Here is a 60,948-nt window from a genome sequence, read left to right on the forward strand (position 1 = left end):
ATTTGTTAAAGGGGTGTTGTTCACTGAGACTTTGCTGACTGCTACTCCCATTGGCTGCATCACTCTCAGCAGCCGCAGCCTCCAAATGCACCCAAACGCCTCGTCTCTCGTCTGAGTTTGACAATCCATCGAAGTCAATCGGTGTCTGTTTAAGACGACACCATTGGGGAACGAAACGAATAACGGTAGATTTTCGTCTGGAACAGTCTCACTCGAACCCCCACCTCGACAATGTTCCCTGTCCTCCTTTTGTCCGACTGATTCATTACATCTTCTCCTGCTCCGACACAATCTAGAAAGTTCCTCAGCGTGTTCATTTGCATAAAGAGTTATTTGAGCAATAAAAGCAAACATGTTTGTTTTTAGTTTTTTCTTCAGCTAAATCCCCAAAGGCATTTATGAGCACTTTGGTAATAAGTACCAGAGAAGGATGTAGCTGAAGACGGAGCCGAGAGGTGCTTTGATGTGCTCTTAGATGAAGTGAAGTCTACAGCGATGTCTACAAAAATACTGGATATACACTGAGCACAACTCAACCACTCCTCTGTGTTGGTCCTTCCTCTATGGTCCCAAACGTGTGAAGCATGAAAGACCGACTGGGCCGTCTGTGCGCTCCATGGTAGCTGGAGACTAGTACGGACCTTGTCGACTACTTCTGACAAACCAATCCCCAAAGAAAAGCCAAACCGAATACAGTCTTGTGGAGAGATCTTTTTCTAATTTGTTTTCTCCCTGCAGAAATGCACCCCGACAAACAAGAAGTAAACTTTACAGTAAAAGATGGGCTCAGAGAGATACTTCTCATGTTGCTCTGCTTAAAAGAGATTTATCAACTAGCCAAAGCTCTGAGGAGAAACACTGCAAAGATGTCCTCTTACATTACCAATGTTTTGAGATCCAACCGTTACCATCGACACTTACAGAACAGACCTGGGCCCCTAGTCACAGAGCGTCTCAGAGTAGGAGGGCTGTTCTAGGACCAGTTGTGCCTTAATGAATACAATTATATGGACAGATAGTAGATCATTACTCCTGCTCTGAGACACTTTTGTGGACACAGGCCCTGGTCTCAGTCTCCAGGGCGAATAGTTTTATTTAGGAGGATTTTTTTAGGTTTTATTATTCTTCATTTTCACCAAATTTACAAGGGAAGTCAGTTCTGTTCACCCTTTCCTACCTGAACAGGCCTCTAACGGTGCGTATGTTTACCTGTCATGTAAAGTTTGATAACAAACAGGCTTGTGAGAGCACAATAGGCAGGACTAAACTATTTAGACTGGCTTGAGTAGGAAAAAAACACAGTAGTCTACACGATAGTCTATCACATATCACAAGGCAGACATTTTCTGGTGGAAATGTAAGCCTACGCTGGCTGGCACAGAGTGTTGCTGCTTTGATTCCCCCAATGCTGTGCATTTTGTATTTGTTTAGAGTGTTAATGAAAGGTTGCATTAATAATTCAACATAAACAAAGCATGTGATTCCAACATAAGCGTAGCAGCACGCACAACACGAGACAGACACCAAGAGAGAGGATAGACTCTGGTCTATTACTGACCTCTAGTGGAGGACTTAGATATAGTATGTCACTCTGCCGTACTCGGCAATAGCGAAGACCGGGGACAAATGAAACACCCTTTTGGATCTTTTTCTCTAACACTGATTGGATGAATTTGTTCCCCTGTCTGTGATTTGACTTGTCTCGACAGAGTGGTGTTCTTCCTATCAGAGTTGCTCCTCAGAATCCTGCTGAAGATCTCGATTTCATTCTCCCTTCCCTCCATGGAGAATGTCTGAATAGAAAGCAGTGCAGTTCAACCCAGGTCCTGAAGACACATTGGGTTTGCAGGCTTTAGTTCCAGCCCTAATAAAACCCCTGATTCGCCTACTAGAGGTCTTGATGAGAATTTGTTAAATGTGATGTGTTCGTGCTGAGCTAGAACAAAACTGTGGAAATCCGCAGGACCAGGATGGAAGAATGAACATTCTCATATACCTGCGGTGTTTACTTCAATGGTGGGCTGTGTTCTATTGCTACTGTAACTGCCTTTTCAACAATGACCCCTTTACAACAACAACAAAAAACGATAAAAAATAAGCCAAAAAACAATCCCAAATCCTTGGCTTCCCCCCACCACACTTCCTCTCTATATCTATCTAAGTTCATCATCTATCTACCCCAGCTCAATTAACAGTAGCTCTACATACCACACACAGACATTCCGCCTGCCTTTCCAGGGTGTGAATTATTTAGCTGTGAATTATTAATAAATAATAACAAAGGACTCGGGGGAGACGCAGACGGTCAATTAGTCGAGGAGCAGAGTGAGCGCGAGCAGCGGGGGGGGGGGGGGGCACCGCGCATTAGGAGCAGAGCAAGGGGATCTTCAACACTGATCTGAACAGCGTCTCTGTGCGCCTCATCATTATCACCACTGCCCGTCAGACACAATTACCTCTGCCGCCCGCGCTCCATCTCAATGTCGCTTTCTCTCGACTTCAAACAACAGCCCGTCCCTCCATCTCGTAGCTCAATCCTGACTGGCACTGGCGCCTTGGCTTTGACATCCCTCCATTTTCTACTCCTCCTTCTTCTCGCTCTCTCTCTCTTTTTCTGTCTCTTTTACTGTCGATTGATTCAGTGTTTGTGTCTTTCAGTTCTTTCTTGCTTTGGGTGGCTTGTCTCTCTCTCTCTCTCACTCTCTCTCTCTCTCTCTCTCTCTCTCTCTCCCTCTCTCTCTCACTCTCTCTCTCTCTCTCTCTCTCTCTCTCTCTCTCTCCCTCTCTCTCTCTCTCTCCCCTTCTCTGTCTCTCTCTGTCAGACTAATTAATAAGAATTTGACTTATCATAGTTTGTCTGTGATGTTCCTCATACCTTTGATGTCTCCCACCTCAGTCAGTTTCTAGATATAATTAGACATTTCTGTGTTCACCCCTGTGTGTGTGTGTGCATTTTTTTGTGTGTGTGCATTTGTTTGTGTGTGTGTGTGTGTGTGTGTGTGTGTGTGTGTGTGTGCATGCGTCAGTGGGCATTTGTTTGTGTGCATGCGTTAGTGGGCATTTGTGTGTGTGTGTGTGTGTGTGTGTGTGTGTGTGTGTGTGTGTGTGTGTGTGTGTGTGTGTGTGTGTGTGTGTGTGTGTGTGTGTGTGGTGTGTGTGTGTGGTGTGTGGTGTGTGTGTGTGTGTGTGTGTGTGTGTGTGTGGTGTGTGTGGTGTGTGTGTGTGTGTGTGTGTGGTGTGTGTGGTGTGTGGTGTGTGTGGGTGTGTGTGTGTGTGTGTGTGTGTGTGTGTGGTGTGTGTGTGTGTGTGTGTGTGTGTGTGTGTGTGTGTGTGTGTGTGTGTGTGTGTGTGGTGTGTGTGGTGTGTGTGGTGTGTGTGTGTGTGTATGTGTGTGTGGTGTGTGTGTGTGTGTGTGTATGTGTGTGTGGTGTGTGTGTGTGTGCGTGTGTAATTTCAACCTTTCAAAATATGAACCGTGTCATTTTATTTTAATTGCATATTTGCTGTGAAGCCACAACATTAGTGATATTTCACTGCCACATTTACATCCATTAGAATGACGGAACATAGTTTATTCTTCAATTAACGTTGTCCTTTAATGTCTTGGCTCAAACATATCCAAACTAAGAGAATCGTCCCTCTATAATAGGACTTTAGCATACTTATCTACAGCGTTTTTCTGCTGAAAAGAAGGAGTATTTTATTTCCCACTATCACTCACTTAACTTGTTAGCTATAGTGCTAAGAAATAAGAACACATTGGACACTGATTTTCCACATTTCAGTTGATGCAGTATACATGCCACCTATGATTATGGCAGTGATGAGCTCTACAGCAGAGTCTCACAACTCAATCGCTGGTTGAAAACTGTTTTCTGCCCCTCCCAAAAGATAGAATTTGTAGATAATTGGCCCTCTTTCTGGGACTCACCCACAAACAGGACCAAGCCTGGCCTGTTGAGGAGTGACGGACTCCATCCTAGCTGGAGGGGTGCTCTCATCTTATCTACGAACATAGACATGGCTCTAACTCCCCTAGCTCCACAATGAAATAGGGTGCAGGCCAGGCAGCATGCTGTTAGCCAGCCTGCCAGCTTAGAGGAGTCTGCCACTAGCACAGTCAGTGTAGTCAGCTCAGCTATCCCCATTGAGACCGTGTCTGTGCATCGATCTAGGTTGGGCAAAACTAAACATGGTGGTGTTCGCCTTAGCAATCTCACTAGAATAAAGACCTCCTCCATTCCTGCCATTATTGAAAGAGATCGTGATACCTCACATCTCAAAATAGGGCTACTTAATGTTAGATCCCTCACTTAAAAGGCAGTTATAGTCAATGAACTAATCACTGATCATAATCTTGATGTGATTGGCCTGACTGAAACATGACTTAAGCCTGATGAATTTACTGTGTTAAATGAGGCCTCACCTCCTGGTTACACTAGTGACTATATCCCCGTGCATCCCGCAAAGGCGGAGGTGTTGCTAACATTTACGATAGCAAATTTAAATGTACAAAAAAAACCAATGATGTTTTCGTCTTTTGAGCTTCTAGTCATGAAATCTATGCAGCCTACTCACTCACTTTTTATAGCTACTGTTTACAGGCCTCCTGGGCCATATACAGCGTTACTCACTGAGTTCCCTGAATTCCTATCGGAGATTGTAGTCATAGCAGATAATATTCAAATTTTTGGTGACTTTAACATTCACATGGAACAGTCCACAGACCCACTCCAAAAGGCTTTCGGAGCCATCAGCGACTCAGTGGGTTTTGTCCAACATGTCTCTGGATCTACTCACTGCCACAGTCATACTCTGGACCTAGTTTTGTCCCGTGGAATAAATGTTGTGGATCTTAATGTTTTTCCTCATAATCCTGGACTATCGGACCACCATTTTATTACGTTTGCAGTCGCAACAAATAATCTGCTCAGACCCCAACCAAGGAGCAACAAAAGTCGTGCTATAAATTCTCAGACAACCCAAAGATGCCTTGATGCCCTTCCAGACTCCCTCTGCCTACCCAAGGACATCAGAGGACAAAAATCAGTTAACCACCTAACTGAGGAACTCAATTTAACCTTGCACAATACCCTAGATGCAGTTGCACCCTTAAAAACTAAAAACATTTGTCATAAGAAACTAGCTCCCTGGTATACAGAAAATACACGGGCTCTGAAGCAAGCTTTCAGAAAATTGGAACGGAAATGGCACCACACCAAACTGGAAGTCTTCCAACTAGCTTGGAAAGACAGTACCGTGCAGTATCGAAGAGCCCTCACTGCTGCTCGATCATCCTATTTTTTCAACTTATTTGAGGAAAATAAGAACAATCCGAAATGTATTTTTGATACTGTCGCAAAGCTAACTAAAAAGCAGCATTCCCCAAGAGAGGATGGCTTTCACTTCAGCAGTAATAAATTCATGAACTTCTTTGAGGAAAAGATCATGATCATTAGAAAGCAAATTACGGACTCCTCTTTAAATCTGTGTATTCTTCCAAAGCTCCATTGTCCTGAGTCTGCACAACTCTGCCAGGACCTAGAATCAAGGGAGACACTAAAGTGTTTTAACACTATATCTCTTGACACTGATGAAAACAATCATGGCCTCTAAACCTTCAAGCTGCATACTGGACCCTATTCCAACTAAACTACTGAAAGAGCTGCTTCCTGTGCTTGGCCCTCCTATGTTGAACATAATAAACGGCTCTCTATCCACCGGATGTGTACCAAACTCACTAAAAGTGGCAGTAATAAAGCATCTCTTGAAAAAGCCAAATCTTGACCCAGAAAATATAAAAAACTATCGGCCTATATCGAATCTTCCATTCCTCTCAAAACTGTTAGAAAAAGCTGTTGCGCAGCAACTTACTGCCTTCCTGAAGACAAACAATGTACATGAAACGCTTCAGTCTGGTTTTAGACCCCATCATAGCACTGAGACTGCACTTGTGAAGGTGGTAAATGACCTTTTAATGGCGTCAGACCGAGGCTCTGCATCTGTACTCGTGCTCCTAGATTTTAGTGCTGCTTTTGATACCATCGATCACCACATTCTTTTGGAAAGATTGGAAACCCAAATTGGTCTACACGGACAAGTTCTGGCCTGGTTTAGATCTTATCTGTCAGAAAGATATCAGTTTGTCTCTGTGAATGGTTTGTCCTCTGACAAATCAACTGTAAATTTCGGTGTTCCTCAAGGTTCTGTTTTAGGACCACTATTGTTTTCACTATATATTTTACCTCTTGGGGATGTCATTCGAAAACATAATGTTAAATTTCACTGCTATGCGGATGACACAAAGCTGTACATTTCAATGAAACATGGTGAAGCCCCAAAATTGCCCTCGCTAGAGGCCTGTGTTTCAGACATAAGGAAGTGGATGGCTGCAAACTCGGACAAAACAGAGATGCTTGTTCTAGGTCCCAAGAAACAAAGAGATCTTCTGTTGAATCTGACAATTAATCTTGATGGTTGTACAGTCGTCTCAAATAAAACTGTGAAGGACCTCGGCGTTACTCTGGACCCTGATCTCTCTTTTGAAGAACATATCAAGACTGTTTCAAGGACAGCTTTTTTCCATCTACGTAACATTGCAAAAATCAGAAACTTTCTGTTCAAAAATGATGCAGAAAAATTAATCCATGCTTTTGTTACTTCTAGGTTGGACTACTGCAATGCTCTACTTTCCGGCTACCCGGATAAAGCACCAAATAAACTTCAGTTAGTGCTAAATATGGCTGCTAGAATCCTGACTAGAACCAAAAAATTTGATCATATTACTCCAGTGCTAGCCTCCCTACACTGGCTTCCTGTTAAGGCAAGGGCTGATTTCAAGGTTTTACTGCTAACCTACAAAGCATTACATGGGCTTGCTCCTACCTATCTTTGCGATTTGCTCCTGCCGTACATACCTACACGTACGCTATGGTCACAAGACGCAGGCCTCCTAATTGTCCCTAGAATTTCTAAGCAAACAGCTGGAGGCAGGGCTTTCTCCTATAGAGCTCCATTTTTATGGAATGGTCTGCCTACCCATGTGAGAGACGCAGACTCGGTCTCAACATTTAAGTCTTTACTGAAGACTCATCTCTTCAGTAGGTCCTATGATTGAGTGTAGTCTGGCCCAGGAGTGTGAAGGTGAATGGAAAGGCTCTGGAGCAACAAACCGCCCTTGCTGTCTCTGCCTAGCCGGTTCCCCTCTCTCCACTGGGATTCTCTGCCTCTAACCCTATTACAGGGGCTGAGTCACTGGCTTATTGGTGTTCTTCCATGCCGTCCCTAGGAGGGGTGCGTCACTTGAGTGGGTTGAGTCACTGACGTGGTCTTCCTGTCTGGGTTGCCCCCCCCCCCTTGGGTTGTACCGTGGCGGAGATCTTTGTGGGCTATACTCGGCCTTGTCTCAGGATGGCAAGTTGGTGGTTGAAGGTATCCCTCTAGTGGTGTGGGGGCTGTGCTTTGGCAAAGTGAGTGGGGTTATATCCTTCTTGTTTGGCCCTATCCGGGGGTATCATCGGACGGGGCCACAGTGTCTCCTGACCCCTCCTGTCTCAGCCTCCAATATTTATGCTGCAGTAGTTTATGTGTCGGGGGGCTAGGGCCAGTCTGTTATATCTGGAGTATTTCTCCTGTCTTAACCTGTGTGAATTTAAGTATGCTCTCTCTAATTCTCTCTTCTCTCTCCCAGTCCACCTGGCCGTGCTGCTGCTCCAGTTTTCAACTGTTCTGCCTGCGGCTATGGAACCCTGACCTGTTCACCGGACGTGCTACCTGTCCCAGACCTGCTGTTTTCAACTCTCTAGAGACAGCAGGAGCGGTAGAGATACTCTCAATGATCGGCTATGAAAAGCCAACTGACATTTACTCTTGAGGTGCTGACTTGTTGCACCCTCGACAACTACTGTGATTATTATTATTTGACCATGCTGGTAATTTATGAACATTTGAAGATCTTGGCCATGTGCTGTTATAATCTCCACCCGGCACAGCCAGAAGAGGACTGGCCACCCCTCATAGCCTGGTTCCTCTCTAGGTTTCTTCCTAGGTTTTGGCCTTTCTAGGGAGTTTTTCCTAACCACCGTGCTTCTACACCTGCATTGCTTGCTATTTGGAGTTTTAGGCTGGGTTTCTGTACAGCACTTTGAGATATCAGCTGATGTAAGAAGGGCTATATAAATAAATTTGATTTGAGTAAGGAGCAATGAGGAGAAGAAACCACTAGATGGAGCTAAATATACACGTGCAAGTAGATTTATCAATGTAGTGCCTGTGGATCCTACTTTTCTGGACCTCTCTTCCTGAAGCTTATGTGTTATTCTCTACTTTACGCACAGTCTCTGCTTTACTTGTAGAGAACCGGCTACTCAGTTCAATAAAGTTAGATCAAAGCTGAATCAATGTCTGCAAGATCACATAATGAGGACATTCTATATAGAACCGAATATAGCAGGGTAGTATAACGTTACTTTAAGACAAAAACACCACCTCATTTCTTAAGATTTTAGGAGGATTGTGAAAATGGTCTAATTTTTCTCAAATGTGGCCACAACTCATTAGCACTCGCCATCACGCAAAATATGTGCTTTGATTGAAACTAAATACAGGTAGGCTATGCTACAGTTTATCATCGCTGTCTGCTCTAATGATGCGTTCATAACCAATTGGGAAGGTGGTATTTCCCACATAGGACTGGGCAAAATCCAGCTGGAGATGTCCTACTGGTTTGAAGGAAGCAAGACGGTGGATGCTGGTTGGAAGAGCGCACTTGTTTGAGATGGAAAAGCGTTGTGGTAGCTTTTGATGAAGAAGAACATCAAGACGAAGCAGCTGCTTTATAAGTGGGATGCGCTGTTGAGTGCTACATCCCGAGAGGATCGTGCTGATTGTACGGAGATTGTGACAGCCGGTTAAATGGCGCCCCTTGAGAAAGCAAGAACAAAATGTATGTCAGGACAAGTGCAGTATTATCATAAGGAGACGTATACTTGGAATACGGAGGAGGAATGGAGGGAAAATGAGAGGGAGAGGAGGTCTAAGAGAGAGAGGGAAGAAGAGGGTGAGCTCGAGTCGGTTAAAAATGGCTGAAAAAGAGAGATTGTTAAAGAAGAATGGTAGAAAGTGTAAGCAGAGGGAGCTGAAGACAGTAGGAGAAATGGAAGTGAATGAGGGTGAAGTATCGGAGGTGGAAGGTGTGGTGAAGTTCTCGGGGGCCGAGGCTTGTACCGAGGGTCAGGATAAAGATGAGTCTGTGCCTTTTGGCTGATCCATTTGTGGTTTCAGGGTGGGTGAAAACAGAGTTGGGTGCTGTGGAATCGGTGAGTTGAACCAGAAGTGGTCTTGAGATAATTGTTTGTGTTTCTGCTGGTCAGAGGGAGAAGGCACTCCACGTTAAACGAATGGGGGCAAGAAATGTGAATTGTTTTGCTCTCAAGAAAAGGGCACCATTGAAAGGTGTGATTACTGGGGTAGCAGTAAATGTAAAAATTGACCAACTGAAGGGGAAGATTCCAGGTGTTTGTGATGCTCGTCGTTTGGTGCAACGCAGACAGAGTGGCGTGAGTGGTGAAACAGAAATCATTGTCTGTTCTTTGAGTTTTGATGTTGAGTCTTTGCCCGACAAAGTGATGTTAGGATATATAAGTTATCCTGTATGAGCTTTTGTGTCAAATACAGTACATTGTTACAGGTGTCAAAGTCTCAACCATGGACACTCTTACTGACTGTTGTGGCTGCTTCGCCTGATGTATTGTTGTCTCTACCTTCTTGCCCTTTGTGCTGTTGTCTGTGCCCAATAATGTTTGTACCATGATTTGTGCTGCTACCATGTTATGCTGCTGCCATGTTGTTTTGCTACCATGTTGTTGTCATGTTGTGTTGCTACCATGTTGTTGTCATGTTGTGTTGCTACCATGCTAAGTTGTTATCTTAGGTCTCTCTTTATGTAGTGTTGTCTCTCTTGTCGTGATGTGTGTTTTGTCCTATATATTTATTATATTTTTAATCGCAGCCCCCGTCCCCGCAGGAGGTCTTTTGCCTTTTGGTAGGCCGTCGTTGTAACTAAGAATTTGTTCTTAACTGACTTGCCTAGTTAAATAAAGGTTAAAACAATTTTTTACTAAATAAAAAAATTGACATGTGGCAGCAGTGTAGAAGGGAGGTCCCTAGGTGTGAGAAGCGTGCAGAAGGGCATGAGACAAAGGAATGTGTAGCGTTGGGGAAAGTAGTGGTATGTGTTAATTGTAGGGGTGCACATGGGGCTGGGGATCAGAAATGTCCCATGCGAGAGAGGTAGGTTGAGGTTTCCAGGGTTAGAGTAGTGCAGAAGATGTCATATGCTGAGACAGTGAAGAAAGTAGAGGAAGATGGGTCAAGAGGGAGGGATCCTGAGAGGAGTGGTGTAGTAGTAGATCTGTACCAGTACAGAGGGAGGGATCCTGAGAGGAGTGGTGTAGTAGTAGATCTGTACCAGTACAGAGGGAGGGATCCTGAGAGGAGTGGTGTAGTAGTAGATCTGTACCAGTACAGAGGGAGAGATCCTGAGAGGAGTGGTGTAGTAGTAGATCTGTACCAGTACAGAGGGAGGGATCCTGAGAGGAGTGGTGTAGTAGTAGATCTGTACCAGTACAGAGGGAGGGATCCTGAGAGGAGTGGTGTAGTAGTAGATCTGTACCAGTACAGAGGGAGGGATCCTGAGAGGAGTGGTGTAGTAGTAGATCTGTACCAGTACAGAGGGAGAGATCCTGAGAGGAGTGGTGTAGTAGTAGATCTGTACCAGTACAGAGGGAGGGATCCTGAGAGGAGTGGTGTAGTAGTAGATCTGTACCAGTACAGAGGGAGGGATCCTGAGAGGAGTGGTGTAGTAGTAGATCTGTACCAGTACAGAGGGAGGGATCCTGAGAGGAGTGGTGTAGTAGTAGATCTGTACCAGTACAGAGGGAGGGATCCTGAGAGGAGTGGTGTAATAGTAGATCTGTACCAGTACAGAGGGAGGGATCCTGAGAGGAGTGGTGTAGTAGTAGATCTGTACCAGTACAGAGGGAGGGATCCTGAGAGGAGTGGTGTAGTAGTAGATCTGTACCAGTACAGAGGGAGGGATCCTGAGAGGAGTGGTGTAGTAGTAGATCTGTACCAGTACAGAGGGAGGGATCCTGAGAGGAGTGGTGTAGTAGTAGATCTGTACCAGTACAGAGGGAGGGATCCTGAGAGGAGTGGTGTAGTAGTAGATCTGTACCAGTACAGAGGGAGGGATCCTGAGAGGAGTGGTGTAGTAGTAGATCTGTACCAGTACAGAGGGAGGGATCCTGAGAGGAGAGGTGTAGTAGTAGATCTGTACCAGTACAGAGGGAGGGATCCTGAGAGGAGTGGTGTAGTAGTAGATCTGTACCAGTACAGAGGGAGGGATCCTGAGAGGAGAGGTGTAGTAGTAGATCTGTACCAGTACAGAGGGAGGGATCCTGAGAGGAGTGGTGTAGTAGTAGATCTGTACCAGTACAGAGGGAGGGATCTTGAGAGGAGTGGTGTAGTAGTAGATATGTACCAGTACAGAGGGAGGGATCCTGAGATGAGTGGTGTAGTAGTAGATCTGTACCAGTACAGAGGGAGGGATCCTGAGAGGAGTGGTGTAGTAGTAGATCTGTACCAGTACAGAGGGAAGGATCCTGAGAGGAGTGGTGTAGTAGTAGATTAGTACCAGTACAGAGGGAGGGATCCTGAGAGGAGTGGTGTAGTAGTAGATATGTACCAGTACAGAGGGAGGGATCCTGAGAGGAGTGGTGTAGTAGTAGATCTGTACCAGTACAGAGGGAGGGATCCTGAGAGGAGTGGTGTAGTAGTAGATCTGTACCAGTACAGAGGGAGGGATCCTGAGATGAGTGGTGTAGTAGTAGATCTGTACCAGTACAGAGGGAGGGATCCTGAGAGGAGTGGTGTAGTAGTAGATCTGTACCAGTACAGAGGGAGGGATCCTGAGAGGAGTGGTGTAGTAGTAGATCTGTACCAGTACAGAGGGAGGGATCCTGAGAGGAGTGGTGTAGTAGTAGATCTGTACCAGTACAGAGGGAGGGATCCTGAGAGGAGTGGTGTAGTAGTAGATCTGTACCAGTACAGAGGGGGGGATCCTGAGAGGAGTGGTGTAGTAGTAGATCTGTACCAGTACAGAGGGAGGGATCCTGAGATGAGTGGTGTAGTAGTAGATCTGTACCAGTACAGAGGGAGGGATCCTGAGAGGAGTGGTGTAGTAGTAGATCTGTACCAGTACAGAGGGAGGGATCCTGAGAGGAGTGGTGTAGTAGTAGATCTGTACCAGTACAGAGGGAGGGATCCTGAGAGGAGTGGTGTAGTAGTAGATCTGTACCAGTACAGAGGGAGGGATCCTGAGAGGAGTGGTGTAGTAGTAGATCTGTACCAGTACAGAGGGAGGGATCCTGAGAGGAGAGGTGTAGTAGTAGATCTGTACCAGTACAGAGGGAGGGATCCTGAGAGGAGTGGTGTAGTAGTAGATCTGTACCAGTACAGAGAGGAGTGGTGTAGTAGTAGATCTGTACCAGTACAGAGGGATGGGCCGTCAAGTGATATATGTTTCAGTAAGATTGGATTTATGCGTTTATAGCAATGGTTATCACCTGTACTGCAGGGGTGGAACGTAAGTCGCAGACAATTGTGGTTGGTTGTGGTGGCAGCTGCAGAGAGGTATTTGGGTGTGTGAGACTTGACATCAGAAGAGTTCCAGGGTGTGTTAAGTGGTGATGTCCCATCCCTTCAGGTTGTTGGCCTGAGGGAGGACTAAATACATTTAAATAGTGGAGTAGGGTGGTGGTATTGATTTATTTTTTTGTGAGTGTAGAGTTAGATGGTAAGGTATTTGTTTATTTGATTATTTCTTTTCCAAGCAAAGTATAAGGGAGTTGTACTCCAGTCTAGTAGGTGGCGGTAACATTTATTGGAGGCCAACTGCCGTTAAACCCCTTCGAAGAAGAAGGAAAATCCAGCTGAAGGGCCCTCTTACTGGTAATTACTAGTGGGGGACTCATCTAACATCCTTGATCTCCGACTTCTCCCACGTGCTGAACACTGACGTCATATATTAAGAAAATTACCTGGATAATGGCATTTTCGGGAGTTAAATGCAACAAAACATTATTTATAAAGAGCAATCTATTAATATGGTTTTTGAACACTATAATTTGTTTGTGAGCATGATAGCTGTACTTGTAATTTATGGTTGACGCAGCTTGTCTGCCATTAGCCAATCGGCATTTTTCAATGAGTTCAAAGCACGTGAATGCATCCAACTTGCATTTACGACTTCACAACTGGTAATTACCACCTTTTCCACTTTGTTATGAACGCAGCTTTAAAATTCGCCTAACGTCCATAATTCGAAACAACACTGTATTGCGCAAGAAGATCTAAATGCATATCCCCATGAAACTGATTGAGATCAAATGGTTGGTGTGCAGATGAATTATCCTTCACGATTGACAGTGAGAAATATGAAGGGAGGGAGGGTGACGACAAAAATCTGGGTGTAAAGTCGAGGTAAAGAAACACGTGCACCTAACGTGATTCAGATCTCTGGGGCAAAGGGATCCGGGGGTCGAGACGAGGCGGGATGGTACAGTTACGTACGGATCCGCTGCCTCGGCCGTGTCAAGAATACATTCATTATATTGTCATGTTTATATGTGTCCACAGGGTGGCAGTGTAGTCTTTGAATCTGTTTTAATAATGTTGGCGGGAGCTATCAATAATATATGAATTATACTGTAATGCTTATCTGTAGCCACAAGATGTCACTGTAGGCTTCGAACCGATTTTAATAATGGCGGGGGAGCTATACCATCGTTACTGAGCTACGTATGAGGTGTTCATTTGCTCAAGTCGATGACCAATTGGGCTATACGCATGGTGGCATTGTAATATAACTGTTAAAATGTGTATATGTATCGAATGCACTTTTCAACACTGAATACTGAATAGGCAATGAATTTGTGATTAGGATATTTACTGTAAACTCATTAAATAGATCAATCTTCTCCTGAATTTGAGGCTCACAAACTGAGGTCACAATAATATCACCGTAAAGAAGAACAGTTCATGGTCACTACAGTTAACAAGTCTTTACAATTATCCCCGTCTCCTTTTCACAACATATCCATCAACTGAATAGGAAACCTGATATCTTTCTCCATTAATATGGAACCTACCAGACTCCTCACCTCAGAGTGCTGAGCTTTAAACAAGTTTAAAACCATTAACCTTTTATTGCAGTGGGCTAAATCAGGGTCACACAGTGATTCTTGGTTGTCTTAAACAAACCTACTTGGAAACAGAAGAATGCACTTCACACACAAGAAGACACCTGTACCATGTCAGATATAGAGTTGAAATGTTTTACATTCTGAGTTTGCATCCCAATATTACACTTTATCACAGAAGGCTGAAATATAACAAAACGTTTTTGTTATATTAGTTTTTTTAATCATCTTCATTAATGATGAAATTATGAAAAATATGAATAACATTCCACCCATGAGGCAACTAGAAGGTGCTTTTGGTCGTTGACTGCAGGAAAGGGCTAGTACAATGTGTTTGATATCAGTCTCGTAGTAAATAACTTCACTGTTTGCTGAGGCTGAGTACATTCTCCCTCTCCCCACTCTCAGCGCATCATATAAATCTGGCCAGTGGAATAGCTGGCAGACAGTGTACAGTAGGTGGCCACGGTGCTCTGGCCTCAATTTCATTACTTTCTGTCTGTGTCCCAAATGGCACCATACTCCCTATGTAAGTGAACTGTTTTTGACCAGGGCCCTGGAATAGTAGTGCACTATATATAGGGAATGGGGTGCCATTTATGATGTACTTCTCTCTCTCTCTCAAGGCAAAGTAATGAATGATGGTTTAGAGCTGAAGTGGCCGTTAATATTGCCTGTGTATCCTGATACTCTTCCTTCCACTTTCTTCTTTCATCAGTGACCCCTGATTGCTGTTAAACCATCATGTCAGTTCAGTTCAGTGATTGTAATGGGATAGATTATAGATCAGGGGTCAGGGGTCACTGATGAAAGAAGTTAGTGAAAGGAAGAGCAATATGATTGCTGTTAACCCATCGTGTCAGTTCAGTGATTGTAAAGGGACAGATTATAGAGGTAGCATCTTGTACATTGTGTATGACATGTTTTCTTTTTGCCTCTTTTCTAAGCCTTTCTAGTTTACGATCTGGGAGAGTAGCCAATCTCCAGAGTTGTCTCTGGCCCTGTTAAGCTTGGGCACCACCCGACCTTCTCCATTTTTATAATAAGGTGATAGACTGAATGTCATTTGTCCTGCTGCTTGTCCCACTGCTCCCTCACTTACATACAATTAAATTAATTTAGCAGTCCCTTTCCATAGCATCAACTGCTGCTGGCCTTGAAGGTCAGTATCTGTCTGATAAATGACATCACAAAATACCCTGTATTAGGCCTACATTCTAGGGTATAAACATTCTAGGATATATACATTCTAGGATATAGACATTCTAAGATATAGACATTCTAGGGTATAGACATTCTAGGGTATAGACATTCTAAGATATAGACATTCTAGGATATAGACATTCTAGGATATAGACATTCTAGGGTATAGACATTCTAAGATATAGACATTCTAGGGTATCGACATTCTAGGATATAGACATTCTAGGGTATAGACATTCTAGGGTATAGACATTCTAGGGTATAGACATTCTAGGATATAGACATTCTAGGATATAGACATTCTAGGGTATAGACATTCTAAGATATAGACATTCTAGGATATAGACATTCTAGGATATAGACATTCTAAGATATAGACATTCTAGGGCATAGACATTCTAGGATATAGACATTCTAGGGTATAGACATTCTAAGATATAGACATTCTAGGATATAGACATTCTAGGATATAGACATTCTAGGATATAGACATTCTAAGATATAGACATTCTAGGGTATAGACATTCTAGGATATAGACATTCTAGGGTATAGACATTCTAGGGTATAGACATTCTAGGATATAGACATTCTAGGATATAGACATTCTAGGGTATAGACATTCTAAGATATAGACATTCTAGGATATAGACATTCTAGGATATAGACATTCTAAGATATAGACATTCTAGGGTATAGACATTCTAGGATATAGACATTCTAGGATATAGACATTCTAGGATATAGACATTCTAGGATATAGACATTCTAGGGTATAGACATTCTAGGATATAGACATTCTAGGATATAGACATTCTAGGGTATAGAGATTGTACTAGCTACACACACACACACACACACACACACACACACACACACACACACACACACACACACACACACACACACACACACACACACACACACACACACACACACACACACTCTCTCTCTCTCTGTGATGTTAAAATATTAATGAAGCATATGCAGTGGCTGGATCAATAGCGTGGGCAACTGTCCCAGTCTGTACAGGTTGGCTGTGCCACAGTAGATTGCCATTTTGTACCACCGACCAGATGGATGACGATATTAATAGTTCATATAGCTGGGAATGAGGCCCTTGCAAATGACTCTGCTATTGACCACCACACACACACACACACACACACACACACACACACACACACAGAGAGACACACACACACACACACACACAGAGACACCTTTTTGTTGGGTAGTCTATATTATCCCAGCAGTGGGTTTGAAATATGATGTAATTTTATGTCATTGTACTTCCTTAACCTCTAACAGAATAGATTGCTTTAATAAAACCTCAACTGGAAGCCCATTCTGTTGATTGAAAACTCTGATATTCTAAAAGGAATCCACTCTTCATGCTATATTATATAAGATACGGTATTATTAAAATCATGTGTGTGTAAAACGATAGGAATGAATGAAATTCATCCAATTTGACATGTATTCTTTTTAGTTTTTATGACATGTCCATGCATTGCATGTTGACATGCCGCCATGCTGCATGGCCCATTCATACCCGACCTCTACCATTGTGACAGCCACCAAAGCGAAGAGAATAAAGTCTGTCACGCGGGCGCGCTCTGCTTGTCACCACTGACTGCTGCACACAGAGGAAACGCTGCTCTCTCTCTCGGGCTGTGCTCAGACCCTATCTCTTATCTCATCCGCCCTCGGTCTGTTTACACGCAAAACAGTCCGTTGTTGACTGGAATACGATACGAAGATCCTGCTTCTAGGCAGGTTTTCTACAAGTGTTCTTCTGCTCAGTATGCCAGAACGCATGGACTAATTTAACGACGATGGCTTCGTTGCGAATGTTCGCCAAACTCCGGGCTGGAGTTGTCGGATGTACTGAACCGTTCCTCTACGCACTCAAAACAACCCGATCTCCGGTGAAATTACTGCATACGGTAAACTGAAACTACGGTGTGGGAGTAGTACGTTGTAGCAAGAGTTTATAGATGGGACCGCCGCGTCGTTATGTAAACATCCAAACTAGTGTTTTGTGTCTTCACAAGTTTTGCACAGTAGTCTGTTATTGTCGGCCTGCACCGTAAATGCTCTGTTGGTTTGGGAAACCGGTTGTAGAGTTCCAATGAACTGTCAAATGGTGAGATTGTTGAGCGAGGGTGTTATGCATGTCGTCGTTTCCATCTTAAACTGCACTACTTTGAAGTACACTAGATTGTAACAGAATTACGGATCCTTGAAGTAATCAATAGGCCTACGGTGAAAAGGATATAGGCAGTCTAGAGAATACAGTGATGCATTTAAATTAGCCAAGCATTCAATCGAGAGAGGGGTTTCCCATCCATTCCGTCACGTCTTGACATGTTGTTAAATGAGGAATAAATAGCTTTCCTCTCAGAATATAGTCATATGATGTAGTGAAACTGAATGCAGAAGACAGGTTGGTGATCACACACACACACACACACACACACACACACACACACACACACACACACACACACACACACCAACCCTCGAATTGAACGATTCTCTCTCGCTCTGTCTCTTTGTTCTCCTTTTCCCCTCTTGGCGTCACTCTCCTTAGCTTCAGATGACTGCACTAAAGTGTCACCTATCCCATGCATAATGGATAAGTTACTGTAAGAGCTCAGTGATTTCCTAACTAGAATGTCAACACCATGTCACCCAGAGTGTTGGCATGACAGTGAATAATAATAATATGTAGACCCCTGGGACTCCTGGTAGGAGAGCTAATGAGGTTCTTCTCCAAGTTAATGAAGATCGCAATGTGAGTTATGTGAGATTAATATAAACATCATGCAACACTGAACAAAGTGTGTGTGTGTGTGTGTGTGTGTGTGTGTGTGTGTGTGTGTGTGTGTGTGTGTGTGTGTGTGTGTGTGTGTGTGTGCTGTCTGGCCTCCTTAATGAACTGTTTCATTAGAATGGTGGCTGTCTGGCAGACACCTGTCAGCTAAGCACAAGAGTGTTGTTAGGCCTCTCCAAGGAAGGTGCAGCCAGCCCTACCAATATCACATGGGCTGTCTTGGCCCAGGGCTGTACTTTGATCCCAATAGACATGTCCCTCTACCACCCATACCTACTACTGCCGCTGTACTGTATCTCTCTCTCCCCCTGCAGTTGTTGCAAGACAGCTAGGTCATTCTGTGGGGAATTACATTTGTGCAATGCCATCACATATAGTGAATAAACTAAGTGTACAAAACATTCCATGACACAGACTGAACAGGTGAAAGCTATGATCCCTTATTGATGTCACTTGTTTAATCCACTTCAATCAAGTGTAGACGAAGGGGAGGAGACCGGTTAAATAAGGATTTTTAAGCCTTGAGACAATTGAGAATGTCTGCCATTCGGAGGGTGAATGGGCAAGACAAAAGATTAAAGTGAGTGGGGTATGGTAGTGGGTGTCATGCGCACTGGTTTCTGTCAAGAACCGCAACGCTGCTGGGTTTTTCACGCTGAACAGTTTCTTCTTTGTCTCAAGAATGGTCCACCACCCAAAAGACATCCAGCCAACTTGACACAACTGTGGGAAGGAAGCGTTGGAGTCAACATGGACCAGCATCCCTGTGGAACAGCTTTCCACACCTTGTAGAGTCAACGCCCCGATGAATTGAGACTGTTCTGAGGGCAAAAGGTGGGGGGGGGGGGTGTAACTGACTATTAGGAAGGTGTTCCTAATGTGGGGGTATACTCGGTGTACAATTACCCCACATTTTCTACACAGCACCACACATCACTGTCAGCCAGAATGGAAGGGGGAGTTGAGTTTTCATAGTCACACATCAATGACTATCACCACAGAACATCTGGGTAGATTGATACTCTTGTGAACGCAGCTCCGCTCCGGAGGGGGGGGGGGGGGGGGGTCATCAAAGCAACAACATGACACTGATAGAGCATCGTCGTCGCCCCCCCCCCCCAGACACCGACAGAAGCACGCACACACAGTGTTTATCTGCTCCTGACAGGCCCTCTTGTCTGATGAGTCGGTGTGTAATAGAGAGGCTTTTATCCATCTAGAGCCGTGATTGGAGGGAATTACAGGAGTCAGTCGTCCAATCACTAGACCCGACTGGCTGCCCATCTATCTGTTTGTCAGGGTCGTGTTCAGCAGGGAACCGTTTGTGTAATTAATGCTCGGATAAGCTTATTTACTATTAGGTATTGATTGATTTTTCCCTCTTTATGCGGTGCGAGCTGAACACAACACCGGAAGAATTATCACAGTGAATTATTGTAATGTTTGTTTATGTGTCAGTTAATCCCGTAAGGGATGGGATGCCAACGGTTGATTTGACAGGAAAATAAAATGTCACTCATTCATTCATACATGGTCTTCTCAATGGACAAGATGGGCAGTAGCTTTTCCCCCGGTCTCCTTTTCACAACATATCCACCAACTGAATAGGAAACCTGATATCTTTCTCCATTAATATGGAACCTACCAGACTCCTCACCTCAGAGTGCTGAGCATTAAAACAGTTTAAAGCCCAGAAGTGCGTTTATTAGCTACTGCAGTAAAAGGATGTTGTGTTTGGAGATGAAAACCCCTGCGGTTATTTTTAACTGTATGTGTTAGTCATTGTAGCTTGCATGATTCCAGACTGTCAGGGCCACTTCCCATCTCGATCTGCCTTTGTGAAACAAGAGCACTTTGGTTCGACCCAGATAAGCTAACATGAAAAATGCTGAGTTGGGAGGAGTTGAGGAGTAATGGGGTATATGAATTTCAAACGTTTGAACCATGTATCAAATATGGGCTGTATGTCCTTCAATATGTCCTTACACATGTCCAGGGGGTATAAGCCAAACATTAACAGCAGGAAGCTAGGCGCTTGGTTCTACTCTGCTCTCCCCCCTGTCTCTCTCTCTCTCCCTCTCTGTGTCTCTCTCCCTCTCTGTGTCTCTCTCTCTCTCGCTCTCTCTCGCTCTCTCTCGCTCTCTCTCGCTCTCTCTCTCTCGCTCTCTCTCGCTCTCTCTCGCTCTCTCTCGCTCTCTCTCGCTCTCTCTCTCTCGCTCTCTCTCTCTCTCTCGCTGTGTCTTTCTGTCTGTGGCTATCAAATCAATGATGACGCAGATAGATAATAATATTAATAGTAATAATAATAGGAAAAATAATAATACTCAATGAGTAATAACAATGAACAGGACAAGACAGAAATAAATGAATGAGGACAATTAAATAGTTAAGACAGTTAGCGATGTTATTATGGGTGTGGCAGGAGGTTACGTATTTTGCAGGTTATATGGCACGAAAGGTCTCTCTCTCGCTCTCTCTGCACACCCCACACTGCAACAGTGTGTGGTGGCTTTAGCGACACGGGTCATATTTCACTACAGTATGACAGTAATTGGGAGACTGGGGAGCCAGAGCGCCATGGTATCCAACCACTCAACCACTCTATCCATCCATCGTTATTCTAGCCATCCATGCTGCCGTTTGCATGGCATTTGCCTGGGGACTGAAGCTATAGTCACTCCTTTGTCAGACCTCAATTGGATAAAATCAGCTGTTGTATAGTGGGCTGTCATTTTAAAGGTTTATGGCTGCATATTGCTACCACTGCACTCCCGTACTCCTGGTTTATAACCAGAGCCTATTGGGGATTTATCCTGATTTTAATGGGAAATGTGGGTTGCCAAATAATATCCTCCAAAAAGCCAGGAGAGTGGAGTTGTAATTTTGCTCGCTGCTTAACTGTTGGCCCACAGAACAACAAACTATGAGGATGGTAATGATGGATGTTCCTATTAATCTGTAGTGAGAGAGTGAGCGAGACCCCCCCCCCCCCCCAGGAGTGGACAGCTGCAGAGCAAGAACTAGCCAACTCACTGTCACTAATTCACCTCCAGCTAAACCAGACTTGTCAGAACTCATTAGTTGTAGCATCCAGCCTTATTCCACACTCAATATAACCATCATTGCTTTCTTCAGTTCTACACAGCCTCCTAGTCAAGAGTCCATCCTGCTATTCCATTTGTGTAGCCGTAATTGTTTTGCTCAGGTCTGCACCACTAGCTTCAATCACGTAGGCCTTTAAATGCCTTGCAGAACTTGGGCCATTGACAAACCGCTTTCAAACCAGCTAGTAACAAAAAATATCCATTGTAGTCCGAGGCCAAATAGGAACTATTAGTCGAGGTTTGATTCATCACACCCTGGATTTTACAATGCCCAGGGAATCAATGTAATGAATGTGGTATCCGTTTAGAGACTCTTCATTAGTATTCCCATCCCCCAACGGGACCGCACCACTCCCGTTTATTATAGAGTGGGGATGTGTCCCAAATGGCACCCTATTACCTGTTTAGTGCACTACTTTTGACCAGGCCCCAACAGTTGGGACGCAGCCTAGCAGTCAGAAGATGGATGGTGGGACGCCACTCAGGCAGAGAGGTTTACGTGTCTACCGTGCTCCCATTCTGTGTGTCAATACCATTCTCTGTGACTGCATCACCACTCGTCTTTGTGAGAGGAATTGACGTGTTGAACGCACCGAACTGTCTGTTCAAACAGCTAACACACAGCTCAGACACGTACACAGACCCCACAGGACATGCCACCAGGGGTCTCTTCACAGTCACCAAGTCCAGAATAGACTGGGAACCACACAGTAGTACATAGAGCCGTGACTACATGGAACTCTCTTCCACATCAAGTAACTCAGTCAAACAGTAAAATCAGATTTAAAAAGCACAAAGCGCACTGTGAAGACACACACACACACACTGTAATATTGTAGTATTGTGGATATTATATTGTAGTATTAGAGTAATGATGTAATTATGTGTTGTAACTGTTTCATCCTGTTTGGAACCGTGGCAGCAGCTGATGGGGAGCATAATGTTTAAATACTAAATGGACATTAATACCTACTATTTCATAAATGGGTTGTGACAGAAAAACTGAGTGGTGATATTCCCTGAGAGGCTATTTGTCGCCAGTTTCCATAGGATTTCAGTCCTGTGGTATCCAGTAGAGGCTCAGTTTCCATAGGATTTCAGGCCTGTGGTATCCAGTAGAGGGTCAGTTTCCATAGGATTTCAGGCCTGTGGTATCCAGTAGAGGCTCAGTTTCCATAGGATTTCAGTCCTGTGGTATCCAGTAGAGGGTCAGTTTCCATAGGATTTCAGTCCTGTGGTATCCAGTAGAGGCCCAGTTTCCATAGGATTTCAGTCCTGTGGTATCCAGTAGAGGCCCAGTTTCCATAGGATTTCAGTCCTGTGGTATCCAGTAGAGGCCCAGTTTCCATAGGATTTCAGTCCTGTGGTATCCAGTAGAGGCACAGTTTCCATAGGATTTCAGGCCTGTGGTATCCAGTAGAGGCTCAGTTTCCATAGGATTTCAGGCCTGTGGTATCCAGTAGAGGCTCAGTTTCCATAGGATTTCAGTCCTGTGGTATCCAGTAGAGGCTCAGTTTCCATAGGATTTCAGTCCTGTGGTATCCAGTAGAGGGTCAGTTTCCATAGGATTTCAGTCCTGTGGTATCCAGTAGAGGCCCAGTTTCCATAGGATTTCAGTCCTGTGGTATCCAGTAGAGGCCCAGTTTCCATAGGATTTCAGGCCTGTGGTATCCAGTAGAGGCTCAGTTTCCATAGGATTTCAGTCCTGTGGTATCCAGTAGAGGCTCAGTTTCCATAGGATTTCAGTCCTGTGGTATCCAGTAGAGGGTCAGTTTCCATAGGATTTCAGTCCTGTGGTATCCAGTAGAGGCCCAGTTTCCATAGGATTTCAGTCCTGTGGTATCCAGTAGAGGCCCAGTTTCCATAGGATTTCAGTCCTGTGGTATCCAGTAGAGGCCCAGTTTCCATAGGATTTCAGTCCTGTGGTATCCAGTAGAGGCTCAGTTGAGATACTATTGAGATGCATTATCCTCCAAATGGAGTTCAAGAGTTGAAAGGAAATGTTTCTGCCTTTTTGAAGTTCTTTACCTCAGGGAATTAAAATCCAAAGACTGTAAAATAGGTAAAACCCATCTATATTCTAACCTTCAGAACGATACACTGGTGTTAAAGATTTGATCAGCTATAGTTAATCTACAACAGATAGGAATTACAACAGTAGTGACATTAACATACTATTTTCAGGCAATGTCAAGTAGTCTTGGACGGTATACTGTATATCAGGGTTATTTTGAAGTACCGACGGTATGCTTTTCAATATCGCCAAGTAGAAACATTTCTATTGTATGTTTACAAATGGCACATAGAGCAAACGTGACAATTCACTGTTGAGCAGCACAAGAGAGGTGATTCACTAATGTTTGCCCACTAAATATCTCAACCCTATGTTACATTTACATTTAAGTCATTTAGCAGACGCTCTTATCCAGAGCGACTTACAAATTGGTGCATTCACCTTATGATAACATGTTAACTGTCTTATTTTCTCCAGCTCAGAGCTCCAGCTATACATTTGGTTTGCTAACTTGCTAGCTGTAGGTGGCTAGCTTGCAAGATCACCCTGTGTTATAGAAGTCCACAAACTCTCTCTTCAAAAGTTGTCTAAACTGTCACCCAACAGAGAAGAATGTCTTATTGCCTCAGTGTCAGATTGCTGTCTGGTTACTCTGTCTGTCGGCTGGTTGGTTGGTTGATTGGCTGGTTGGTTGATTGGCTGGTTGGTTGATTGGCTGGTTGGTTGATTGGCTGGTTGGTTGATTGGCTGGTTGGTTGATTGGCTGGTTGGTTGATTGGCTGGTTGGTTGATTGGCTGGTTGGTTGGTGCTCTCCACTGCATACCAGTGGAGGCTGCAGAGGGGAGGACGGCTCATAATAATGGCTGGAATGGTACCAAACGTGGTTGATACCATTCCATTGAATCCATTCCAGACATTACTATGAGCCGTCCTCCCCCCAGCAGCCTCCCCTGCTATGCAGGTTGGCGGGTTTGTGGGGTCAACCTGCTATCATTGTTTAGGCCTATAACTAAGGAGTTAAAAAGACAGCTGGTTCAGTTGCTCTATTAGAATGGAACCTTTTTCTGCCAAGCGTGATAGTGTAATTTGCATATACATTTTGGAATGAATCTAAAATATTTTATTGAAGATCTTGGAACGCAGGCAAGATTATGCGACAAGTATGCACTCTGTTCTAAAATGGTTATTTATGCTCTCATACGCCATGCTACCAACTGACAGTCTGAATATACCTCCGATTACTCAAGGAAGGAAGCTGAATAGCAAGAAAAGTGCTTGTCATTTTCCGCCTGTAACTGTCATTGTAAGAGGCAAGCCACTGGCCATCCAATATGCAGTTACATATTTTAAGAGGAATCTCCTGAAACAGTATCTATTTGTGAAAAACAAAACGTTTTTTTCAATCTCTTTTGCGAAGCAAAACAAGTTTATTGGTCACATACACATTTAGCAGATGTTATTACGGATGTAGTGAAATGCTTGTGTTCCTAGTTCCAACAGTGCAGTAGTGTCTAACAATACACAAATCTAAAAGTAAAAGAATGCAATTAAGAAATATATAAATAGCAGGATGAGCAATGTCGGAGTGGCATTGACTAAAATACAGTAGAATAGAATACAGTATTTACATATGAGATGAGTAACGCAGTATGTAAACATTATTAAAGTGGCCAGTGATTCCATGTCTCTGTATACAGGGCAGCAGCCTCTAAGGTGCAGGGTTGAGTAACCGGGTGGTAGCCGGCCAGTGATTGCTGATGAATATGTTTGTGTGGTTTTGGTAAGAAAGGGTGAGTTGTTACGAAACCCACTTATCTAGGCCTAGCTACCTGCCAGTTATCTAATACCCACTTCTATTCCTGACACACGCTTAATATATTGTTAATCTACTCTGCATTTCAACTAGGACTTGAATACAGCAGCTGACCCTTAGCTACTGCAGTATGTGGTCTTAACAGTAACCTCCCTGTAAAGAGTCATTCAAAACAATGAACTGCTCCAAACAGTATAAAAACTGAATTCAGACCAATATGTAATATGTCTGTTGCAGTACGTAGAGGAATAAAAACTCTTCAAGTTCCAGCTCTCTATCATTTTTGCTTTATCACCATGTCCCCTGAAGCGTGCAGAACAGCGGTTTGGAGAGCTGTCATGGGGAGGACGTCCTATACTCATCCAACCTGGCTGACTTACATCCGCCTCTCTCACCAGCCTCTCTCACCAGCCTCTCTCTGCATGCTGCCTTTCCCTTTTTCCTTATGTTTTAGTCTTTCTGCTCTCTCTCTCTCTCCATGTTCTCACAGCTGCATTTCCAATCGTTGCCCCCTCCCCCCTCTCTCTCTCTCCCACTCTTTCGCTCACCCTCCCTCTTTTTCTCTCTAAGAGAACGTTTTCGAAAGGAAAGAGAGAAGATAAATGCCTTAACTCAAATCACTTTCATGGTACAGTGCAGCCTGAGCTCATGACAGCAGCCGGTAATTTGGTTTCTCCATCCCTCTGTTTTTCATTCCTGGCCCCTAGAACTGTTTATTACATGGGAGCCATTCAGAAGGTCAAATAGGGGGTGCTTGTATTTGTCCTGTTTCACACGTGCAAATGTCTAACCTGTACAGTGTAATGAAATTGAAATGTTTTTCGTAAAAGTGCAATATGTGCCATGTAAAAAAGCTAACGTTTAAATTCCTTGCTTAGAACATGAGAACATATGAAAGCTGGTGGTCCAATATTCCCAGTAAAGAAATATTACGTTGCAGTTATTATAGGAATTATGATGCGTCGACTATTTCTCTCTATACCATTTGTATTTCATATACCTTTGACTATTGGATGTTCTAATAGGCACTTTAGTATTGGCAGCCTAATCTCAGGAGTTGATAGGCTTGAAGTCATAAACAGCGCTGTGATCACGCATTGCTAAGAGCTGCTGGCAAACGGGAGTAAAGTTTGAATGAATGCTTACGAGCCTGCGGCTGCCTACCACCGCTCAGTCAGACTGCTCTATCAAATCAGACTTAATTATAATATAATAAACACACAGAAATACGAGCCTTTGGTCATTAATATGGTCAAATCCGGAAACTATCATTTCGAAAACAAAATGTTTGTTCTTTCAGTGAAATACGGAACCGTTCCGTATTTTATCAAACAGGTGGCAACCAAGTCTAAATATTGCTGTTACATTGCACAACCTTCAATGTTATGTCATAATTATGTCAAATTCTGGCAAATTAGTTCGTAACGAGCCAGGCGGCCCAAACTGTTGCATATACCCTGACTCTGCGTGCAATGAACGCTAGAGATGTGACACAATTTCCCTAGTTAATATTGCCTGTTAACATTAATTTATTTTAACTAAATATACAGGTTTAAAAATATATACTTCTGTGTATTGATTTTAAGAAAGACATTGATGTTTATGGTTAGGTACATTCGTGCAACGATTTGTGCTTTTTTTCGCGAATGTGCTTTTGTTAAATCATCACCTGTTTGGCAAAGTAGGCTGTGATTCAATGATAAATTAACAGGCACCGCATTGATTATATGCAACGCAGGACAAGCTAGTTAACTACACATAGTTGATGATATTACTAGGTTAACTAGTGGTTATGTGAAGATTGATAGTTTTTTTATAAGATAAGCTAGACACTTACCTTGGCTCCTTACTGCACTCGCGTAACAGGTGGTCAGCCTGCCACGCAGTGTCCTCGTGGAATGCAATGTAATCGGCCATAATCGGCATCCAAAAAATGCAGATTACCGATTTGTTATGAAAACTTGAAATCGGCCCTAATTAATCAGCCATGCTGATTAATCGGTCAACCTCTATTTGATATTGGTGGGAACTGAAACACGCTGTCGATCCAGACCATCCCAAACATGCTCAATGGGTGACATTTCTGGTGAGTATGCAGGCCATGGAAGAACTGGGACATTTTCAGCTTTCAAGATTTGTGTACAGGTCCTTGCATGCCGTGTATTATCCTGCTGAAACATGAGGTGATGGCGGCGGATGAATGGGACAACAATGGGCTTTATCTCTGCGTTCAAATTGCTTATCCCTGTCCATAACATAACCCCATCGCCACCATGGGGCACTCTATTCACAACGTTGACATCAGCAAACCGCTCGCCCACACGACACCTTACACATGAGGCTCCCGAGTGGCACAGCGGTGTAAGGTACTGTATTTCGGTGCAAGAGGCGTCACTACAGTCCCCAGTTCGGGTTTGGCCGGGGTAGGCCGTCATTGTAAAAAAGATTTATGTTTTTCTTAACTGGCTTACCTAGTTAATTAAAGGTTTTTAAAAGAAAAATAACATGTAGTCTGCGGTTGTGAGGCCGGTTGGACGTACTGCCAAATTCTCTAAAATGACATTGGAGGTGGCTTATGGTAGAGAAATTAACATTAAATTCTCTGACAATAACTCTGGTAGACATTCCTGCAGTCAGCATGCCAATTGCTGCTGTACTGAACCTCAACTTGAGACGTCTGTGGCATTGTGTTGTGTGACAAAACTGCACATTTATTATCCCCAGCACAAAGTGCTGCTTAATCAGCTTCTTGATATGCCACACCTGTCAGGTGGATGGAATATCTTGGCAAAAGAGAAATGCTCACTAACAGAGAAGTAAACACATTTGTGCTCACAATTTGAGACAAACTTTTCTATTATGCACGTAGCAACATGGTCTAGGAAAAGGCGGCAATTAAACAGCGCAACCATTGCTCAACCATTCCTTCTGATAGGTTGGTATGTTGCTTGCACCCATCAGAGACGGTCAGATCTACAGGAGTGCCTATTGGGGAAAAGTGGCGAAGAAACCATTCAGCATGAGATGGTGTTGGAACCCTGGGTCGTGGTACAGTGAGTGGTGGGTACTGAAACAGAGCTCCCATGCAGGGCCCCCACGAGGGGCCATAGCTCAGCCTGTGACAGGAGCCATAATAACTGGGTCTGGTCCTGCCTGCCTGCCTGCCTGCCTGCCTGCCTGCCTGCCTGCCTGCCTGCCTGGGCTCTAGGCGGCCGGCCACTGGAGAAATTAACCAGCCAGCCTGTGACTGTCACCAATCAATCACCATGATGTCCCCCGATGAACACTACTGGCTATAGCTGCTCCACCTTACTAAGGAGGAAAGGACAGTTTATCATCAAGCTGCTGCTGTACTGACCCTCTGAAAACCAACTTTATTTCTGGCCTGGACTCCGAACTGATAGTGGTGAAATGGAGCATATCACTTTGAACTCCTGGTAACCGCATACAAGTGGAGGAGGAAAGGACAGTTTATCATGATGCCACTGTTCTGTGTCTGGCTCTGAGAACAAACCACTCAAAATGAATAGAGTTCCTCTGGGGTGGAATCTGTTTCATCATGCAGTCTATTGTTTTGAGATATGGAAAATGACATTTGGAGATAAGAAATGAGAGATGAAGGAACAGAAGTTGAGAAATATCAGCTGTAACTAACTAGCCTTTGTTCCTTGAAGGAGTCACAAAATGTGTGAATGTCACCGAAGGGCCAGGGCGTTGTGGCTGCAGTTACCTCAACACCGTGCATGTTGATTGGCGGGAAGGAGGGGAGGATGTGGGGAAGAGTGCACGTCTAATTGAACGCCGCTGGTGATGCTGATGGAGTCGTCCCTCTTGTTTGAATTGCACTTGACTCGGCCCGTGTCTCGCTGAGGGCTACATGAGTGGCTCATCTAAACCCCCAGGAGCTTGGCTGGGAGGTAGGAAACGTGCAGGATTATTCATTCTGTTGCTCTTAATGAAGGCCAATACATTCTGTCACCCCATTGATGTATGAAGGGAATACTGTATTATGGTATTCATTCTATAGCTCTTAATGAAGGCCAATACGTTCTGTCAGCCCATTGATGTATGAAGGGAATACTGTATTATGGTATTCATACTGTAGCTCTTAATGAAGGCCAATACATTCTGTCACCCCATTGATGTATGAAGGGAATACTGTATTATGGTATTCATTCTATAGCTCTTAATGAAGGCCAATACGTTCTGTCACCCCATTGATGTATGAAGGGAATACTGTATTATGGTATTCATACTGTAGCTCTTAATGAAGGCCAATACATTCTGTCACCCCATTGATGTATTCTATAGCTCTGAGTGTGTTCCTGTTTGACCATGAGTCATCTCCCATTTTATGTTTTGTATGATGGGAACGGTGCAACATGGCATTGAACCTGACTGCCTACAGATTTCCCGGTGTTGAATTAGCTGTCGTCAGCACTCTAACTACTACTCCCTATGCACAGCGCATCTTCACCCCAGAGATAAACTACCTCGGCCTCCGAGTTTGACGCTCGGCTCCTTATCCGTGCACTTTTTCATATGTATAAAACACACAACAGACAAACGCACACATGCATAGACAAACGTGGACACAAACGTAGACAAACAAATGCGCACACACAAACACAAACAAACGTCACAGTGCTCAAATGCCTCTCCTGTCCCCGTCACCACAAAAAGCATTTCACTAACGAGAACGATAAGAGGGAGGGAATATTTTGCCCCTGAATTGCGGCTGTGACCACTGTGCATTATCAAGCACTAATCTGACTGAGTATTTTTAGAACACAATGCCCACACCGGAATAAGTTATGTGCGCATTTACCTATATGCCAACGGATCACAATGGTGCCTAATTTATCATAACCATTACAGATAACTAATTGTTAAATTGCCCCATATACAGTATATTCAGTCATTTAAAAAAACAAGTGCCATTTAATATTAATTTATTCAATCTGTAATATCAACTGGTTCTAGTTCATCGTGGAACACAATCTGTAATATCAACTGGTTCTAGTTCATCGTGGAACACAATCTGTAATATCAACTGGTTCTAGTTCATCGTGGAACACAATCTGTAATATCAACTGGTTCTAGTTCATCGTGGAACACAATCTGTAATATCAACTGGTTATAGTATATTGTGGAATGCAGTGGAGCTTGCTTGTAGACACCTATGGCTGTGCAATAGCATAGCCTTGTTTTGTTCATTTAGCAGACAAGACGCTCTTATTTCTTGAGCCCTTCTTGAGTCAAGACACCTATTTTATAGTAAAAAAAAGATTATGTAAGACAACAGAATAAAATGGAACAGAATATTTTTCCAAATAAAAGTAGTTTTCAGTGTGAATGAAACACATCTCGTGCCTGGTACAGTTATTCTCAGTGATCATTTAAAATGGGGCTCAATTTGGAGAGTTGAAATCTGTCTTTTCCATATACAGATGTTTGATTTAGTTTATTCTGCCTGGTTCTTTGGGATGTTCAAAATGGATGAACAATTCCACATTGAACACTGTGTGGTGATGAGTTACGGCCACAACATCTGTTTGGAGAGAAGGTACAGTGAGGGGGAAAAAGTATGTGCTCCTAATCTCAGCTCGTTACCTGTATAAAAGACACCTGGCAGCCAGAAATCTTTCTGATTGAGAGGGGGTCAAATACGTATTTCCCTCATTAAAATGCAAATCAATTTATAACATTTTTGACATGCATTCTTCTGGATATTTTTGTTGTTATTCTGTCTCTCACTGTTCAAATAAACCTACCATTAAAATTATAGACTGATCCTTTCTTTATCAGTGGGCAAACGTGCAAAATCAGCAGGGGATCAAATTCTTTTTTCCCCCACTGTATACGCTTACCCGGGTGTAGGGTGCAGTTTTTTAGGAATGGGACGTTAAACGGGTGTCCTGAGTCTCTGTGGTCATTAAAAGATCCCATGGAACTTATCGTAAGAGGTAGGTTGTTAACCCTGGTGTCCTGGCTAAATTCCCAATCTGGCCTTCATACCATCATGGCCACCTAATCATCCCCAGTTTACAATTGGCTCATTCATCCCCCCTCCTCTCCCCTGTAGCTATTCCCCAGGTCGTTGATGTAAGTGAGAATGTGTTCTCAGTTTACTGACTTGGTAAAATAATGGTTAAATAAATAATGATTCTGAAGAAAGTATGCTCTTTGTCTTTATCGAACAGTTTTTTTGTTTTGTGCATATTTTCAGTGTGGAACTAGGTTTAGGGGGTTTATAGCTCAGACCAGGGATAGGGATGGGCAACTGGTGGCCCATTTTATATCTACCTTTTTACATTTTGGAACTCAGTCTGGGTCTCAATTTACTGTTGAGAGTTAGAATAATAGAATACAGAAGGTGCATTTTGAAATTTGGATGTGCAAAAGCAGTCACTTAATTAGCCCATGTCAGCTGTATTTTTTGGGGGTTATTTTTTTTAAGATTGGTAAATTAGTCTAGTGGCCAGCTATCTAAACTTGTAGTAAGCATATTGGAATTACCGACCGGGGTGGAGCCCATTTGATCATCAGTTGTCATATTAAAAACGGCAAGCATTTGCTTCCACCCTATGGCAGAATGTGTAGAATTGCAGGAAATTAGTTATAAAATTGCTAGCTCTTCCGTTCAAGGACCCAATTACACATGCCCATCCCTAGACTCAAGATGATGAGTTTCAACTAACAGCCAGTAGAGTTCCTACTGAAACCATTGTTTATTGATTATGAATCCAATTATTGAATTGGATTAAATTACTGATTACAATTTTGGACAGTTAACTGGTAGGGCCGGGACTATACCAGTATCGCGATACTCGTTAGTATCACGGCAAGGAAACCGAACACAAAGCGGATTTAACTTATTTAGGAAAAGGGCCCTGATGTTGGGAAGAAACATCACTATGTTGTCATCCAGAGTCACATTTATTTATCTTCAACCAAGCAACAACACTGTTTTACATACAGCAGGTTTTTAAAGGACCTTTGCGATATTGGTATCTTCCTGGGCCCTAGTAAGGATAACGGGTTCCATTTAGAAAGTAACCTACCCTGCTTATTGCTGGAGCCTGCCCCACTCGAGGCATGGATGTCTCTCGTCTCTTATCAGTGTTTCCTGCCTTCTTACTCTTAACCTTAACCACTGACGTGTAAGTCTATAGATCTCCCATCCAGTGGCAATTTTTAGCATGTAAATCTTGTCTGGGCACAAAAATTAAAAGTGGGATGCTCCCAGCAAAGCCACTTCACAACACTAAACAATACATTCGTTACACTAGAAGGGTGACCAACAGTGCCCACAAACTATTAGGGAATACATAAAGCTATCCCAACAGCAGTCCCATCTTACCACTGCTACACCTGTCTATCAGTGGAGCCTTGTCTGGCAGCGAAACAGTTCATTCAGCCTCATTTACTGCCTTTAAAAAAACAAAACATAGCTGATATGGCTGACTTGCTTAAACAAATGTGGTTTCTAATGACAATTGAGATGTACAAACTATGGCATAAGGGGACGACAAGCGGATAAGAGGCAATCTGTAATTTCGATTAAGACATTAATGAGCGAGCTAGGACGGACGTAGTCAATATAACTATTTGTTATAACTACTTGCCCCACCACCACAGAAAGCGCTGAGCAAGGCTGAAATACCTGCATTGTGGAGCTGCATTACTCTAGAAAACAAAAAAGAGGCCATGTTTGTATGGAGACTTTATTAACTCAATGATATATATATATATTTTTTTTTTACATTGCTTGCAAACTGATATGGAACATGTATTAATGGCAAGCCGCCCCCCCCCCCCCCCCCCCATTTTTTGCTAAAAATGTAAAAATGTGGGTCTCAAAACAGGTGGGGCTCTAATGACGGGTTGCCACTGCTCCCATCCCTCTGACCATATCCCCTGTCCTTAGTGCGGTGACTTTGACCTGTCGCTATAGCAGTGTACGGATGGCTCCAGCACTCCGCTTCTTTAACTTGATATTGATTGGCTGACAGCCCAGGCCACAGACTGGAGGGTCGAAGAGGAGTGGCTGTCAGACACGCAGGCACACCCACTCTGTCAGGCCCCTGGATGTCACTGCCGCTGGGACAGAGACTCACCGATTCATTCAACCACCCAGACTCCTTTTCTATTAAACTGTTATTCTACAGGAGAAGGAATCCATTTAGAAGAAATTCATTTTTTTCACTCTTAAGCTCCTAATACTGACCTTTACGTGGGGTCAGAAAGTAGTCTACATTTAGTTGAGTAGATATTGACATTTGATCACTTTAAAGTCACAATGTCACACATTAGGCTTCTAATGCCATCAGAAAGGAATGTTTTATATTTTGAATAGTCTTTTGGCATTTGATCACTTTAAAGTCACTCACTGCAGCCACACGCTTTATAGGCTTCCAATACAAGGGGCCTGACTTGGTGTTGCTGGCCAGAAAGTAGTGTTTACATGTTCATTAGGCATCGTTGGCAAACCCCCCCGAGTCCTCTTCTTACCAGGTGGAGTCATTTCCATTTTAATGGTGTGGATGGGGGTAATGTTCTGTAGCAAGCACATCATTAATTCAACAGTTATGACCATAAACCCTGATTCATTTCTCACATTTAACACGACCATGTATCTTTACCCACTGTGAGCATGTGTTTAATAGTGGCAGAATGCATGCCTAAGGCATCACAATACTTATTGGGAGTTGTGTTTGGTATAATTGTAGCACTATACAAAATCTCTTTACAGACACAGGCGTGTGCGCACATACATATGAGATATATATATATACACACACACACACACACACACACACACACATTTTCACAGCTATTACTCTACGCTCTTATCTTACCAGCTCCTTTCATTACTTCCAGGTGCAGTGCCAGCAACATATTCCCAACCATTAAACCTAATACTCCAAATCATTGTATTACTCAGCATGGGATTAAAAGGGGATGAATCTGTAGTGGGGATGTTGATATGGAAACCTGGAGGCTTTCAGCACCATTTTCTGTCTATTTTCAGGCATTCAAGCATCAGCATTCAGTCTGGTTTAGCCAGGCTAAGTCTCTGCGGCTTCATGTCATGTGGAGATTGGCGAGAGCCAGCCTTTTACCATTTACCTCAGTGAAATTGGATAGTGATGGTTTTTCATCTTCCATCCAGGCCAAGAAGGTATTGAATACAAATGGAGAAATGTTGCATCAGCAGAAACTTTCACATGGTGTAGTCAGCAAAACAAATCTGTCGGCTGTAGGCTATATCTGGGGTTCATGGGGGTGATGTAGCAAGATATGCTGCGGTAATATAATGATGATACAGTTTCCTGGAAATTAGATTCTGGAAATATTTCCTTATCTCAATGTTTAGATCACACAGTATCTCCGTAAAATGACTTTTGCAATGACTGGCTACATTTAAAATGTTAATCAAGACATGCCCTGGCAAAACAAAGATGTCACGTAGAATAGAAGCTGACTCTCGTTTTTATCATGTAGAACTTCAAATGCTTGTCTTTCTGTCTTTGGCAGCATGACCGTTTGCCAAGGGAGGACTTCTGATGATATTGAGCTTATAAGCCACTAAGACATTCTGTTTTTAGTTGCTTTGCCGCCCATGTATGGAAACATCTAGAGTTCCTTGTAACAGTATGTTCTGGTGCCTCTCAGGCCGTTCATGATGTTGATTGGAGACCTATTTGCTGATTTAATGTTATTTGTGTTTCTTAAATGTACAGTATTTGTGTTTTGTAAATTGTGTACGCATGGTTCCTTCTGAAAGAGACCTTGGTCTGAATGGGACTCCCTGTTTAAAATAAAGGTAAAATAAATCCATTCTGTAATGTGCTCGCTCTCATTTCAGATCCATCCCAGACAGCCACAGTGGAGATGTCCTCCCCAAGTGGTCTTCTGCAGTACTGTAGCACCCTCTAGTGGTACGATACTGGCATTACAGTGAACCTTTCTACAGTTAATGTATTACTCTGGCTGCCTTGACTTTACACACAGTGTAGTTCTTTATTCTAAAGTGCCAGCCTATGATGAATGGCTTTAGAATGTAATATTTGGTAGACAGTTCATATCACTATTAATAAACGCAGAGACCTGCGACAATCCATATATTGTTGCATGCAATGAGCTCAGTTATTTAAAACGGTGAGAATGAGCTGCACTGTATTTTAAACACAAGGCCATTAACTGCCCATTTAACCCTGTGTTTTTCTCTGTCTGCGGTCTAGATGTGGTGTTGCAGTATAAACATGGACGTCCGGTGCTGGCCGTGCCGCTACCCTCCAGGCAGGAGAGCTGTCTGTTCTTCCTCAGGCCCATGTTAATGACTGTAGGAGACCTCATCCACGACCTGCAGAGAGAAGACCCAGGAGTCGCCTCTGTCTCTGTGCTCACCAAGGGTAGGACACACACACACACACACACACACACACACACACACACACACACACACACACACACACACACACACACACACACACACACATATGTTGTACACACACACACACAAATGCAAACATTTTCCCGTATTCATAAAGCATTTTAGAGTAGGAGTGCCTATCTAGGAGCAGTTCAGCCTTTTAGATAATAATGAATACGATTTAATGGACAGGGCAGAACTGATCCTAGATCAGCACGCCTACTCTGAGATACTTTATGAATATGGGCCACTGTCTGTCGTGTACACAGACACTATATCCATCTGTTATCCTCCTGTCTCCTACAGATGGTGCGTGGGTGGCTAACACCACCCCTGTAGACACCACCCCTGTAGACACTATATCTGTCTGTTATCCTCCTGTCTCCTACAGATGGTGCGCGGGTGGCTAACACCACCCCTGTAGACACTATATCCATCTATTATCCTCCTGTCTCCTACAGATGGTGCGCGGGTGGCTAACACCACCCCTGTAGACACTATATTCATCTATTATCCTCCTGTCCCCTACAGATGGTGCGCGGGTGGCTAACACTACCCCTGTAGACACTATATCCATCTATTATCCTCCTGTCTCCTACAGATGGTGCGCGGGTGGCTAACACCACCCCTGTAGACACTATATCCATCTATTATCCTCCTGCTTCCTACAGATGGTGCGCGGGTGGCTAACACCACCCCTGTAGACACTATATCCATCTATTATCCTCCTGTCCCCTACAGATGGTGCGCGGGTGGCTAACACCACCCCTGTAGACACCACCCCTGTAGACACTATATCCGTCTGTTATCCTCCTGTCTCCTACAGATGGTGTGCGGGTGGCTAACGCCACCCCTGTAGACACTATATTCATCTATTATCCTCCTGTCCCCTACAGATGGTGTGCGGGTGGCTAACACCACCCCTGTAGACACTATATTCATCTGTTATCCTCCTGTCTCCTACAGATGGTGCGCGGGTGGCTAACACCACCCCTGTAGACACTATATTCATCTATTATCCTCCTGTCTCCTACAGATGGTGCGCGGGTGGCTAACACTACCCCTGTAGACACTATATCCATCTATTATCCTCCTGCTTCCTACAGATGGTGCGCGGGTGGCTAACAGCACCTCTATAGACAGTCTCCTGAACAAAGACTTCCAGCTCCTCATCAATGATGCTGTATACAACATCCACTCCCCTGAAAGAGGTAAAGATGATGATATCATAATAAATGCCATTTAGCAGCCGCTTTTATTCTGAAACGACTTAGTCATGCATATTTACATTTTAAGTATGGGTGGTCCCGAGAATCGAACCCACTATCCCTGGCATAGCAAGCAACATGCTCTACCAACTGAGCTACAGAGGACCACAGTCACACAGCTACAGAGGATGATGATGATGAGATATCAATTGATCTTTATCAGTAATTCTAAAAAGAAACATCATTAGTCACTTGAGTATCAGCATGATCCTCCTTCTCCTCATCCTCCTCCTCATCGTCATTACCAACCTCCAGTCTGGGGTGGAATTGGTGGAATAGTGATGCATGTTCCCAAAGTGTAATGCTGAGTTCCAAGAGTGACTGTGTTGTAATGAATTCCACCCATGTTGTGTGTCCAGAGGCGTCCAGTGTGTCCAGTGAGCATGTGGTGGATGTGGAGGACATGAAGCACATGGTGCAGCTGCTCCACACAGCCCTCCACCTGCCTGACCACCACCTGCTGAAGGAGAGACAGCTGCTGGAGAGACTGGATGGACTCAAACAGGACCTCTCACCTCTAGAACAGGTACTGGAGGGGTCTCCTTCTGACTCCGTTTCTCTCTTCTCCTTTCTCTGTCCTTCTGTCAGTATCTCCTCTCTTTATTTCTCTCTCGTCTCTGTGTGACTCCTACTACCTATCCCTTTGGTCGACAACCATAAAGCTGTCGCGGTAAACCTTCAAAGATAAGATTGCATGAGTGTGAGAGTTTGTTTTAGCTATCACCAGTAATCTGTGACCCGACGATTCCCTGTACAGGTGAAGGCACAGCTAGAGCGCAGTGCGGAGTTCCACTCCTCCAGGACTCTGTGGACAGGTGTGGCCCTGCTGTCTGTGCAGGGCGGGGCCTTGGCCTGGCTCACCTGGTGGGTGTACTCCTGGGACGTCATGGAGCCTGTCACCTACTTCCTCACCTACTGCACCAGCATCGGAGTCTTCGCCTACTATGTCCTCACCAAGCAGGTACGGTACAGGACCCTAACCCTGCTATGTCCTCACCAAGCAGGTACGGTACAGGACCCTAACCCTGCTATGTCCTCACCAAGCAGGTACGGTACAGGACCCTAACCCTGCTATGTCCTCACCAAGCAGGTACGGTACAGGACCCTAACCCTGCTATGTCCTCACCAAGCAGGTACGGTACAGGACCCTAACCCTGCTATGTCCTCACCAAGCAGGTACAGGACCCTAACCCTGCTATGTCCTCACCAAGCAGGTACAGTACAGGACCCTAACCCTGCTATGTCCTCACCAAGCAGGTACAGTACAGGACCCTAACCCTGCTATGTCCTCACCAAGCAGGTACAGTACAGGACCCTGACCCTGCTATGTCCTCACCAAGCAGGTACAGTACAGGACCCTGACCCTGCTATGTCCTCACCAAGCAGGTACAGTACAGGACCCTGACCCTGCTATGTCCTCACCAAGCAGGTACAGTACAGGACCCTAACCCTGCTATGTCCTCACCAAGCAGGTACAGGACCCTAACCCTGCTATGTCCTCACCAAGCAGGTACAGTACAGGACCCTAACCCTGCTATGTCCTCACCAAGCAGGTACAGTACAGGACCCTAACCCTGCTATGTCCTCACCAAGCAGGTACAGTACAGGACCCTAACCCTGCTATGTCCTCACCAAGCAGGTACAGTACAGGACCCTAACCCTGCTATGTCCTCACCAAGCAGGTACAGTACAGGACCCTAACCCTGCTATGTCCTCACCAAGCAGGTACAGTACAGGACCCTAACCCTGCTATGTCCTCACCAAGCAGGTACAGTACAGGACCCTAACCCTGCTATGTCCTCACCAAGCAGGTACAGTACAGGACCCTAACCCTGCTATGTCCTCACCAAGCAGGTACAGTACAGGACCCTAACCCTGCTATGTCCTCACCAAGCAGGTACAGTACAGGACCCTAACCCTGCTATGTCCTCACCAAGCAGGTACAGTACAGGACTCTAACCCTGCTATGCCCTCACCAAGCAGGACAGGAGGACCCATGTCCAGCACGGTCTCAATACAAGTAGTCAAGACAGTGTCTCCCCCTTGTGTACACAAAGAGTACTGTCACTACAGGGCACTTGAACAAGAGGCTTTCATTTTCATTTGTCACACCTGGTCTCCTTACAACAACTTGGAGCTATTAGAGTAGTCAAGTTCCCATATGTGACCTACTCCTCCATTGCCATACGCTGTACAGTATGAAGACAGTAATTATCAGGGTTGAATTCTAACTTTAGATAATTGTGTGCAGCTCAAACTTCTGCATTGACATCAATGGTAGATGTAATCAAATGAATGTAACAGAGGAATCTCTGTGTATGTCTGCCCTCCTGTGGCTGCTATGTGTATAGCATGCACTGTATAAAAAAAGCTCCAGCTAGGTCTTGATGACGCGACATGGTCTGACCGGTAAACCTTCCAGTTGGTCCCACAGCACCTGTGTCCTGCGTCCATATTATTTTGTAAGTTCTATCTTATAAAAGTACAGTACGAACTGTGTACATCCATGCCACAACAAGGAGGCTGATACAAACCAACATTCCTCTGTTACGCTTCTAGGTGCATCACCTGTATTCTGATCATATCTCCTAATGACATCAGTGCATGATTTACATAGAGGTTCACACAGTTATCTCAAATTAGAATTTAAACCCAGATAACTATGCTCAGGAGTGATACACATAAGTTAGTCTGCAGCAGATGGATCACGGTTGTTTTGCTCTGTAGGACTATGTCTATCCAGACGCCAAAGACAGGCAGTTCCTGTATTACTTCCACAAGGGTGCCAAGAAGGAGCGCTTCAACGTGCAGAAGTACAATGAGCTGAGAGAGGAGTTGGCTTCGGTATGTTGCTATACTTACTTATACAAGGCACTGCAGAATTTCTGCTCATTGCTTATTGGACTTTCCACTGATGTATTCAGTCTATAAGGGGCTTCTGTTGATCGTGTGTGTGTGTGTGTGTCTGTGTCATCTTTAGGTGGAAGAAGATTTGAGACGTCTAAGGAATCCAACCCAACTTCAGCTCCCTGTAGAACAGATCCAGAGCCAGCCATGAAGAGTAACACACACACACACACACACCACGTCAAACTGAAGGACTACTGAGCAGCATTTCTTCCCATTTTATTTTGATAACGATGCCTTTTTCTTACTAACCCTGCAGATCATTTTAGAGTTTTGGTTTACACTGTTTACAATGTTGGAAGTCATTTGTGTTAATAGAAGTATAGTAATAAATATCATATGAGAAAGCATCTTCCTGAATACTAATCATATTTTCTCTGCATTCCTGGCCGTTGCAGAAATTCAATATAGTAGCTAGTTTCATTTCTATAGAAGAGCAAAGTTCTGAATAGTGATGACGTGTGTGTATATAATGAGATGATCTATTCTGAATGTTTGCAAAGATTAAGAGAACTGAGACAAATTACATTTCGATATTTTATTGCACCTCAATTCAGACTTTTGTTTCAATCATCAAAACCCCAAACACATTTCAACAGTTTTACAACTGTCCTTTTATAAATGACAGATTCTAATTCTATAGGAGCCCTCCGCACCTCTCCAAATGCTAGTAGCACAAACCCAATCTCCCAAAAGGTCAGAGATACATTTCCCTGGTGGACCACATAACAAGAAAAGTACATTACTCTTACTAAGCAATGGTTCCTTATATTCACCCATGGAGACTAAAATGGTCCTCATTTTCTTATACACTTCAGAAATAGAAACATGAATTGGTGTCCAGCACTCAGGTTCACATACAAATGAGTAATACCTCGTGCATTGTCATTGCTTTAGTAAATATCTCCACGTGACTAACAATGATTTATTTTTTGAAACATGAGCTGGTTGATTGGTACCCTGAGTTGTCTTATCTGAGCTATATAATGCACACTTGTGCATCTTTTCTGGCTGAACAATATGGCTGTAGTCATGTGGTGTACAAAAATGCTATTTAAAACGATTGGTACTGATAAAGTTGTTCAATATTGGGGCGGCAGGTATCCTAGAAGTTAGAGATGCGAGCCAGCAACCGGAGGCTTTCGAATCCCGGCCCAGATGGTGGGGGAATGTGTAATTGACCAATAAAGTGATCTTATGATGAAAACAGTTGTCAAATCCCCTCAAAAAAGAATGGTAAAAAGCTGTTTTTTTAAATGGTTAATTAAAAGGCCATTGATTTGGATTACCAAACAAAGGCACTACCATAGTGGCAGTAAACAATGTATATGACTTTGGTTTTCCTGAGTCAGTAGTAGTACCGTAGATCATGTGACCAAACTTGCAGTGTTTACTTAACGTCTATTGAAACACTAGACACTTGACTCCCTGAGGTACTTTCCACATTGGAGTTGTTTGTTCACGTTTTAGCCTGCCGCTTTCAAAACATGGAAAACTACATTTGAGTTGTAAAGGCTAAGCACATCCAAGTACAAACAGAAATAACACTAATTCCCTTTTTGACAGAACAAGTGGGGAGGCAACATATTGAGGCACATCGTTGTCTGTCTTTTCATCTTGTCGACGACAGAGGACCAGATGGGGCAGTGGGTAAGAGGTTCGGTCCCTGCCTTCGAGGTTGTGGGTTCAATCCATACATCTTGTGCTTGATTGACAGTTTCTGTAACTGTCGATGTCTAACATACAAAGAGAAGCACTTCAAGTGTGAAGGATTTGGGGTTAAATCTCAGCCCTGCAACCAAGATGTTGTGGGTTCAAATCTCTACTCTTGTGATTTAGTGTATGTTTCCCCAATGTCGATGTCAATCATATGAATATATGTGTTTTGAAGTGTGAAGCAATCGGTGGCACAGATGTGGTTGGAGGACTGATGAGGGTGAATACCTGGGGTTCACATCCCTGTAACCAGCAGTGGTTATGGAGAAAATCCCTGAAACAAGTAGATGCCTGTATTTCAAAAGAGATACTAAGTGTTGATTTTTTCCCCCAGGGATTTCCCCATAACCACTTCAGGAACTAACACTTATCTTGGTCATTTTGACATTTGCATAAATGTGCAGTAGATGAGAACTGAACCCAAATCCTCTTGGCTGTAAGGTAGGGATTTAACCCCAGATATGTCACAGACCCTACATGCCAGTGACATATCTCTTCATATGTTTGACATATACAGTTTTGGAAACATAGATGCACTAAGGTGAGGTTTGAACCATAATCAACATGTGCAACACCGCCAAAGGTATAGCATGGCTCTGGGACTGAGGGAGCGATTAGTAGGGCAAAGGTATTGATATGGTATGAATCCACATCCTCTTGGTTGCAAGGAAGGCATTCAACCTCAGAGCCACCCACTCTTTAACCCAATCGGCACGTTTCTTCCTATGTCGGACAACGACAGTTGCAGAAACTTGCACAAGAGATAAGGATCAAAGCCACACCTTTTGGATGCAAGGTAGGTATTTAACCCCAGAGCCACTGCCTCCTTCAAACAATGTGCACATTTCTTTGTATATTTGACACAGATAGTTGATGTAAACAAATCAAGCCCAGGGAACCACTACTCAATGCTAAGAATTAGCAGTATTCTCTGCAGTATTCCCTAAAGGGACTGGTGATGCAAAATCCTTTAACTGAGAATCCCCTCTTAACAAATAGCTATCCACAATCAGACTGAGAATAAAGTCATTTGAAATGTTAATGCTCAATTACCATTCTCATGTCACTCTTTTACCTGCCCTGCAGGTACATTCCATGACCTCTCAACACCAACAGGGAGAGCCTGAAGCCGAGCAGCCAAGCAGGTTTCACCAGTATAGTACATGCTTTGTTTTAGGTCAGGTTAGCCACCACAGAATGTGTGTTAAAATAACACAGCATCAACAATCGTCAGCAAATGACATGATCTCCATTTGGTTTCATAGGAAAGAAGATTAGAATAAAGGGAATATGCACAGCTTGATTTGTGCATTTCATGGTCCTCAAGACAATCATAGAAATAATGTAGACAAATGTTTAACAAAAAGAACCACCAGATATAGTCAAGGACCACCTTTCTCCCCAAAAACATTCAACACAACTACAGCAGAATTCAGGAATGACGTAGTAGCTGTCCGGTGGATGGAAACCTTACTGCTTCTTGGGTCGGAAGTAGAGCTTCCTGGTGAGCATGGAAGCGAAGCAGGGGACCTGTTTCTTCCCGATGGCGGTCCTGTCGTTACAATTCCCGACGCTCCTCATGGACACCTTCCTGTTGACCAGGGTCAGGAGCTCCGTGAACTCCAGGGAATCCCCGAACTTCCGCATGGCTCCGCACAGGTCCTGGATGTACCAGGAGCCGTTGACCGTCTCGCGGTGGGAATAGTAGCCTGCACAGGGAGACCGGGAACGGGGATGCAAGTTAGATCTGTATCCCATTAATCCAAGTGAGAAGCAAAGGATAATCAAGTCAACAAACACCATTACACTAACACAGGGAAACAGTTATTTTGGATATTGTCTAAACAGCATAACTGTATACAAGTCACAGTAAGAAGGAGTTGGCTACAAAATAGTAACTGTGAGTCTGTTGATAAGGAATTAAAAGAATGAATTAGTCTTTATTCTCCATGTATCACTGATCTATGCATCGATCCTCATTTGCGACCACTAGGTTTACAGTATTTCTTCTTGTTTTCTGTAATGGACTACCAGCTGTGCCATGTCTTCCTCACCTTCAGCCACAGAGTAACACATGATGAAGTCAGCGCCAGCAGGGAGGGTGTAGACCACCCCAGCGTCCACCACCACCTGGTTGGTTTTCACTTCGCTGTCCACCACGTCCATGGGGGTCACTGGATCGTCATGCTTGTCCCCACGGCACGCCTGTCGGTGTCAATCAAATCAGAAACCGACAACAGTCAAAACGTCAATATGATGGTGGTGTTATATATAAAAATATAGATATTTAGCAGTAAATGTTTGTGGTTATGCGGATCAAATGTTTACAAATAGAATTACAAATAATAGTATGGTGTCTGAGGAAGATATGGCTTCACCGGCCCCCAAACATCAGATATGGTCTATAGGTCTATGAGTCAACAGTACTGAATGTCAAAGGTTTCAGCTAAAATGGATCTAGTCAAAGGCATCTCATCATCTGACTGCTTACCTGTAGTATGAAGATCTTGGGCTTGCCCACCAGGCTCTTACACTTGTCTCCTTTGAACAGGGCAGTGATGTCCTGGATAGCGATCTTGTCGTCGTAAGCATAGACGTGGTCGTTCTCTCCGTGGCTCAGAAAGACGCACACGAAGCAGTCTGCATCAGCATGGTTGGCCTCAGCCGCTATAGAGTATCAGACATGAATAATGTATTATTCTGAAGTATAATACTGACTGTGACTGATACAGTATCTGTGTTAAGCGGATTATTTGAGGTGGTATCGAATGACTTGATGTGCTGCTTACCCTGACTGATTTTATCCAGAACTTCCTCCACCTTCAGATTATCAAAGGCCTGCACTTCAAAGTTCAAGTCCTCAAATCTGAATCAGAAAAATCAAGTGTCAAACATATTTAGGCATTACATTTTAAACAATTACATCAGCACTACAGTTGACTGAACCGGTCTATAGGGAGTTATGAAGCACGGTCACATCTGATGCTATGTCTACCTTTTGACCAGGTTGTAGCGGTCAGCATTGGTCCCGTTGCGGGGGGGCATCCTCAGATGCCAGAAGAAGTGCTCCTGGTTGAAGATGAGAGCCAGGCCTCGCCGCTTGTGGTCCATCTTATACTCCTCCGCAGGGTCCATAGAGAAAGAACTGCTGAAAGAAAAACACATGCTCCCCTGTAAATACCAATACCTTGTTATCTCATAATGGGTGTTGCTGAACGAGAGACATTTGTTCAGAGAAAGTGTAGCTTTCTTATCTGTTACCACAAGAAATTAGGAACTATCTGTTCACTTCAACTGTCAACATACTTGAACGTATTTCAACCACATGTTCATTACATTCAAGTCATTTATAACAATGTAATGACTAATATTATTACTAATAGTTACCTGCAGAAATACCCATCTGTTTCTGTAAGGTTCTCACTAGGACCTGATAAAGAGAGAAAGGAACATACAATCTGAACAGGTATGACAATCTTGCATGAATTTTTCTTTTATGACTTCTCAAAGCCCTTTAACTAATGTGGTTTTACAGCTTTCTGATATCTCAACATTTGGCAGGTTCGATGCAAATTGTCTCCAAAGCTTTTGGGATCAGATTTATTTTTTAGGGGGGTCTATTGTTAAACTCTACAACCAGGTTTATGAATTAGTAGCCTAGGCTACAACTCAAGGGTCAAGCAGCCATTGTTCAATAAGCACCCAGTCCTGGTGGTTTTCAATAGGCTGGTTACAGGTGTTAAGACCAGTAGTAAAAAGTGACAACGCTATCTTACATGCTCTTTACTTGTGCTGCTGTTGCAGGTGTGGGGTGAAGCAGGATTTGGACAATTCTTCCAATTGAGGTCAGGGAAAAAGGGAAAAGTCTACTGTTCCATTTCCTCATGTTTCTTGTGTTAAGGGTTATTATTGAGAGGAGGGTATACTGCGTTTGATTCAGGTGACTGCTCTGTGCAAACGCCAAACGGAGAAATAAGTACAGGTTTGTGTTAATCATTACATAATTAGCGTGTACTTTGAGTCTCGTAAAAGGACATTTCATGAGAAAAGGTCGTTTCGTTATAACAGTACCTCAAACAGTCTTTCTGTTTTGGTTTTAAATGTACATGGCATCTGTCTCTACAAGCATTGAGCACCTGGACCTACCTAAACTGACATCGCCCGTACATACTCACCTGTCCTCTCTGATGTTTTGCTGTCTTTTTCCAAGTTTCCTGTGAATTGGAAGAGACGAAAATCCCACATGAGACAATACAGTAAGATTTCACAGACCTGTGAAACAAGTCTGTACACTGATAACATTGACTTAACACCTGATATAAAATCTGGTCTGTGCTTATCTGTTAGTAACCTAGTCCCCAGGCTATTGCATAGTGTCTCGGGACGCGATTCATCTGACAGTGAACAACAACCTTGGCTACTGTAACAACAGTACAAAGACACACATAATGCGGTACATACACCTTATAAACGTATTAGAACAGTTAAAGATAAGCGAGGTAAATGGAGGGGAAATTGTGAAATCCATGACATCATTCAGCAAGTGATTTATTATTCTTTTGTTTACTTTGCTTTCCCAGGGAGGGTCCGAGTTCTTCTTTCATATTTGTCTGATATGATTTCCGTGACCACAACATTACATGCAACTTCAAGACTACTAATAACACTACATACATATAGTATTGTATAACTTCAAAATGTGACTTTTTCTTACCTTTAGTGTCTTTAGTCCCTGGACACGACATGGTTGCTGTCTACTCTCCTTTCAATGTGTACACGCAAGTGTAAAATGTATCGGCTTTACAAACACTGATGGAGAATCACACTTCCCGCCCCTTTAAGCTGATTGGCGGATCTACTCAAAAACTGGATACAATTGGCAACTGGGCATGGCAGTCAAGCGATGCTTGTTACAACTTCCGTATAATGCCACATTGTAGCCACTGAGAACCGTATAACAGAGTCAAATATATACGAAACAGAAATATAAACTCAACATGCAGCAATTTAAACGATTTTGCTGAGTTACAGTACATATAAGCAAATCAGTGAATTAAAATAAATAAATTAGGCCCTGATCTATTGATTTTATATGACTGGGCAGGGGCACAACCATTGAGACTGACTTTTTCTCCACAAAAGGGCTTTATTATAGACAGAAATATTCCTCTTGTCTGGGTGGCAGGTCTCAGACGATCCCGCAGGTGAAGAAGCCGGATGTGGAGGTCCTGGGCTGGTGTGGTTACATGGAGTCTGCGGTTGTGAGGCTGGTTGGACATAATGCCAAATTCTCTAAAACGACGTTGGAGGTGACTTATGGTATCGACTTATATTTTTGTTCAGTATAATATAAAACATGTTTCAGAGTGTGACATTATGCAGAGGGATACTGTAAAAACAAAATACATGTTTAAGTATGCCTGTGAATGAGGCAAGCTCAACAAACGTCAAATGTCAGCTACATGTGCACTGCAGAAGTCTCTCTGGCTGTCAATATAGGGTTTAAACCTCATGCTCATGACAGCATTAAACAGCGGGGTTGCAGTATTGTCACACTGAAAACACAAGCAGATCATGTTATACAGATACACAGAAAATGAATAGCAATTGAATGTTATTTGTCATGTATACAGTTTACAGCAGGTATTAAAGGTGCAGTGAAATGCTTGTGTGCTGGTGTAACAGCCACCCTCGAAGCATCATTACCCATCGCTCCACAAAAGCTGCGGCCCTTGCAGAGCAAGGGGAACAACTACTTTCAGAGCGAGTGAAGTCTCCCATTGAAACGCTATTAGCGCGCACCCCGCTAGCCATTTCACATCGGTTACACTCCCCCCCTTTTCCGCAGGAACCAGTGATCCGGGTCACGGCACCAATGTAACAGTATAGCTTCCGTCCCTCTCCTCGCCCCTTCCTGGGCTTGAACCAGGGACCCTCTGCATACAATGACAACAGCCACCTGCGAAGCATCGCTACCCATCGCTCCACAAAAGCCGCGGTCCTTGCAGAGCAACTACTTCAAGGTCTCAGAGCGAGTGACGTCACCGATTGAAACGCTATTAGTGCGCACCCTGTTAACTAGCTAGCCATTTCACGGTTACACTGGCTTCCTCGACATTGCAGTTCTATAATCAATCATCAATTTATTTTTTTTACCTTTATTAAACTAGGCAAGTCAGTTAAGAACAAATTCTTATTTTCAATGACGGCCTAGGAACAGTGGGTTAACTGCCTTGATCAGGAGCAGAACGACAGACTTTTACCTTGTCAGCTCTGGGATTCGATTTTGCAACCTTTTGGTTGCAAGTCCAATGCGCTAACCACTAGACTACCTGCCGCCCCGCCCCGCCCCGCCCCGGCATCAATATCAATAATAAGAGTCAAATAAAAAAAATGACAAGTAATAGAAGAGGTAATACACATAGTAATATGGATGAGTTGTATGATCTTCCCCACCAACAAGATTGTTAGCCTGGTAAAACCAGACTGAATGCTGAACTCACCAGTGAAGTGAAACAATTGACAATGGTGAGTGCAGCGTTCAGTGTGATTTAACAAGGCTACAAGATTGTGGACACATTATTGAATTAACTGTGAGGAATGCTTGACACTGGGAGCATGTCAATACATGAATCAGGGTTGTGTTCATTAGGCATCACACAGAAGAAAACAGACAAGCTACCTGGAGTTCTCCAATAAGATACACTCCTTTTCGTATTCCGTTGTAAAACGTTTTCTGTTGCATGCCCTAATGAACACAACCCAGGTGTCAGGTGTGCGTACTGGTAGCGGAGTCAGGTGCAGGAGAGCAGAGAGTTGTGAACAGGCGCACACTTTATTGAGGCAGGAGAAACCAACAGACGAACGCAACTGCGTCAAAACCTCCAGCCCATAGGCAAAAGTGCAAAACGTGCAAAACAGTCACAATAAATTTATGTTTAACAATAAACATCTTCGTGAACAATACGGTATAAGCAAACCAGTCTGGCGCGTCAACAATTAACACGTAACACAAACAATTTCACACAAAGACATGAGGTGGAAGAGAGGAATAAATACATGCAGTGTGATTGGGGAATGAAAACCAGGTGTGCAGGGAACAAGACAAAACAAATGGATCAATGAAAAATGGAGCGGCGATGGCTAGAAAGCCGGTGACGTCGACTGCCGAACGCCGCCCGAACAAGGAGAGGAGCCGACATCGGCGGAAGTCATGACACCAGGTGCCATTTTACCTTGGAAACTCTAGGCAAGTCCCAACATCTTCTGTATCTCCTACAGAAATCTCTCTCCAGGCATTCCTGGAACTCATCGTCATAGTCATCTTTGTCACAGTTACAAGTGGCATAGCAACAGTTGTGCTGGTTACAGAACTTGGTCAAGGATGGGATGTCGATGTCAACTCGTAGAGTAGACAAAAGAGTTGGCCATTAGATCAATGCTCACAAATATTCAATGCAATATGTAATATGACAGGTGTAATCAAATCAAATCAAATTTTATTTGTCACATGCGCCGAAAACAACAGGTGTTGTTAACTTACAAGCCCTTAACCAACAATGCAGTTTTAAGAAAATAGAGTTAAGAAAATATTTACTAAAGTAAAAAAAAAAGAAGTAACACAATAAATAACAATAATGAGGCTATATACAAGGGTACTGAATCAATGTGTAGGGGTAAAGTGACTATGCATAGATAATAAACAGTGAGTACCAGCAGTGTAAAAACAAAGGGGGGGGGGTGTCAATGCAAATAGTCTGGGTGGCCATTTGATTAATTGTTCAGCAGTTTTATGGCTTAGGGGTAGAAGCTGTTAAGGAGAATTTTGGACCTAGACTTGGCGTACCGGTACTGCTTGCCGTGCGGTAGCAGAGAGAACAGTTTATTACTTGGGTGACTGGAGTCTTTGACAATTTTTAGGGCCTTCCTCTAACACCGCCTAGTACAGTATATAGTTCCTGGATGGCAGGAAGCTTGGCCCCAGTGATGTACTGGGCTGTACGCACTACTCTCTGTAGCGCCTTATGGTCGGATGCCAAGCAGTTGCCATACCAGGCGGTGATGCAACCAGTCAGGATGTTCTCGATGGTGCAGCTTTAGAACTTTTTGAGGATCTGGGGACCCATGCCAACTCTTTTCAGTCTCCTGAGTGGGAAAAGGCGTTGTCGTGCCCTCTTCACAACTTTCTTGGTGTGTTTGGACCATGATAGTTTGTTGGTGATGTGGACACCAAGTAACTTGAAACTCTCGATCAGCTCCACTACAGCCCAGTCAATTTGAATGGGGGTGTGTTCGGCCCTCCTTTTCCTGTAGTCTACGATCATCTCCTTTGTCTTGCTCACATTGAGGGAGAAGTTGTGGTCCTGGCACCACACTGCCAGGTCTCTGACTTCCTCCCTATAGGCTGTCTCATCGTTGTCTGTGATCAGGCCTACCACCGTTGTGTCGTCAGCAAACTCAATGATATTGTTGGATTCGTGCCTGGCCATGCAGTCGTGGGTGAACAAGGAGTACAGGAGGGGACTAAGAACGCACCCCTGAGGGGCCCCCGTGTTGAGGATCAGCGTGGCAGATGTGTCGTTGCCTACCCTTACCACCTGGGGGCGGCCCATCAGGAAGTCCAGGATCCAGTTGAAGAGGGAGGTGTTTAGTCCCAGGGTCCCCAGATAACATTCCAATAAAGAGTAGTCTTCATTCCCTAAGTTATAGACCTCACCAGACACGCCATCAGGGGGAGTTGTATGATCTTCCCCACCAGCAACATTGTTAGCCTGGTTAAACCAGACTGAATGCTGAACTCACCAGTGAAGTGAAATAATTGACAATGGTGAGCGCAGAATTCAGTATGATTTAACCAGGCTACAAGATGGTGGACACATTATTGAATTAACTGTGACGAATGCTTGAGTCAAGTCCTGCTCTGTGTTCAACACTGGGAGCATGTCAATACATGAATCAGGGTGGTGTTCATTAGGCATCACATGGAAGAAAACAGACTGAAACAGGCAGGAACAACAATAAGAAACACTCATTGTCGTGTCCCGTTGAAAAACGTTTTCTGTTGCATGCCCTAATAAACACAACCCAGTTGCCATCTTACCTTGGACACTCTGGGCCAGTCCCAACATCTTCTGTAATCTCCTACAGATGGTCTCCAGGCATTCCTGGAACTCATCGTCACAGTCGTGTTTATCACAGTTACAGGTGTCATAGAAACGGTCGTGCTGGTTACAGCACTTGGTCAAGGACGGGATGCCGATGTCAAACTGTAGAGTAGACAAAAGAGTTGGCCATTAGATCAATGCTCTCAAATATTCATTGCAATATATAATATGACAGGTCTTACAACATTCCTATAAATAGTAGTCTTCATTCTCTACGTTCTTGACCTCATCTGAATCTGGTAATGAATGGTGTGGCTGTTGAACAAGTAGAGGACACTAAATTACTCGGTGTTTGTCACGACTTCCACCGAAGTTGGTTCCTCTCCTTGTTTGGGCGGCGTTTGGCAGTCGACGTCACCGGTCTTCTAGCCATCGTCGATCCACCTTTCATTTTCTATTTGTTTTGTATTATTTTCCCACACACCTGGTTTACATTCCCTCATTACTTGTCGTGTATTTAACCCTCTGTTCCCCCATGTCTGTGTGTGAAATTGTTTATTGTCAGGTTGGCACGCTTCCGGCTGGTGTTCGCCGGGTTTTGTTTTGTACCCGTGATTTGTGGCAGCCGGTACTTTGTACTTGGTTGTGTGTACTTTGTGCTGCGTCACTTGTTCTTTGGGCATTTGTTTTTGTGACGCGGTTGCGTTCTGGAGAAATATTGCCTCAGTAAAGTGCTTTGTCCACTCATCTCTGCTCTCCTGCGCCTGACTCCCATGCACCAGCTACACCCACCGCTTGACAGTGTTACCTTAAATTGTAAACTGTCATGGTCAAAACATATAGATTCAATGGTTGTAAAGATGGGGAGAGGTCTGTCCGTAATAAAGAGATGCTCTGCTTTTTTGACAACACATTCCACAAAGCAAATCCTGCAGGCTCTAGTTTTATCTGATCTTGATTATTGTCCAGTCATATGGTCAAGTGCTGCAAAGAAAGACCTAGTTAAGCTGCAGCTAGCCAAGCACGTCTTGCTCTTCATTGTAATCAGAGGGCTAATATTAATACTATGCATGCCAGTTTCTCTTGGCTAAGAATTGAGGAAAGACTGACTGCGTCTCTTCTTATTTTTTATAAGAAACATTATTGTGTTGGAAATTCCAAATTGTTTGCATAGTCAACTTACACACAGCACTGACACACACACTTATCCCAGCAGACATGCCACTAGGGGTCTTTTCATAGTCCCCAGGTCCAGAACAAATTCAAGAAAATGTACAATATTATACAGAGCCATGAGTGCATGGAACTCCCTTCCATCTTATATAGTGCAAGTGAACAGAAAACCTGGTTTAAAAAAACAAATAAAGCAACACCTCACGGCACAACGCCTCTCCTCCATGTGACCTACTTGTTGTGTGTATGTACCGACATGTATGTGGAACTGATAGATGCATACACACACACACACACATTACATGTTAATGTTCTTAAATGTATGTAAATTGTAAAGTATTTTGTCTGTAATGTCTTTTTCGTTACGTGTCGGAACCCAGTAAGACTAGATGTCGCCATTGGTGTCGCCAGAAGGGATCCTAATAAATGTAAAAATTCCTGGTCCTGAAGAGCCGCAGCTGTAGCTATACACTATAGCGTGTGCAGGCTGGGACAACAGTCTGCACACACAGCGCCCCCCACAGGACTAATAGGGAAGACCCCTACTATAGATCAAAGTCATACATGACACTAGCTCACCTGGAATCCAAACAGGGGCACCCCACTTTTTTGTCTGTGGATCATAATCACTTTCAACTGTGGTTTTGAGTAAAACGGCTTATCCACATAACATAAACAATGAGCAAAGTAGTTATTACCATGTTTTTTCCCACTACAAACAAGTATTGGTGTGTGTGTGTGTGTGTGTGTGTGTGTGTGTGTGTGTGTGTGTGTGTGTGTGTGTGTGTGTGTGTGTGTGTGTGTGTGTGTGTGTGTGTGGGGGGGGGGGGGGGTTTAAAGTCATTCGCCAGTCCGGTGTTTCTGGTTCAGGTTTCTTACTACATGAATATACACAGCTCAGAAATCCACAGGAACACAGTAAGCCCACGAGAAAAAACGAAATGCAACTATGAACGTGCACGATGACTGTCCGTCCACCTGATGCAAGTGCTAGAAAATAGTTGCAATTGGTCGGCATGTGAATCCCAAAATTATCCTAACATGTAAACCGCTGTGATATATATTTTCAACAACCAAAAACAATGCATTTTCAACTGTTCGAAGTTGGTGTACCAAACCGATAGTAAAAGATGCTAAAACTACATATAAGAACAAGAAGCATAGAAATAGTGCACATAGAATATAGGCTACCGCTTCTTAGACTTGCCTTCAACGAGAATTACAGATATATAACACATTTCTGTGTGACTTTGATGTGGTCGCCCAAAAACTGACATATTGTAGCCTACCTCTCCTAGTTGGGCATGCGAAATCAAGTGCGTCTAGTATTGTCGTGGAAAATCGTTTTAAGAATATAATACTCTTGCAAGAACTTTGTGAATTCAATATAGACTTTAATACAGAGTAGCAAAGCCGAGCCGGTCCATGGAACAACTGCCTTTCCTGAGCATCGGCTCTGCTTTTATACACATACAGTATGGGAGTACATTCCATATGTAAATGAAGTCACTTCCCTCAGTCCTTCTGCCACCATTATCTTTCATCCCTAATTCTTTGCTTGTTCATGCCCAATAACGCCCATCTCTGATTCCTTTTTAGGTTATAATGGTGGCAGGACCCCCTTATGTTACACAAAATGCATTGTATGTTCAGGTTTCAGCCCCTGTAGGTCCCCTTGCCACCATCCTCCTTCCTATGTCGTTCTGACATTGGAATATCAGCTGTTGTATAGGTAGGTACTCATGGCCTTGGCTATTCCTGCTTGTTCGGTCTGCTAAATGTACACTTTGGCATGTTACCCTTTTCAGAATAGCAATGGCACTAGGTTTCATGTTCTCTTCCTATGGCCAATGTACTTATGTCCTAGCTACTTCAGCATAGCAACTATACCTATTTATATTACATTATCTCCCACAGTATCAGTGATTAGTGGTGGCGGAGTTGTCTGGTACGCGGTACCAGAACCTCAATTTTGGGGTTGAATTGCGTACCAGCTCCTATATAAAACAAGTAGAATATCGCCGGCCCAGATTCACACAGTGAGACAAAAAAAGGTTGATCAAAGCGGAATGAAAGGTAGGCATTTCTCGATTCTGCTATGTTCAAGTTTATTTGCCACTAGTCTGTGATTCTATGCGTGACAGTAGGCTAGCAGTGTTCGAGAATGTGCGGATTGAAAATGCATCAGCGTGAATGGCATGATGCGTTGTTCCAAATTAGGGGTTGTAAGGTCATAAAAAGTCATGGAAATGTTTGTTAACATAGTTCATGAAGGCACACTTAAATATTATCAATCACTTAAAAATCGATATATCAGCCATCATTGGAATGACCCTTCAGTGCATGTCTATGTGTGCTGCTTATGTGCCAGTGGACCGTTGCCCGAGAAGAGAGAGCGCGACATTTTCAACAGCGGATATAAAATAATAACTAGATAGCAATTCAAAACATAACTTGTAGCCGTTATCTTGCTAGTTAAGTATAGCTAACTATCATTCATGTTGTTTTTGCCTTTCCAAATGCACTGCAATTAACTTGCTATGGGAATTGAGGCTATTCTGAGGGCAAAAATGTTTTTTACACTCAATGTATATAGATAGACATGTCTAATTAGATAGCTTTCTGAAGTTACCTTATCCATATTGTCCGGAGCTGGATGCTGGAGTGAGGAGCCGTGCTGTACTTCGCTCCGCGGGTAATATTACATTTATTACATTACAACGGAACGATTTGATTAGTGTAATGTTAGCTGATAATGTTAGCTAGCTACATAGTTGTCTTTGCATCAAAGAAAAAGTGTAGCTTTGAGAAACTAACAAGGTTAGCCTGCCAGCTGTACTCGTTCGCAGCGACGCCATTTTACAAACAAAGCCAACACCACAGCCACTGCTAGCTAGCCAGCTTTACCAACTAGCAGTACAGTAGAAACTAAATACATTACAACGGAACGATTTGATTTGTGTAATGTTAGCTAGCTACATAGTTGTCTTTGTATCATAGATAAAGGTGTCGTACAGAGTAGTTATCGAGGTTAGCTAGCCAGCTACATTTTCAAACAAAGTCAACAACGCAGCCACTGCTAGCTAGCCAACTCTACCAGCGAGCAGTACTGTATCATTTTAGTCAACAAGATTTTTGCAACGTAAACTTAACTTTCTGAACATTCGAGATGTGTAGTCCACTTGTGTAGCTAGCAGGACTGACTTTGTGTTAGCTAGCCAACGTTTAATTACTTCTGCGTTATGAAAGGTACCAGACACGGACACGAATGATCCATTGGTAGTTTGTTGTAACCAAGTATTGGTGCTAACCGTGTGTTATTGGATGCTAGCATGCTAGTTAGCTACGGCGTCATAGGACACGGTGCACTGGAAGAAGCTGGAAGAATACTGTACCAAGTTATCTAGCTGAATAAACTAAGTTTGAGCCTATTCCTGGTAACATTGAACCACTGTAGTTTACATCAATTACATCAATTTCTAAAGTGGAAGTTGGAAAGTTATATTTGAGTGTTCATTCCAATCTCTTTTGCATTAGCGTAGCCTCTCCTGTAGCCTGTCAACCATGTGTCTGCCTATCCCTGTTCTCTCCTCTCTGCACAGGCCTAACAAACGCTTCACACCGCGTGGCCGCTGCCACTCTAACCTGGTGGTCCCAGTGCAGCACGACCCACGTGGAGTTCCGGGTCTCCGGCAGCCTCTGGAACTGCTGGTCTGCAGCCAACAAGGCAGAGTTCATCTCAGCCTATGCTACCCTCCAGTCCCTCGACTTCTTGGCGCTGACGGAAACATGGATTACCACAGAAAACACTGCTACTCCTACTGCTCTCTCCTCGTCTGACCACGTGTTCTCGCATACCCCGAGAGAATCTGGTCAGCGGGGTGGTGGCACTGGAATCCTCATCTCTCCCAAGTAGACATTCTCTCTTTCTCCCCTGACCCATCTGTCTATCTCCTCATTTGAATTCCATGCTGTCACAGTCACTAGCCCATTCAAGCTTAACATCCTTATCATTTATCGCCCTCCCGGTTCCCTTGGAGAGTTCATCAATGAGCTTGACAAGTTCATTTCCTGAGGATGGCTCACCCCTCACAGTTCTGGGTGACTTTAACCTCCCTACGTCTACCTTTGACTCATTTCTCTCTGCCTCCTTCTTTCCACTCCTCTCCTCTTTTGACCTCACCCTCTCACCGTCCCCCCCTACTCACAAGGCAGGCAATACGCTTGACCTCATCTTTACTAGATGCTGTTCTTCTACTAATCTCACTGCAACTCCCATCCAAGTCTCCGACCACTACCTTGTATCCTTTTCCCTCTCGCTCTCCTCCAACACTACTCACTCTGCCCCTACTCAGATGGTATTGCAACCTTTGCTGTCTCTCTCCTGCTACTCTCTCCTCTTCCATCCTATCATCTCTTCCCTCTGCTCAATCCTTCTCCAACCAATCTCCTGATTCTGCCTCCTCAACCCTCCTCTACTCCCTTTCTGCATCCTTTGACTCTCTATGTCCCCTATCCTCCCGGCCGGCTCGGTCCTCCCCTCCTGCTCTGTGGCTTGACGACTCATTGCGAGCTCACAGAACAGGGCTCTGGGCAGCCGAGCGGAAATGGAGGAAAACTAGCCTCCCTGCGGACCTGGCATCTTTTCACTCCCTCCTCTCTACATTTTCTTCCTCTGTTTCTGCTGCTAAAGCCACTTTCTACCACTCTAAATTCCAAGCATCTGCCTCTAACCCTAGGAAGCTCTTTGCCACCTTCTCCTCCCTCCTGAATCCTCCCCCCCCCCCCTCCCTCTCTGCGGATGACTTCGTCAACCATTTTGAAAAGAAGGTTGACGACATTCGATCCTCGTTTGTTAAGTCAAACGACACCGCTGGTCCTGCTCACATTGCCCTACCCTATGCTTTGACCGCTTTCTCCCCTCTCTCTCCAGATGAAATCTTGCGACTTGTGATGGCCGGCCGCCCAACAACCTGCCCGCTTGACCCTATCCCCTCCTCTCTTCTCCAGACCATTTCCGGAGACCTTCTCCCCTACCTCACCTCGCTCATCAACTCATCCTTGACCGCCGGCTACGTCCCTTCCGTCTTCAAGAGAGCGAGAGTTGCACCCCTTCTCAAAAAACCTACACTCGATCCCTCCAATGTCAACAACTACAGACCAGTATCCCTTCTTTCTTTTCTCTCCAAAACTCTTGAGCGTGCCGTCCTTGGCCAGCTCTCTTGCTATCTCTCTCAGAATGACCTTCTTGATCCAAATCAGTCAGGTTTCAAGACTGGCCATACAACTGAGACCGCTCTTCTCTGTGTCACGGAGGCTCTCCGCACTGCTAAAGCTAACTCTCTCTCCTCTGCTCTCATCCTTCTAGACCTATCTGCTGCCTTTGATACTGTGAACCATCAGATCCTCCTCTCCACCCTCTCCGAGTTGGGCATCTCCGGCGCGGCTCACTCTTGGATTGCGTCCTACCTGACAGGTCGCTCCTACCAGGTGGTGTGGCGAGAATCCATCTCCGCACCACGTACTCTCACCACTGGTGTCCCCCAGGGCTCAGTTCTAGGCCCTCTCCTATTCTCGCTATACACCAAGTCACTTGGCTCTGTCATATCCTCACATGGTCTCTCCTATCATTGCTACGTAGACGACACACAATTAATCTTCTCCTTTCCCCCTTCTGATAACCAGGTGGTGAATCACATCTCTGCATGTCTGGCAGACATATCAGTGTGGATGACTGATCACCACCTCAAGCTGAACCTCGGTAAGACGGAGATGCTCTTCCTCCCGGGGAAGGACTGCCCAGTCCATGATCTTGCCATCACGGTTGACAACTCCATTGTGTCCTCCTCCCAGAGTGCTAAGAGCCTTGGCGTGACCCTGGACAACACCCTGTCGTTCTCAGCTAACATCAAGGCGGTGACCCGATCCTGTAGGTTCATGCTCTACAACATTCACAGAGTACGACCCTGCCTTACACAGGAAGCGGCGCAGGTCCTAATTTACATTTTAGTCATTTAGCAGACACTCTTATCCAGAGTGACTTACAGTAGTGAATGCATACATTTCATACATTTTTTTCTGTGCTGGCCCCCCGTGGGAATCGAACCCACAACCCTGGTGTTGCAAACACCATGCTCTACCAACTGAGCTACAGGGAAGGCAGGGAAGGCTAATCCAGGCACTTGTCATCTCCCGTCTGGATTACTGCAACTCGCTGCTGGCGGGGCTCCCTGCCTGTGCCATTAAACCCTTACAACTCATCCAGAACGACGCAGCCCGTCTGGTGTTCAACCTTCCCAAGTTCTCGCACGTCACCCCGCTCCTCCGCACACTCCACTGGCTTCCAGTTGAAGCTCGCATCTGCTACAAGACCATGGTGCTTGCCTACGGAGCTGTGAGGGGAACGGCACCTCCGTACCTTCAGGCTCTGATCAGTCCCTACAGCCAAAGAAGGGCACTGCATTCATCCACCTTTGGCCTGCTCGCCTCCCTACCTCTGAGGAAGCACAGTTCCCGCTCAGCCCAGTCAAAACTGTTCGCTGCTCTGGCACCCCAATGGTGGAACAAGCTCCCTCACGACGCCAGGACAGCGGAGTCAATCACCACCTTCCGGAGACACCTGAAACCCCACCTCTTTAAGGAATACCTGGGATAGGATAAAGTAATCCTTCTACCCCCCCCCCAAAAAAAATATATAGATGTACTATTGTAAAGTGGTTGTTCCACTGATATCATAAGGTGAATGCACCAATTTGTAAGTCGCTCTGGATAAGAGCGTCTGCTAAATGACGTAAATGTAATGTAAAAATGAATCTCGCAAACGGAAACTCGGCCAAAACCCTCCCGCTAATTTCGCTGTGTCTATGTACTGACATGTATGTGTAACTGATAGATTCACACACACACACACACACACACACACACACACACACACACACACACACACACACACACACACACACACACACACACACACACACACACACACACACACACACACACACACACACACACACACACACACACACACACACACACACACACACACACACACACTGCATGATAATATTTTTAACTGTATGTAAATTGTAAAGTATTTGGTCTGTAATGTCTTTTTCATTATGTGTCTTGGCCAAACCCCTCCCTCTGCTAATTTAGCTAGTGTTTATCATGGCCAAAAAGTATTCTTTTTTTTACGATGCAAACAATTTAGATTTTGTGGCTGTTGAATCTAGTGGAAACCGTTTATCATCCACACAGGGGCTTGAAAACCACTGCACCAGTTAAAGCGGCAACCAGCAGTAGAAACAATAACAAAGTGGTTGTCAGTAAAACGCTGAGGGATGGGGCTTGAGGAATGTAACTTCAAAATCATAGACAGAGCTATGGATGCAAGGACTGATCAGCCGCTATATCAACATGATCGTTTTAACCATGTTTTGAGGCTGCAGTAGGCTATTTGTTTAACATTTTCTCTGTTTACCAACATTGTAGTAAAACAAGCTTATAATTGGGGTTTTGATGTTGTATGCCAGTTGAACTAAGTTCTTGATGCATTTATAAATTATAGCCTATTCTTCAAGAATCAATGGGTGCATATCATTAATTTATAAGTAAAAAAAATTGATGTAACTGCTGATTACCACTTTATGCACCGCATTCGCCCAATCCAGATTCGTCCACATAATCAACAACAAAAAAACAAGACCAGAAACTACTGGGAGGATTGATTATATGTGTGTTCATCTACTAAACCCTTTTGTATTAACTCCCTCTTCATCTCTGGTGGTGAACTGCGGGGCATCGGTGTATGTCCATCGGTGTATGTCCATCGGTGTATGTCCATCGGTGTATGTCCTTTGACGTGAATTAGTGCAAAAGCACTAAGGGAGGAGTGCCTTTTCAAACCAAACAGTAATCTGTGCCGCTCTGTCATGTTGTCAACAAGGCAGTATGGTGCATCATCCAGAAACATACATAGGCCTACATCTCTTTTCCATTCAAAATATGTTTGCATTTTCAAACTAGTTTTCATTGGGAAGGCAGATAATGCTTTTTTTTGTTGTCAAAAGCAATCACTTTTGCATGTGAAAACACAGAACCGTACTCATTACTCCACGTGCAAATTTTTTTAGTCGATTTCTCTGTGGGCTTTGAGACAGGCCGGTTCCAAAACAAACGCAATCAACTTTCACCCGGTAAAAAAAACGCCAAATCGGACGCCCGGGCACATTAATTGAATCCCCTCAATGTTGGTCAAAAACACATAATGCTGCATGACCATTGACAGATTCTCGCCGTTTCATCTGTCCACATGAATTAGTCCCGGAGAGATAAAAGTCTGGTCTCAATGAAATAGAGTAGGCTGCCTATGCATGGGAGGAGAATCAAGTGGCAGTCGTCTTTTCAAGAAAATTACATTAAATTTGATTAGACTACAATTTACTACAGTGTCTGTAAATAAATAGGGTATTGATAATGGAAAGAAGTGGAGGACGCTCAACCAACGTTAGTCCAGGTGAAATAATAAAAATTATTGAAAAGCGCGGATAGGCTACCATGGTGAGCGAACCTTTAATTTTCTATAAATATTAATTGCCCATTTATTTGTCTCTGCCTACAAATTGTCCTCCTAAAAGGTAGAATAGTGTAGTAGAGTTAAAGTGGTTATTCCAGCAAACTTCAAATTATTAGAATAGTACACAACGCAGAACAGAACAATCAGGTTGAGGGTCAGTGGCCAAAGCCCGGCGAACAGGAACATTCCAAGTTCAGACAGAAGGGGGGAGTCAGATCGCTATGATCGCCAGGAACTTTACTTTTGGTTTCTAATTTTAATTGTTGCGCTACTGGTGATGCCTGTTGATGTTAGGTAGGCAGCTACAGTAGCTGAATGATGTTAACATCTTCGGGTTTTGTTTCATTAAATGTATTTTATTTTATCTGGGTGCTTACGTCACCTACTAACACCATGGTACTACCCATAGCTCCCGCTCTCCTCAGTCTGAGAAAACACTGAGAGAGAAAGAACAACTTGTCAGGTGGTGCATTGGAGACTGATGTGTTCCTGTCCTGTCTTTTCACAATACTATTGCAGATCAACATAAAAGCC

General features: G+C 43.9%; 2 protein-coding genes across 4 annotated transcripts; one reads left to right on the forward strand and one right to left on the reverse strand.

The window, feature by feature from the left end:
* Positions 1 to 17,080: 17,080 nt before the first annotated feature.
* Positions 17,081 to 40,193, forward strand: LOC115191731 (calcium uniporter protein, mitochondrial). 2 transcript variants are annotated; one of them, XM_029749590.1, is made up of 8 exons: positions 17,081 to 17,408; positions 35,102 to 35,174; positions 35,478 to 35,648; positions 36,775 to 36,879; positions 37,296 to 37,462; positions 37,694 to 37,897; positions 39,664 to 39,780; positions 39,917 to 40,193. In XM_029749590.1, exons 1-8 carry the CDS (start codon positions 17,298 to 17,300, stop codon positions 39,992 to 39,994), a joined length of 1,026 nt encoding a protein of 341 aa, XP_029605450.1. In that variant the 5' UTR covers positions 17,081 to 17,297; the 3' UTR covers positions 39,995 to 40,193. The 2 variants fall into 2 exon arrangements, with proteins under 2 accessions (XP_029605450.1, XP_029605451.1); XM_029749591.1 differs by lacking the exon at positions 17,081 to 17,408 and adding an exon at positions 34,283 to 34,414.
* A 173-nt stretch (positions 40,194 to 40,366) lies between these two features.
* LOC115191732 (caspase-6) lies at positions 40,367 to 46,391 on the reverse strand. 2 transcript variants are annotated; one of them, XM_029749593.1, is made up of 8 exons: positions 46,274 to 46,391; positions 45,735 to 45,773; positions 44,947 to 44,989; positions 44,555 to 44,704; positions 44,349 to 44,425; positions 44,051 to 44,226; positions 43,614 to 43,764; positions 40,367 to 43,268 (listed from the first exon to the last, which is right to left on the reverse strand). In XM_029749593.1, the coding sequence occupies exons 1-8, from the start codon at positions 46,302 to 46,304 to the stop codon at positions 43,030 to 43,032; spliced, it is 906 nt and encodes a 301-aa protein (XP_029605453.1). In that variant the 5' UTR covers positions 46,305 to 46,391; the 3' UTR covers positions 40,367 to 43,029. The 2 variants fall into 2 exon arrangements, with proteins under 2 accessions (XP_029605453.1, XP_029605452.1); XM_029749592.1 differs by having other exon boundaries at positions 44,555 to 44,707.
* Between the last annotated feature and the right edge of the window lie 14,557 nt (positions 46,392 to 60,948).

This window comes from Salmo trutta, chromosome 4, assembly GCF_901001165.1.
Source record: "Salmo trutta chromosome 4, fSalTru1.1, whole genome shotgun sequence".
NCBI lineage: Eukaryota > Metazoa > Chordata > Actinopteri > Salmoniformes > Salmonidae > Salmo > Salmo trutta.

What these genes read in the sequence shown, in the direction of transcription:
- LOC115191731 (XM_029749590.1), top strand. Translation starts at nt 17,298, where the DNA reads ATGGCTTCGTTGCGAATGTTCGCCAAACTCCGGGCTGGAGTTGTCGGA. An exon ending in ACCTCTCACCTCTAGAACAG is followed by an intron (nt 37,463 to 37,693) that starts GTACTGGAGGGG and finishes TTCCCTGTACAG; the next exon opens with GTGAAGGCACAGCTAGAGCG. An exon ending in ACTATGTCCTCACCAAGCAG is followed by an intron (nt 37,898 to 39,663) that starts GTACGGTACAGG and finishes TTTGCTCTGTAG; the next exon opens with GACTATGTCTATCCAGACGC.
- LOC115191732 (XM_029749592.1), bottom strand. Translation starts at nt 46,304, where the DNA reads ATGTCGTGTCCAGGGACTAAAGACACTAAAG. An exon ending in CAAAACATCAGAGAGGACAG is followed by an intron (nt 44,990 to 45,734) that starts GTGAGTATGTAC and finishes TCTCTTTATCAG; the next exon opens with GTCCTAGTGAGAACCTTACA. An exon ending in CCAAGATCTTCATACTACAG is followed by an intron (nt 43,765 to 44,050) that starts GTAAGCAGTCAG and finishes TGACACCGACAG; the next exon opens with GCGTGCCGTGGGGACAAGCA.